At 30.2% G+C, this 71833-nt stretch overlaps 9 protein-coding genes across 15 annotated transcripts in view; 7 read left to right on the forward strand and 2 right to left on the reverse strand.

Annotated features, from left to right (window-relative positions):
- The first annotated feature begins 4494 nt into the window (after positions 1–4494).
- On the forward strand, positions 4495–9635 carry LOC127259041 (U-box domain-containing protein 3). Of its 3 annotated transcripts, none has more exons than XM_051286177.1 (6): positions 4495–4808; positions 4892–4968; positions 6746–7025; positions 7119–7235; positions 7352–9124; positions 9236–9635. In XM_051286177.1, the coding sequence occupies exons 3-6, from the start codon at positions 6750–6752 to the stop codon at positions 9299–9301; spliced, it is 2232 nt and encodes a 743-aa protein (XP_051142134.1). In that variant the 5' UTR covers positions 4495–4808; positions 4892–4968; positions 6746–6749; the 3' UTR covers positions 9302–9635. The 3 variants fall into 3 exon arrangements, with proteins under 3 accessions (XP_051142134.1, XP_051142135.1, XP_051142136.1); XM_051286178.1 differs by having other exon boundaries at positions 4897–4968; XM_051286179.1 differs by lacking the exon at positions 4495–4808 and having other exon boundaries at positions 4815–4968.
- A 6414-nt stretch (positions 9636–16049) lies between these two features.
- On the forward strand, positions 16050–18383 carry LOC127258961 (protein LIGHT-DEPENDENT SHORT HYPOCOTYLS 4-like). Its single transcript, XM_051286062.1, has 3 exons — positions 16050–16574; positions 17356–17661; positions 18043–18383. The coding sequence occupies exons 1-3, from the start codon at positions 16310–16312 to the stop codon at positions 18069–18071; spliced, it is 600 nt and encodes a 199-aa protein (XP_051142019.1). The 5' UTR covers positions 16050–16309; the 3' UTR covers positions 18072–18383.
- Positions 18384–23748: 5365 nt separating this feature from the next.
- LOC127259202 (putative lysine-specific demethylase JMJ16) lies at positions 23749–28696 on the reverse strand. The gene is made up of 9 exons (XM_051286385.1): positions 28487–28696; positions 27549–27817; positions 26688–26747; positions 26505–26582; positions 25883–26386; positions 25598–25810; positions 25320–25478; positions 24742–25110; positions 23749–24591 (listed from the first exon to the last, which is right to left on the reverse strand). Exons 2-9 carry the CDS (start codon positions 27810–27812, stop codon positions 24025–24027), a joined length of 2214 nt encoding a protein of 737 aa, XP_051142342.1. The 5' UTR covers positions 27813–27817; positions 28487–28696; the 3' UTR covers positions 23749–24024.
- A 165-nt stretch (positions 28697–28861) lies between these two features.
- On the forward strand, positions 28862–30925 carry LOC127259060 (uncharacterized). The gene is made up of 4 exons (XM_051286208.1): positions 28862–28988; positions 29532–29715; positions 30044–30207; positions 30489–30925. The coding sequence occupies exons 2-4, from the start codon at positions 29532–29534 to the stop codon at positions 30813–30815; spliced, it is 675 nt and encodes a 224-aa protein (XP_051142165.1). The 5' UTR covers positions 28862–28988; the 3' UTR covers positions 30816–30925.
- Positions 30926–31262: 337 nt separating this feature from the next.
- On the reverse strand, positions 31263–35890 carry LOC127258983 (protein CUP-SHAPED COTYLEDON 3-like). Its single transcript, XM_051286091.1, has 3 exons — positions 35481–35890; positions 33293–33558; positions 31263–32131 (listed from the first exon to the last, which is right to left on the reverse strand). The coding sequence occupies exons 1-3, from the start codon at positions 35647–35649 to the stop codon at positions 31649–31651; spliced, it is 918 nt and encodes a 305-aa protein (XP_051142048.1). The 5' UTR covers positions 35650–35890; the 3' UTR covers positions 31263–31648.
- A 24202-nt stretch (positions 35891–60092) lies between these two features.
- LOC127258767 (uncharacterized protein At1g03900) lies at positions 60093–62520 on the forward strand. The gene is made up of 3 exons (XM_051285753.1): positions 60093–60698; positions 61326–61613; positions 62251–62520. Exons 1-3 carry the CDS (start codon positions 60198–60200, stop codon positions 62317–62319), a joined length of 858 nt encoding a protein of 285 aa, XP_051141710.1. The 5' UTR covers positions 60093–60197; the 3' UTR covers positions 62320–62520.
- Positions 62521–63124: 604 nt separating this feature from the next.
- On the forward strand, positions 63125–67222 carry LOC127258764 (uncharacterized). Of its 5 annotated transcripts, none has more exons than XM_051285747.1 (15): positions 63125–63426; positions 63510–63791; positions 63884–64200; positions 64294–64609; positions 64704–64878; positions 64950–65033; positions 65114–65355; positions 65456–65666; positions 65739–65903; positions 65992–66123; positions 66197–66310; positions 66409–66456; positions 66565–66649; positions 66744–66800; positions 66905–67222. In XM_051285747.1, exons 4-15 carry the CDS (start codon positions 64392–64394, stop codon positions 66925–66927), a joined length of 1554 nt encoding a protein of 517 aa, XP_051141704.1. In that variant the 5' UTR covers positions 63125–63426; positions 63510–63791; positions 63884–64200; positions 64294–64391; the 3' UTR covers positions 66928–67222. The 5 variants fall into 5 exon arrangements, with proteins under 5 accessions (XP_051141704.1, XP_051141707.1, XP_051141705.1 ...); XM_051285750.1 differs by having other exon boundaries at positions 63884–64045; XM_051285748.1 differs by having other exon boundaries at positions 63126–63426; positions 63884–64034.
- A 55-nt stretch (positions 67223–67277) lies between these two features.
- Positions 67278–68824, forward strand: LOC127258765 (protein SCARECROW-like). The gene has a single exon (XM_051285752.1). The coding sequence runs from the start codon at positions 67278–67280 to the stop codon at positions 68724–68726; it is 1449 nt and encodes a 482-aa protein (XP_051141709.1). The 3' UTR covers positions 68727–68824.
- A 1309-nt stretch (positions 68825–70133) lies between these two features.
- The window catches only part of LOC127258768 (casein kinase 1-like protein 10), a 4946-nt gene continuing 3246 nt past the window's right edge, over positions 70134–71833 (forward strand). The window contains exons 1-3 of the mRNA XM_051285754.1: positions 70134–70825; positions 70948–70988; positions 71515–71584. Of these exons, the coding sequence (XP_051141711.1) occupies positions 70750–70825; positions 70948–70988; positions 71515–71584 (187 nt within the window). The 5' untranslated portion in view covers positions 70134–70749. The remainder of the gene's footprint in view (positions 70826–70947; positions 70989–71514; positions 71585–71833) is intronic.

Genomic DNA, 71833 nt, shown 5'->3' on the forward strand with positions numbered 1-71833 from the left:
ATGTAAGAAGTGTCTAATATAAATAAAAAATGCATATTTTAATTTCTACCCCATCTCCAAAAATCGACATTTGACCCTCCAAGGTATGGAAGTTGGTTTTCGTCACTAGACGGAAGGTGTATTAAATTATAAATTTGTATAATAAAAGGATCTAAAAAAGAATATATATATATATATATATAATCCTTCGTCTATTCGTCAAAATTATACAATTTTATGTGACGCAGATAAGAAAAAAAAAAAAAAAAAAAAAAAATTATTTTAAAACCATAACTAGATCATATGTTATATTGGTGTCACAATTTAAAAAAATCCCAAAAATGATTTTCAACTGAAATTGTTGATATAGCAGCATCCGTGATATGTTGAAAATTGTATAGACTACACGTTGAAATCATTTGAGAATCATTTTTGGACCAGAGGATTAGTTCTATAACTAAAAAGTTTTGCCAGAGATAATTTTTAAATATTATCCGCTTTAGCGCTTGAGGACAATTTTTGTAATTTTTTTTTTTTAATTATGAGAGTAATTCAATACATGGTCTAGATATAGTATTAATATAATAAGAGATATTATGTACATAACTAAAATGAGTATATCCAATCACGATTTTGTAGAATTTCGTTGAATTTTTAAAATTTAAGTGTCTTCAATTTAAAATTTTAAAAGTCTTTTATAATATTAAAATATTCAACCATTCATATACATTAAAAGTTTATGAATTTTATTGGATTCTTATTAAAATTTACGAATAAATGAGGATGCGAGAGAATATACGCTCCATATACTTATTTCATTAAAATCCATGTCAAATTTCTATTTTGTACTTCATCCGTCCCGCCACATATGATCCTATTTTCTTTTTGGTACGTCCACAAAAGATGACTCATTTTCCATTTTTGGTGAGTTTATCAATCTTAAATATACTTAACAAATATAAATCAATTTAATTAAACTTCTACCATCTTACACGTAGGACCCAAAACTCTTTTATTTCGATATCTCTCATCAATTAACAAATATTTTTATCTACCTTTAAAACTATTAATTTTTTATAAAACTAATTTATGGTAATGATAAATAAATAAATATATTTTTTTATTCATTTTTATTATATAAAATTTTATTATCTTCAAAATAATATCCATATTGCATATATTTTATTGAGATATAATTTTAAAAATATTTAAAATACCAATAACATTAAATATATACAAAATAATAAAATATTATCATAACTTATTATTAATAACTTAATAACCTACGCTACCTAAAATACGTATATTTTGTGGTCGGATGGAGAATCCAAACAATTTAATTAAGATAATATGTACAAGAGATAATGGTATTGTTGTCTATTTATCTAATAAACTATTTTTATACATTATGTGCTATATTATTCCTTGACGAATACATACAATACAATTTTATTTATTTATTTTTAATTATTATTATAAACAAAAAAACATTGAAAATGATTTTATTACTCCCTCCGTCTCATGTAATATGGGTGTATTACTGTAGACACGAGAATTTAGGTAAAGTATAATTAGTAAGTAATTAAGAAGTGTATTAGTAAAAATAATTACTCCCTCCAAGTATCCATTTGTTTTTTGCATGTAATTTTAGAAATATTAGTATTATATTGAAATATAGTAGGAATAAAATAGAAATGACTAAAATAACCTTATTAGTATGTGTGATATAAATGTAGTGGCATTTATGTAATATATTGTAAATTGTATGAGTATTTGTAATGTTAGGTAGAAAGTACAGTTACTAACAAATGAAATTGATACTTTGTTATGAGACAGACTAAAATGGAAAAATGGATACTTTATTATGAGACGGAGGGAGTATTATTTAGTAAAAATAATTATAGATTAAGATAAGTAAATAGTTTAATTAAAATTTAAAAAATTATAAAATTTAAAATTTAAAATGCGATTAAAGTGCATAATTATATTTTTAAAAATAGAAATGATAAGTTATGTGGGACGGACGAAAATAGAAAATAGGGACAAATTATGTGGGACGGTGGGTGGAAGTATCGTTAATTAATAATGATCACTAAATTTTCATGCAATGGAATCAATACAAACATTGTGGATTATAAAGGTTAAACCAATCAAATTAGAATGACTCAAAAATGGTATAATTATAAATCAATATTTCCTCCTTCAGTAATTTACTATGTTTGATTATACATCAAGACTGAAAAATAATTTCAGTTTGGGTTGGGGATAACACAAGATTTAAGGAATATTGATATTATATTAACAGTGAGTAAAAGGTACGGGTAAAAGATCTTTTTGCCCTTGTGAGTGTATTAGTGTAAAAAGTAGTGACAATTGTGTAATAATAATAAAAAAGTAAGGATAGTTTTATAATGATACGATTATTTATGGAAATGAGACTATTGTTTTGAAAATGACAAAAATGGTAGACATGACTATTGAATTGGGACAGAGAGAGTAATATTTTAATATTAAAATAAAATAATGAAAAAAATAAGTGATGATATTATAAGAAATTTATTAAAAAAATAATAAAATAAATGGACCAAATAGTTACAAATTAATTATTATTTATTAAAATAAATATGATAAAATTGTGAATTGCTAAAATTATTTATTATAAATGAATTTTGAATAATTTTAATGAACGATAAAAAAAAAAAAATAGTGACATAAATCTATCGAATGAAAGAGATAGTATTAATTAGGTCTAGCACTATTAATATATACTTTATCCGTTTCAATTCAAAATACATTTCTTACTATTTTTGCTAATCTCCGCTCAAAAATATTTATTTTTAAATTTTTTAGAAGTAATCATACACTAATAATAAAATATTATTAATTTTTATTTAATTACAAATATATTATTATACATAAAATTACTTTGTACACAAAGTCAAACGACAAAACTGTCAAAATCTCTTATATATTTTTATTAACAAATCAAATACTCTCTTCGTTCCTTAACAATCTATCCATTTTTCTATTTTGGTCCGTCCTTTAACGATCTATATCCATTTTTTTTAATAATTGTACTATCTACGTAACATTACAAATACGCTTCCAATTTACAATATATTACACAAATTTCATTATCTTTATATCATATAACGATAATAGGATTAATTTAGTCTTTTTCCATTTATTATTTTTTAATCCATTATAAATTCTTAAAACGTACTCCCTCCGTATCACCACAATTGACACTATCTCTATTTTTGTCTGTCCCATAACAATTGACATTTTTTCATTTTTGGTAAAAATTATTAAACCAAAACATATTTAACAAATATAAACCAACTTAATTAACTACATAATATACAACATCATAAATGTCGTACGATCCACTCAAAATCTCTTTATTTCTATCTCTCTCCTCATAAAAATAAATATTTTTATCTATATTTAAAACTACACATCTTTTATAAAATTGATTTATGTTAATTATAAATAAACAAAAATATTTTTTAATTTACTTGTATTATAGAAGATTTTATTCTCTACAAAATGATATCTACATTGCATATATTTTTAAATTGTTATATAGTTTTTAGGGTGTGTTTGTTTGGGGGTTTGGATTTTGAGTTGGGATTTGAATAGTAAAAATTTTGAATTTGAATAGTTGTATGATGTGATATAAATAGGTGTTGATGTGATATTTTGAATGTAAAATTGATTTTTAGTATTATATAAAAAATGAAAAATAGGTGTTTGATTTGATGTTTTTGAGAAAAAAAATTGGATAAATAGTGCAAATCCAATCCAATCCTCCAAACAAACACACCTAAATTTACTTCAAAATTATAGATAATACAAAAAATAATATAATAATATCATAATGAATTATTATTAACTAATTAAATATTCTCACCTTAGATATCGTGTCCTTGAACAAAATGTTCAATTCTGGTAGGACAGAGTGAAATATATTCTATTTGATAAAAAAAAAAAAACATATATATTTAAATTAATTAAATTAAACAAATATATATATTTTTTCTATTTTCAGATAAAAAAACACAACCAAGGATTCAAGTTGGCCTTGTGTCATGGACACACATACATGGTGGGGCAAATAGTGACAATAATGACATGCCAACTTTATCATTAATTAATTCTCATTTAATCACAAAATATCGTAGCCACAATAAATAAATAAATAAAAATATATATTCCCAATGTATTGTAGTACTGTACTATATTGTAATTTTATTACCTGTCAATTTTTTTGCAAAAACAATTATATATATGTATATTTATTTAATTAATTATAAACTCCCAACAGATAAAGCGAACTTTTTGGGTGATGCGACATATTGGGATGATGACATTTTTGTAAAACGCGACTTTATTCTTATTTTTTTTTATCATCAACAAGACCGAGGGCAGAACAGTCATTTCACACGTGCTTTTTATCATCAAACAGGGACCGAGGGCAGAACAGTCATTTCACACGTGCACGCATACACATGACGACACCCTCTCTGCAGAAATCTGCAGAGGCATCATTCGTCTTCATCACTTCGTTGTTGACAGACAAAGCAAAAAAGGTCGTCGTGCCTTTACGGAATTCCTCAATCCCTAATCCTTCTTCTAATGATTTCGATAATGGCGACAGATTCTCCCTCATCTCCTTAATTCTACTTTTTCTCTCCCAACCAACAAATTTGCAATGGGCCCCCACTGATTCTTCGTCTTTATTGCGCGGATTCCTTCAGTGTCCCTTGGGGTTTCCGGCTGTTTCTTCTTCTTTCGCAACTGAAGCAAAGCGAGGAGCAGGAGCGCAGGTGATTGCTTGCTGTGTAGAGAATTTTGGGAATTTAATTAGGTTTTTTTGAATTTATTGATCTGTGATTTTGGAGACGGACAGATCAGAGGGATGGGGTTTTGATGTTCGTCAGCGAGATCTGCTTTGTGGCTTCCTTTCTCTCTGGCTCAATTGTCGAGGTAGTTTTGCAATTTGTGGTTGGAATTGTTTTTCTGCTTTCGTTTCGAAGAATATTGGATGCATTTTGCTTGAAATCTGGCTTCATTTTGGTTTCCTTTATTTGACTAGGGCTTCGGTGTTCTTCTTTGCCTGTTTAACAGTTTGTTTGATTTGATTTTGTCACTGATCTCACTTGTAGCTGTTGGAAAATGAAGCTTGTGAAGTTACATTCTTGACAACTGCAAAAGAGTATTGAGTCTAGGGTTTCGTTTCTACATTTTTACAGTCTTTGTGGTGGCAATGCTTTATGTTTTGGATTGTGCAATGATAAGTAATAACCACCATTGTTATTGCCATGATTTATGTTTCAAGATAATTTGTGATTACATGATTTAGGGTTGTTTTAATGTTTTGAAGAGTTTCGTGAAAAGTAAAATATTAGAATAAAAAATATGTATGGGATATGATTTCTTCTTTTTTTTTTTTAAATATATATTAGGTTTTTGTATAATTTTTTAAATAAAAATTAGGTATGTGATAGTGATTTTTTTTTTTAATAGTACTATCAGTGAACAGTGGCAAAAGTAACTTGAAAATATATGTAAACAGATTGTGGGATTTTTGCCCACTAACTTCTTTTCACATAAAGTTAACATTTAATATAATACTCCATTCCTCCTAAACAAGGTGCAATATTTATTTTTGGCGCGGATTTTTAGGTGAGTAGTATTAAGTAGGATAATTTAGAAATTAAGTGATGTGATTGAGAGAGAAATGTATATTTTATTTTTTTATTTGGATGATGTGAGAGGATAAAATGTGGGCTAGGGATTAAGTATGATTAATTATTTCCTATTTTGGAAATGTTGCAGAGTGTTTGGGATATACCAAAAAAAAATGTTGCAGGATGTTTGGGACGGAAAGAGTATTATTTTTTATATTTTTGACACAATTTTTTATATCTCACATGAAAAAAAAAATTTCAAACCAAAACACTAACAAACCCAAAATTTGTGTTTAGGTATATTTCAATAATGTTATGGAGTTTGGAGAGTTTTGAGAATAGTGAAGTAATATTTGATGTAGCCATGTAGGTTTTTAGTGAAATATTTTAAATGGAAAATAGTTATTCGATATGATATTGCTTTAAAGTATAAAAGAACAGTATTGTTGATGAATAGCCCAAATAATTTAAAAACATTTATTTGTGGATTTGATTTTTTGGGTTGGATTTTTGAATAGTAAAAGTTTGGATTTGAAATAGATGTCTGATGTGATATAAATAATGTTTGATGTAATATTTTGAATGTAAAGCTAATTTTTAGTATAATATAAAAATAAAAAATAATTATTTGATCTGATATTTTTGAAGAGAAAAAAAAAAAAAAAACAGAATTAATAGTAATAATCTTATGAGAAATCCACAAAAGAACACCACCGTAAGGATAGTTTGGTTTTGGTTTGAGTTGGAGATTTTTTTTGAATTTTTGTTAAAATAGTATTTGGATGTGATGTTTATGTGAAAAAATAATGTATTTTTATGAAAACCATGCGGGATAAATAAAAGTATTTTATATTTCAAATAAAAGGTGAACACATTATTTGATGTGATGGCATTTTTCAAAATAGTATTGTTGATGACTAGCATCAAGCTAACTTGAAAATATACTTAAGATTTCTTTTTTTGATCGGAAAATATACTAAAGATTTCTATCACCATTGTTCTAGCCAGAAGGTGAGATTGTTAGCTTTGCCTATTTGGAAGATTTAGTGATTGTATTTAATCCAATCTAACAGGGCTATGGATTCGACAACGATAAGATGCCTTGTCAACAGCATTTCTCGATTTGTTCTTCTGGTAACAAGCCGCGTGTCGAATGCTATGCCGGTTGGGAAGGATTACATAGATGTAGGTTCTCTGTTGAAGCATTTGAAGCCGGCTCTCGATGATGTGCTTGATCTTAATGTCCCCCTGGATGAACCTCTCCTTAAAGAATGTGAAGAGCTGGATACAGCCGTCAATGATGCTCGAGAATTTCTTGAGAATTGGTCTCCGAGAATGAGCAAGATACTTTCTGTAACTTCCTGATCGCACGCAACTGCATTTTCAAAATTGTATTTATGCTTCTTGATCGATCCGTTTGGTTGTAATGTCTTTCTGTTCTTCCAGGTTCTTCAGAGTAAACCATTGGTTGTGAAAATTCAGATGTCCACGGTGAGGCTGTCCGGAATTATATGTACGCTACTTGAATCGTCGCCAAATAAATTGGGTCTCTCTAATGCACAGGTAAGGATGCTTTTCTATACACGAACCTTGTTTAGTCAGGTTGATCTTTTCTTTTTGTTTTTATTTCAAGCTTGATTAAAGTGATGAATTCCGAAAATTGATTCAATTCTGTTTAGTTGTGCATCGAAGAATCTCAAGAAATGAAGCTAGGACAAATATCGAAACTCATAGAAGAGATTTTCGAATGCCAAAAAGATGGGGATATTCATGCGGCTGACAATCTTTCGCGTATTGTCGAGTCCTTAAAGTTGAAATCGAGTCAAGAGATCTTGAACGAGAATATTTCAGTCGAGAAGGAAAAACAGAAAGCCGAAGACAGTAAACTAAAAAAGAAATCGGATCAAATCGCTCAAGCTGTAGACCTCATGTCTCGTATCCGTGGATATGTGTCGAAGCTTGAAAAGTTTAGAGCCGTGAAGGGTATTGAGATCCCTTCGTATTTCCTCTGCCCGTTGTCTTTGGAACTCATGTCGGATCCTGTGATTGTTTCTTCGGGCCAAACTTACGAGCGTGCAGCAATCGAGAAGTGGCTGGATTCCGGACTAGAGAGATGCCCCCAAACCGGTAACAAACTCTCCCATAAAAACCTCATCTGCAATTTTACGGTTAAAGCTCTGATAGCAAATTGGTGCCACGAAAACAAGATAGAGCTCGCCAGAGGCAACGGTAATGGTAACGCGAATACAGATAAGATCCGGAGCCCTTCTGAGCGCACAATTTTTGAAGAATCCCGAGCTTCGTGTGAAGTTAGAAATGGCGAGACAGCGAAATTCGATCAATCTTCCCCTGAGCATTCGTATGTACACAGCCGGAGTGAATCAGAGTCGAGCGCTGTTTCGAGCATTGATTTTGTCCCGGGAGCAGAGTCTGAAGTTTCTGGAATATCGAGTAAGCAAGACAGTGTAAACAATAGCTCCCCCGAAACCAATTCTGCGACCGTAAAGAGCAGAATCTCCGGGGCGTCATCGTTTTCCAGGAAACAGTACAGCAGCTCCAAAATGACGACGGGATTGGCAAACAGACAAGCGAATCATTCCCGAGTGCTCTCCTTTTCGACTGATTCGGAATATAATGAGCTGACTTCGACTTCCCATGTCGAAAAGCTTATTGATGGATTGAAGTGTGATTCGGCCGAAGTACAAACAGCCGCAGCGGGTGAGTTACGGCACCTTGCGAAGTACAATAATGAAAACCGGATCATCATCGGGGATTGCGGGGCTATCGCTCCGTTAATCTCGCTTCTGCACTCGGACGTGGAGCTGACTCAAGAACACGCAGTCACGGCGCTCCTCAATCTATCGATTTGTGAATCAATTAAGGTCCGGATTGCCGAGGAAGGTGCGATAGAACAGTTAATCAACGTTTTGCGAACGGGTAATTCAGGCGCGAAAGAGAACGCCGCAGCTGCTCTGTTTAGCATCTCGCTTTTGGACGAGTACAGGATCAAGATCGGCAGATCCGCGGCGGTAAAATCACTGGTCGAGCTCTTGGGATCGGGCACGGTCCGAGGGAAGAAAGACGCTGCGACTGCATTGTTCAACTTGTCGATATTTCACGATAACAAAGCCCGGATAGTTCAAGCCGGAGCTGTAAAGCATTTGGTTGGTTTCTTGGACCCTGCGGCTGAGATGGTCGATAAAGCCGCGGCGCTTCTCGCAAATCTGTCGACAATCCCGGAAGGGTGCTCGGCGATTGCCCGAGAAGGTGGCATTCCGTCGCTTGTCGAGACTCTCGACAACGGATCTCAACGAGGTAAGGAAAATGCAGCGTCGATATTGTTGCAGCTTTGCCTACAGAGCTCGAAGTATTGTCGTAGCGTGTTGCAGGAAGGAGCCGTCCCGCCTCTCGTCGCGCTGTCGCAGTCGGGCACTCCGAGGGCTAAAGAAAAGGTAACGATTTACGACATTGTCAACTAGTTTTTATACGGTCCATCGACGAAAGGAAGGAAATAATGAGCTATGGCGGGTTTTTGTCGATTAATTTTTTGTTGTATCGGGCAGGCGCAGCAGCTGCTCGGCCACTTCCGGAGCCTGCGCGACAGCGCCATTGCGAGAGGGAAATCGTGAGACGGGGAAGTTTCACGACGATGTTTTATTCTGCGGCGAGGTCTCAGATTGGATCTGATCGAGTCTGTTTCGGGTCGGGTTATCGATGCGGTTTGTGAGTATGGGATGAGATGAGATGGGAGAGCATCGGCTGCCGGTTTTGATTCTGGTAAGTTAAGTAAGTAGTCTGTATGTATATTTTAAGTGTTGAATGTATGTATATATATATATATATAGAGAGAGAGAGAGAGAGAGAGAGAGTAGGTTACAATGTTGGCTGAAACTCGAACCTAAGATTTGATGATGCATATTCACTCACGTATTCTTGTCTCATTCTTGACTTTATGTGCTTAAAGTTTATTTTTCAATAGAATAATTCTTTATAAATATTTACAACCTCAAGTAAATATATATTTTTGCGTTATTTAATATTAAAACTAATTTTATATTTGTATAGTTTATTTTAAAATAATAATTATATTTGTTTTATAAGAAATCAATACGATGTATTTTTGTCTTTTTTTTTATTTATAAAAAAAAATAAAAATAGATTTGGATGAGAGAATCCCTTCCTAAAAAATCAACTAATTTAAAAATAGTGACAGATTGATTATTTATAGAGCCCAAAATGAAGGAAAGCAGCCCAAGCCCAATCTTGTAGGTCCAGCTCAAAGAATGCAGTCAAGTCAACACTCAAATTTCAAGACAAGTAGGATAATAAAAGGCAAACAAATTCAGTATAAGAAGGGAACAATTCATCCAATTTTCACTCTATTTTTTCTACTGCTCTTGCTTTGTTAATTTCACTTCATCAATTTCAGTGCAGTGCAATTCTATCAACTTTTATTCAATTTTCAATTTACACTATTTTTTATTCCGTATTTATTGTATTTTAATTAGTAATTATAAGGAAAATTCGGACGTCTTTCTTAAGTAGGCCGAGAAACTTAATTTGATATTCGATTCTGACATACTCAAATCGATTAAGCTGTCGACGTCGATGGGGATACACGCACATGCAAATACCCATAGTGAATTTCTACTATTGTCCCCGTGGAAAAAAAAAATGAGAAAATTGGAATTTGCATAGAATTTCGAAACCTGTATTTGGCCACCAAAGACATGCTCATCGAATAAATGCTTTCTTTCACAAGATGATCGACATATAGATGAAAGTACATATCGGTGATGTTTTTGTAAAATCTCGAGCCTTCGAGGACCACTTGATTGATCCCTGAAAGATATTTATCCGAATGAGGCGACATAACCTAAATAAATACAAAAAAATGCACCATTGGTATCCAGACAAGAAATTTCCTTGGATTTTTAGTCCATCAGAGAGTGATCGAAATTGGAAAAAATAAAGCAAAACTCATCCAAGACCTAGGCCTCCCCACACAACATTAAGAGCTATAAAGTTTAATAGGAAAAGTCAATTTTTCTCGAAAAATTTATTGTTGATGCCACCAGAAAAATGAAAATCTTTTCATCGTTTCTACGTAGAAATAAAAATATTTTTTAAGGAGCGCAGCTCAATAAGAAGCCTTAGATCAAATCAACCAAGTCCTATCTTCGCACCCGTATTAATGATGCTAATGCATAGGAAGGAGTTGAAGCTCTATGTTGCGACTAACGACAACAAGATCGGCTACCTACTAGCTCAAGATGAATTTGGAGGACAAGAGTGGGCAATATATTATCTTAATAAAAATTTAAATGATGCTGAAATGCGATATTCGTCTATCATTATATTATGTATACACTAGTTTACAATATTATCTCATGCCTGTTGAGACGAAAGTCTTGTGCAAAATTGATCTATCACGACATCTACTAAACATGTCAGGCTCTTTAAAGTCATTTACTTAAATGGGTGACGAGGAGAAGTTGACGCGGACGTAATGACATACAATATGAAAGAAAAAGTATGACGTTTCGCTCATCATCTTCTGCAAGACATTACGAACGACCAAAATGAAAATGAGACTCTATTGTCGGAATTGCATTTTTTAGTAGCAAAAGAAATGCCAAAAACACCCTCATAAGAGGAGGTTTCCTGTCGATAATCTGTCAAGTCTTGAATTAAGTTTTCTTCCGTGGTTCATTTTATTATCATCATAATTTAACAATTTTCAACATTTTTCTAATAAATTCGTATATAAATTATTACTCATTATTAATATATCAAAAATTATTTATGTGTTGGTTCATTTAAACTAAAAATTGAAATCAAAACTCTAAAAAACACATGTATATATTTGCGGGGGTTAGACTTCTGACCGTGAAGTCATGGGTTCAAACCCCGACGCTTCAGGTCACATGCCACTCATGGTTCGCCTAGTATGTCTTTCCCGTCGTACCTGATTTGTAGGGAATTTAACCTGATTTGCAGAGTATTAGATTTGGCTGCGGTTTACCAAGTGTGCACTTTCTTGTAGATCTTGTTTGGTTTGAATCTAGATAAACTAAATTACTAGAATTTCGTTTATTCATATATATACAAGTAAAAACACATTAACTTTTTTTTTTATTAATTATTATATAAAAATATTATTATTATTATTTTTTTTTTTTAAAAAAACTCAATTATAAACAAAACAAAGTACAAAAATCAATACATTGCTAGTAACTTCCTTCACACCAAATCCTCACTTAGTAAGGAGCAGTTTTAATATATAAAATATATATATATATATATATTTATGACTTGGGATATAAAATATATATTATTGATATATATACTGCTAGTCTCTCTCTGTTTTAAGTATTTTTAATTGTTTTTAATTTTTAATATTCTAAAACCTTTTTGCAATGATTCTTTACGCTTATAATATTTTTTCTTCATTTTACTATTTTATATACAATTTATAAAACTATTAAAAAAAAAAAAGCAAAATGGTAAAAGAAAAAAGAAAATACTAAGGGTGTGTTTGTTTGGGGGTTTGGATTTTGGATTGGGATTTGAATAGTAAAAATTTTGAATTTGAATAGTTGTATGATGTGATATAAATAGGGTTTGATGTGATGTTTTGAATGTAAAATTGATTTTTAGTATAATATAAAAAATGAAAAATAGGTGTTTGATTTGATGTTTTTGGGGGGAAAAAATTGGATGAATAGTGAAAATCCTTCAAAATCCTTCAAACAAACACACCCTAACAAAATTATACCATCTAACATACCATGTCAAAAATAAGAATATCAAATAAATTGAGGATATTATACAAAATAGCTAAATGCAAATTAAGAGAGGCATGCTTGATTCAATGAAGTATGTATATGTATATATATATATATATATACAAAATGTTGATGGATAACTATTTATTTCAATTTAAATACTACTCCCTCCATCTCATATTTATATATTCATTTGCTTTTTGTACGTAGTTTTAAAAATATTAATATTATATTAAAATGAAATAGAAATAAAGGTAAAATGACTAAATTAACCTTATTAGTATTGTCTGATATAGATGTAATGACATTTGTGTAATATATTGTAAATTGGATATGTATTTGTAATGTTAGGTAGATGGTACAATTACTTAAAAAAAAATAAATACTTTGTTATGAAACGGACCAAAATAAAAAAATAGATAAATTGTTAAATAAAAGTATAATTTTATTTTAATTTGAAACTTGTTAGAATGAAAAGTCCACGAGTGAACTGTTGAGAAGTCTTTCCACACTACAGTGTTTTCCTTAGTATTATTTCCTTTTATTAACCTATCAATCAATAATGTATATCTTGTAGGTTTTTAGGCATCAATATATATATATATATATGTTACATACAAACATCCCTAAGTCCATACATCAATATAATATAATTATATTGGAAAATTGAAATGAACCCATTTATGTATATATATATATATATATGTAGAAAAATATGTATACAATTTCAGCAACGGCTACAGTGTTTAATTTTAAATTTATTTTAAATTTAATATTGTGCTGAAAAATATATCGCGTGGTGTCTGAAAATACATGGTATTATTACATACAACACATTGTATATGTTAATATAATACAATACAATATATGAACTAACAACAATGTTATAGATACATCAACACACAACAATTAATTTTAACATATAACATACTCTTATATATCATACATGTAATTATGAACAAATACTACGTATTTTTATTATATACAATATGTATTGTGTGCAATAAAAATATGTGCTATTTTTATATATTATGGATACTGATGCACTCACAGTGCTGAATTTTTCAAATCAGCATCGTAATCATTTTCCTATAACCTCATTTTGTATATAAAAGAAGGAATTTTAATATGTTGGTTTAATTTAATTTGATTATTAATCAAAGGGAAGTATATAGAGTTTGTTTGTTTAGTGTTTTAGTTTGATGTATATATATATTTATGTAAAGTATAGAAAATTGCATGAGTAATATAAAAAATAATAATATTATTTTATATTTAATATTGATTTTTTTGTAAGATAATAAAATAAAATATATTATATTTATCGGAAATAGTGTCTAAAAAAATGGTGAAAGAACACACCCATAAATGTTATTTCAACTTTTTAAAAGAAATTGTTGTTGATATAGTTTGTTATTAGTTTTTTTATAAGAATAAACAAACAAAGTTGATGTACTCAAATCTAAATAACTTAATAACTGAAAACTAAATTAAATATCTACAATATCTCAATATTCCCTTAAATTCAAATTGTATAACAAAAATCAATTTAAATTTAAAAAGAAAATTGAATACAAACAAACACGAAAAATACAAATGAAAATACCAATAGTTGTTTATCTATCGCTGCCGCCGCAACCCTGCCAAATCTAAAAATAACTAAATTTAATATAAAATTCAATAACTAAAATATTTAAAGTGATTTTTATATTTATTATTTTTGACAAGAGAACTTATATACAATTGCTATTCTTCCAAAGAACATTATAAATTATATAGTAAAAAAAATACAAGTTTAAAAATGGCTAAAACCTAAAAATCCATACAAATTCAAATTATACCTAAGATATTTTTCTCCCTCTATGATACATGTGTTTCAACTTTCAAATAAACTTCACTTAATCAGTCAATTTTTATAAGGTATTACTTAAAATAAATAAATAAAATTCCCTAGTAAAAAATCACTTTATATTTATTCACAAACCTTTAAATGATTACAAGTTGCTATCATACAGCACACAATATTACCGTGTAAAATATATTACAAGAACTAAAAATACGTAACATAGTTCTATATATTTTTATAAAACACGCATTTTAAATATATATAAACAAATAATGCATACTCCTATTTTATAAGACATCACACCAAAAAAATATCAATTTTGTAATAAGGTTTTTTCATCTCTAAATTTATTTTTTTCGTTATTGATGATATTAGAAATAAAATTAGAAAGTGAATTGCGTTAACTACGTGAACTTTATAGACATAATTCTGTTACTAATATACTATTTTTTTTGTAGTGCATGTATTATATGTACTTTTGTTAGACCAATTTACCCAAAGCAACACAAATGTATAAGTTCACAACAAATCAGATTTAAACAGACACATTAATTTAATTACCCTTATATTAACATAAGTTATATGTGTTTTATTAATGTAAATATAAAAGTCAATTATGGCATTAAGTAGGTAATTAGCTTCCAAGATTTTCAAAGAGGTTTATTTATTAATCAATCAAATGTTACAAAGAAAATAAAATAAATAAATAAATACTAATTATTACTCTCTCCGTTCCGCAAGAAGAGAACCGTTTGTTTTTTTTAAGTAGATTTTTTGAATATTAGTATTATATTAGTTTGTCGTAAAAAAACGAAAATGTCCATATTAGTATGGTATATTATAAAAGAGATGGCATTTGTGTAATATATTGTAAATTGTAAGGGTATTTATTATGTTAGATATGTAATATAATTACTAAATTGAAAAATGATGTTTTTATTTTGAAACGGAGAAAAATAAAAAATAGTACTCCCTCCGTCCCAAACAAGGTGCAACATTTGCTTTTCGCACGGGATTTTAGGTGGGTAGTATTAAGTAGGATAATTTAGAAATTAGGTGATATGATGGAGAGAGAAATATATATTTTTTTATTTTTTTATTTGGATAATGTGAGGGAATAAAGTGTGGGGTAGAGATTAAGTATAATTAATTACTTTTATATTTTAGAAATATTGCAGATGTTTGGAATATATCAAAAAAGAAATGTGGCGGTTGTTTGAGATGGAGTAAGTATCAATTTAATAGGACATTATTATTATTACAATTATTTTGTTATTAGTCTGTCTCTTACCCTAGTGTTTGCCTACTCTTTCCATTTCTGCAAAAGCAGTCTCTCTCACTCATCAAATTAAATTTATTTATTTATTTTTTATGTTTCTCTCTCTAGAATGGTAGCAGGAGCAGGATTAACAAACAGTTCACTGAGGTGAGGTCAGTTGTTTCCCCCAATTTTGGGAAGACAAATCCATAAAAATCAACCAAACACATCACAGTCTTTCCCTAAGCTTTCTTTTCTCAGCCACTGTTCATCACCATTTCATAATATACATATATATATATTTAATTAATTAATAAAATAAAATAATAATTAATTATACACAGTCACCATCACAGATCTCATCATCTTTCTTTTTATCATCCATCCATCCATCCATCCATCAGTCTCTTCATCATCATCTTCAGTACCACATATTATTATTATATTATTATTATTATTATTTATTTATTTATTTATATTATGATTCCAAACCCTTTTGTTCTGTCCTCCACCCCTCACAGAAATGGGATTCTCCTCAAATTCCAATAATCAAGAAACCCTCTTTTCTTGATTTTCTCTGTTTGTTAATTACGTTTGATTGGTTGCAGATAGGGTTTCGTATGTTTTAATTTCTGGATCATCGATCGAATCCATCGATTATTGCTGCTCAAATTTTGTAATTTCCTCAAAATCTGAAACCCTAGCTAGACGAATTTTGCTAAAGAATCTTCAATTCGATCTGTTAATGGATACGACGTCGTTCCCAGATATGGAAAGCTCAAATTCCGGCGGTGGCGGCGGCGGTGGTTATGCTTCCGCCTCCGCCGCCGCCTCGTCGTCGTCCTCCTCCGGCGCTTCCGCGTTCAACAATCTCAGCCGCTACGAGAACCAGAAGCGGCGCGACTGGAACACGTTCGGACAGTACCTGAAGAACCACCGGCCGCCGCTGTCCCTCAGCCGCTGCAGCGGCGCTCACGTGCTGGAATTCCTCCGGTACCTCGATCAATTCGGTAATGTCGAGATATTTTAGATATTTGGTTTTAAATTTAATATATTTATTTTTAAATTTTGTTTTATTTATATAAAACTCTCGGCCTTAATAATCTATCTATTTTTTTTCTATTTTGGTATGTCCATAACAAAGTATCTATATTTTTATAATAAATATTCTTTGTAAATACATTAAAAATACTTTACAATTTATAATATACTCTCTCTTTGTTAACTATTTATCTATTTTGTTAGATCATAATATTCAAATATTTTTTTTTACAACTATACTATCTAACTATATATTTTAATATAATATTAATATTTTTAAAATTACTTAAAAAATAAATATAAGACGGAGAGAATAATCACAAATGTTATTACTTTTATATCACACGATATATTTTTAAAATTCTACTTCCTTCGTCCCGGAACTAAATATCCATTTGCTTTTTGTACGTAGTTTTAAAAATATTAGTATTATATTAGGATATAGTAGGAATACAGTAGAAATGACTAAAATAACCTTATTAAGTATGTATAATGACATTTGTGTAATATATTATAAGTTGTAACAATATTTATAATATTAGGTAGACAGTACAGTTACTAAAAAAAGAAATGAATATTTGTTATGAACAGACTAAAATTAAAAGAATTGAAGATTTTGTTATGAATGGAGGGAGTATAAAAAAAACAAACGGATACGTAAATAATAATACAAAAAAAAAAAAAAAACTGTATTGTTTATATATAAATTAATAATGTAATATCATTATGTTTTTTCAAAAATTCTAACAGGTAAGACCAAAGTCCACGCGCTTATCTGCCCCTTCTACGGTCACCCCAACCCGCCGGCGCCCTGCCCCTGCCCGCTCCGGCAGGCCTGGGGCAGCCTCGACGCCCTCATCGGCCGGCTCCGCGCCGCCTTCGAGGAGAACGGCGGCAAGCCGGAGACCAACCCTTTCGGCGCCCGAGCCGTCCGCCTCTACCTCCGCGAGGTCCGGGATCTACAGTCCAAGGCCAGAGGGATTAGCTACGAGAAGAAGAAGAGAAAACGCCCCCCGCCGCCGCACCACGCCGCCGCGCAACCACCGCCGCCGGCAGGTGAAATTTAACTGTCGTCGTCACATGCACAGTATCCACCAAGAATTCCCGACCAAAATTAAATGTCATCTTCGAATTAATGTCAATTTTCACTCTTATCCCAAAAATCATCCATATGTTTTCCCCCAAATTTTATTTATCCATCAATTTAGGGTTTCCTCTTATTTAATCACTTTCGAATTTTTACACAATCAAAACCCCCAGATCTTGTTTTTCCCTGCAATCAAGCTTAATCATACAATCCATTGATGATAAAGTAACTAAACAAATAATCTTACCACGATTTTTTAAAAAAGAAAAGCATTATCAGAAATTAGGGTTCATTGGAGTCAGATTAGGTTTTCAGTTTCTGATATTTCAATTATTTATTTATTTTTTCAGGGTTCAATTTGATGAATAGTTTGCAGTAACGTTGAACAAGAAATTAAATTTACAGCTGATTTTACAGAGGGGTAATCTGTAATGGCAGTGTGAGTTCATGTGGAAGTGTATTCATAGTTAGGTTGCTACAGTGCGATCATCTATGCAAATTAATTAATATTATTATTGAGCTTTATATATATATATAATTAAAATAAATAAATAAATATATAAAATATTTATGAATTGTATGTAGTGGTGTCTTTTCAACCACAGTGTTTGTTGATAATTGGCAGACACATTTTCTCCATATAAGGTTCATAAATAATATAGTCAGAATGTGTCTACACATCTGAATTATTGTTTCAAAATGGAAACTCCTGTGTATTTTTACATCTCAAAAACTTTAAGAGTGTGTTTTTTTTTTTTTTTTTGGTTGAGTTTATATTAAAATAATATTTGATGGAATATTTTGTGAGAGAAAATATATATATTTTTCGAAAAATTGTAGAATTCAAATAGTAAAATTTTGGGAAAATTTGGGTAAAGAAACATACCATTTCTTCTGCTCCTTCCGTCCCAAAAATATAGTTTGAGTTGTATTTTGTACTGAATTTAAGGAATATTGATATTATATTGGTAGTGGGTAAAAAGTACGAATAAAAGATTTTTTTGCTCTCTTATGAGTGTATTAATGTAAAAAATAGTGACAATTGTGTAATAATAATGAATGGGCAAGAGTAGTTTTATAGTGATATGATTATTTATGAAAATGAAATTATTATTTTGGAATGAACAAAAATGATAAATAAGACTATTGTATTAGGACGAATGAAGTATTTGAATTCAGCATTTTTTTTTTAAAAAAAATATAATCACTCCGTCCCGTATCTATCTATCTATCTGTTTGTCTTTTAAATAAAATTTTTAGAAATATTAGTATTATATTGGGATACTGTAAAAATAAAAGTAAAAAGATTAAACTATTATCTTTATGATATAAAGATAATGATATTTGTGTAATATATTATAAATTAGAAGGGTATTTGTAATGTTAGATAAATAATACAGTTACTAAAAATAAATATTTTGTTATGGGACAAATCAAAATAAAAAATTAGATAAATTGTTAAAGGGCAAAATAAATATATTTTTTACAAAAACATTGAATTATATATTATTGTAATATCAAATATAAATCAAATTTTTTCAAATTCCATCAAAAGTAAGAAACACATATTCAATCATCCTTTTTGTATAAAAATGTATATGGCACTTGTCACATATATATATATATATATCAATTCTTGAAATTGTGATATATATATATATATATAATATATTTAGAGAGAGAGAGAGAGAGAGGAGAGAGAAATGGATTGGTAAGAAAAACCTAGTTAGATCCAAGTTTGGGGAAGAGGACAAAGAAGAATAGGCAATGGAACTTTTGTTCAAAATTGACATTTTAGCTTTGGTTATAGATATAAATGTCTTTTTTTATATGTTGTGTTCTTGAGATTTTTTTTTTTAGGCCTTTTTTTTTTTTTTTTTTTACTGTTAAACATTTTCTATTATCTATAAAAATACTATATATATATATTATTTTTTCATCTATTTGAAAGATATAAATTTATTTTTAAACCAAATATAAAAAAACATTAATCATGATTATTGATAGATATTTTATTTTTTTTTAGTGTAAAGAATATTTTGCTTTGTGTTTTAATTCGAATACATAATAATATTAATATAAATAAGTATAAGTTTAAGATTATTTTTAATATAGTGAGATTCATACTTAATTATTAAAAAATATATTAATTTGTTTTTTTATGATTCAGAAATAAATTAATATTTATTTATTCTGCACAATTTTTTAATAAAAATATACTATTTTTTTTCATAAATATCACTGTAAAATACTATTTAAAAAAAATAAATTAATATTATATTTCAAATTAATTTTTTTTACAAATATCATAATAAAAATGATAGAATGTATATACTCCTTGGATTGACAGAGAGAATATTATTTTTATTTTATTTTATGAGTTATTACATCATATTATTATATAAATACAAAATTTTAATAATAATAATAAAAAATCAACTAAACGCACATTTAGTTGATACATGCAAATTTAGGGTAAATAATTAATTCAATTTGGCCGACAAACAGCATATGATTTGTCCTCTTCAGTTTCCTTGTCATTCTCCAGTTCATCTTTGAAAATTTATATAAAAGTTTTATAATATTATCTTATCCGTCACAAAATAATAGTTTTATTTTTATAAATAATAGTATCATTATAAATTTATTTTTACTTTTTTATTATATTACACAATTGTCACTATTTTTTACACGAATACAATCACAAGGATAAAAAAGTATTTTACCCATACTTTTACCTACTACCAATATAATATTAATATTCCTTAAATTCCGTGCCAAATACAATCGAAGCTATAGTTCTAAGACGGAGGGAGTAGAAAAAAATACTCTTTTCTTTTTAAAAGAATTTTTTTAAAGAAATATTTTTTTATTCTTTTTCAAATAATTGTCTTATTTTCTTATTTAATAACTGTGTGTCACTATATAACAAATCTATTCGTAATTAATACTTTAATCTATTTTTTTTCAACCATTCATAAAACAAGGGTAATTTAATCAATTATATTTTAGTATTCCACTTAATTTCTTTTTTTTTTTTTTTTTTGGATGGGGGAGTTAACAATTAAAACAGATAAATAATATATATATAAAAAAAATACTCTCTCCATCCCATAGAAAATTTATTATTTGTGTTTTACATATAGAATTTTAAAAAATAATATTATACTATTAATTTGTAATAAAAGTAAAAAAATATTTTTTTAGTATTATATAATATAAAATTAATAATATTTATATAATATATTATAAATTATAAATATATTTATTATATTAGGGGTGTGTTTGTTTGAGGGATTGGATAGGGGTGTGTTTGTTTGAGGGATTGGATTTTTTTTTCCCTATTCATCCAATTTTTTTTTCAACAAACACATCAAATCAAACACCTAATTTTCATTTTTTATATTATACTAAAAATCAATTTTACATTCAAAACATCACATCAACACCTATTTATATCACATCATACAACTATTCAAATTCAAAATTTTTACTATTCAAATCCTAACTCAAAATCCAAAGCTCCAAACAAACACACCCTAGATATATAATCAAATTACTAAATTAAAAAAATGACACTTTTATTTATTTATTGTTGATATATATATATATATCACAACAAAACAAAGACTGATCAAATCAAGAATCTTCACAAAGGTGAAGGTCAAAAGAAAAAATCAGTGTGTGTTTATGTGACAGGACACTTACTGCTGCTATGGTATGGTCATTTCATCTCTGCAACAAATTTTCTTATTTCAATTATATATATATATATATATTTAAATAAATATATATAAATATATCTGTTAATATTTATTTCATTTATGTAAAATCAACCTAATAGCTAAATTCCAAACCCAAACTAGTACAGTACTGTTAAAAAAAAAAAAAAAGTTTATGCTAGTGTAACTTATTTTATCGGATCTAGTTCGTATGATATTAGGTTCAGTCGGAGCTTTACTCAATGTGTACTTTCGGACAGCTACTGCAACTTTCCTAGTACACAAATAATTTGTTTTTCTTCTTAGTCGATCTTCGAATAGATGTCTTGCTTCTATTTTCAAATAAATTTTCTTATTTTAAATATTTAATAAATATAAGTTAATTTTATTATATTTTTATCATAAAACTTATTTAAATTTTTTTATTTGAATTCAATAAATAATTAAATATTTTTATTTATATTTAAAACTTCTAATTTTTTATAAAACTAGTTTAACTTAATTATATATAAATAAATATAGTTTTTTTATTTATATTATAAATTTTTTTATCATCTACAAAATAATATTTGTATTATATAGATATTATTAAAATATAATACTAAAAATCTTTAAATATATATTCTAATTTTTTTAATCTTATATATTAACTTATATATAATAGTAACATTACTAATTATATAAAAATAATATCATAATTTATTATCAACAGTTTAATAATTTACACTACTTAACTAACCTTGTTCGAAATAGCATATGACTTATTTGTCCGAAACGAAGATAATATACGATACTTCCTCGATACTTCCTCCGTCCACTTAGTAAGTACATATTTACTATTTTTATTGTCTAAACAAAATATATAAATTTTCACTTTTAGGAAATATCAAACTTATACATATTTCAAATATTTTAACATTTATACTTATTTACGTCAATATTGTTACATTAATTTTATATAATATAGGGGTAACAGTAAAATAGTTTTTACATACAAAATTATCTCCAACTATTATTAAAGTACAATATTTATTAATTCAGTGAATATTGTGTTTGTACGGGGGTTTGGATTTTGAGTTGAGATTTAAATAGTAAAAATTTTGAATTTTAACCGTTGTATGATGTGATATAAATGTGTTGATGTGATGGTTTGAATATAAAATTGATTTTTTAGTATAATATAAAAAATAAGAAATAGGTGTTTTGATTTGATATTTTTTGGGAAAAACAAATAGTATGAATAGTATATTTAAAATTCAATTTCCCGAACAAACACATCCTTAAAAAATAGACTGACAAAGTATATGATTACAATTGATTTAGTAATATATCACGAACATCAGATATATGAATTGACAATATATATATAATACTCCTTCAGTCCTACTTACCATACAAATACTTTTTATTTTTATATGTTCCACACATCCTATATCCCGCAACATTTATAAATATAAAACTCTCATCGCACTACTAAAAAAAAAAAATACATTTCTCTCTATCGCACTACCTAATTTTAACTTTATTCTATTTACCTAAATTTGTGTGCCGAAATCAAAGTATTGCATCATATATACGACCACAAATGTTAATACAAAATATGGAGCATAACATATTATATAATTATATATAACATAATATATACTTATTTTCAACACAATATATATATCTCACAATATATATATATATGTAACACAATATATACTATGGGTGTGTTTGTTTGGGGGTTTGGATTTTGAATTAGGATTTGAATAATAAAAATTTTGAATTTTGAATAGTTGTATGATTTGATATAAATAGGTGTTGATGTAATGTTTTGAATGTAAAATTGATTTTTAGTATAATATAAAAAATGAAAAATAGGTGTTTGATTTGACGTTTTTTGGAGAAAAAAATGGAATGACTAGTGGACTGAAAATCTAATCCCCAAACAAACACACCCTTAGTATTGCGATAAAATATTAAGTATGTAGTAACTTTTGTAATATATTATTTATTTTGTAATGAAATACTAATTACTTCAAATTAATGTACTAACTTGATCAAATCAATATTAATTTAACCTAATTAGCACACCGCGCAACACATTGAAATTAATCTCCGATCAAAGGGATACTTCCTCCGTCCGAAGGAATAGAGATATTTGGAATTGACAGGAAAATTAAGAAATAATAGTATTATATTGATAGTGAGATAAAAATGTTTCTAAAAGACCAAAATAACTTTAAACTATTGTTCTGAAATAGACAAAAAAAAAAAATAACAAAATAAAACTACTGTTTTAAAAACAGAGTGATATATATATATATATATATATATATATATAAGGCAACAAATATAAATTGATAGCATATAATAACAATCTAGGCAAAACTCATGCTTTACTAATTCAAACTATATGCTGGCAACCTATATTTCACATACTCGCTATTTATTCCCTAACAATTCTTCCCTAAATCTACAATCTTTCTAAATCCACAAAAACTAAGCATTGAATGGATGAAATATAAAGTGGCGAATCTAGAGATACATACACAGGGAATGTTAGTTCCCTTTCTGGGCAGATCATCAATCACTTGTAAGCAAGCATCACACATGCCAATTTTCCGATCAATCCTCGTCGTCGTCGCTGAGGAGGATGACCATATTTCCAGGCGGCGCTAATCGCCCACCAGACTCCAGCGGCGAGTTCATACCAGTTGCCGCGCATGTGTCAGGATGCCGATGATTGGAACCCGGTGTCATATTATTACCTGCATTGGCGCTGTTAGAATCCGAGGCAACAGTCGGATCGGAAGTCCTCCCATTGCATCGATCACTTGAACTGTATAGGATCGCATCAGGTTGTGGTGCATTGTTCGACTGAGAGTTGATCGCGGAGCAGCCGTGAATTGCTTTCAAGTTTCCTTCCAGAGATTCAACTAGCAGGTTCAGCTCCTCGATTGAATATCTGAAAATGAACTGTTTGGCGCTCCATGGGCAGGAACAGAGCTGCTTCGAATGGCGCAGGCAAGAGAACCTATTTGGCGAACATGGACAGCATACGTAAGAAAGGTATAAGTCATACTTGCAGAAGCAGCACTCCCTTTTAATGGCAGTATCATATTCATCCAATGCCCTCGATTGGGATGGATTGCAGAGGTGATCCCTCCGAATGCCTTCAATCTTAACCCGCACCTAGCCAAAGAAAGAAACAGCTTCGAATGAACTTAATAGACGAAGCATTTCAGAAATGTAGTGGCGCGCTAACAAGAATGTTTAACCGAGAAGTTAAAGATAATACACATATGGAAGTACGATATAATCAACATTATGGCAAAGGCATACCTTCAGTGCTTTGGTTAAGATTCCATCCTTTCCGCAGGCGCTTCTCCACAATTGATTATTGGCGGAGTTGCTTTTCATAACCAAAAATTGCCGTTGTGCATCGGCACATTTCAGGGCTGCTCCCAAAAGCAGCTTATCGTAGGAGATTGATGTTTTCAAGCAATATGCAGAGTAGGCTTCTACGATGTTCTGGCCATGAAGCAACCAGTCAAAAGGCGCAAAACACACGGATTCAGAATAAGTAAATCCAGAACTAAATTCCGAATGGTAAACTCCAGGGAAAATGAGAACAAACTCTGAGGGATTCTGCACACATCGATATACCGGTATTCCCTCAGATGTTAGCACAGAGGGTGAGATTTGAGTTACCTGCAAAGAATGTAACAAAATGATATTATAGCAGTATAGAAAGCAGACAATGTAGCCGACAAAAGAATTAATTAACCTATGGGTGTGATTTACTACAAGGGGCTAGGAATGATTAGTTAATCTAGTGTGTTAACAGGATTACATAATCGCAACTAATCCCATGTAATAAACTTATAACATATAAAAAAATAATTAGCCTCATTACTCACAAGCTCATGGACCAACTTGGGATGTTTCGCCAATCTCGGAAACAACTTTTTGGTGATTTCAACAAACTTGAAATAATATGATCCAGGGACGCCATACCAAACTTTAGGACAACCCTTGTGCAAGTAAGAGATAGAGTACAAGTGATGATTGCTGGTTCTCTGTTCTTCCAGCAAACAAAACAAGCCATGAGAAATTAGACGAGCGATGGTTCAGTATAACTTCACAAAGGAACAAATTGCTTATTCTAACATTCCCATGACTAATGAAGAAATCATACCCAACATTGTGATGAAAAACACATCCCAATGAATGGCCGTGGATTTGAAATGGAAGAACTATTGTCACATTGGAATCTAAGCAGGGAACCAGGCAGCTTGGCTATGTTATTCAAATTCCATCCAGATTCTGCATACTCAGAATACTCATCCGTATCGCTACTTGGAAACCCACTCCACATGTTTTGATTACCCAAATTTGTTCCACAAAGCACCTAAGAAACAATGAGGCAGAATTATGACGAGAACTATTTCAAACTGTGAAAATCTGATATTTCCTTTCCTACCTCGACTTCTTCACTTGGATTGGAAATGATTCGCCAATATTCATTCTCAATTCTTGCAATCAGTGGTTCCTTACCACCCATTTCAAGATTGGCTACTTTTCCATTGTCAGAGAAGTATTGCCGTTTGAATTTGTCAGCATTCTTTTTAAAGCTTGCCAGGGTGAGCTCAGGCCCTTTTGTAAATTCTGATGTCACAAAACTGGAAAGAGCTTCCTCGGAATCTGCAACAGAGTCATTGCAAATCCCAGGATCACCGCCTATTGCAACTTCTGGCATTTTAGTTTCCATCTTCTCATTAAACCATGATAGATTTCTCTTTAAACACAAATTTTGAAGTCCGTCTATCCTTTGAACACAAGTGCTCAATTTTGAAGATTCACGTGCTTTTTTATCTTGAGGAAGGCATGGAGATCTCCATGAAGAAGGGGGAACAATTCGACATATTCCATAATTCTCCACTTTTGGATAGATCTTGGAAATGTATTTCAAGGTGTCTCTAAACTCCTGACATATAATTGTCTCTTTCAGAAAATATCCATATAAGTATATATATATACATTTTCCGAGAAAATAACATGTTAACAACATGCATGGAAATGATAATGAATCCAATCACCAATACCAGTTCAGTGGGGCGGAAAACAGGAGCATCGTCGAGTATTGGCAAGTGTGATTCTTCAGGATGCCATCTGGCAGTAACCTACAATAAAAGTATCGGTTACCTCATGACCAGCAAACATATTGTCAGTAACAACATTTATTTATTATTCAATATTAAGTGCGCAAGTATATAATCTTGTATAACCTTCACGCAGTCATGGCAATTTGCACACCCCCAGGTTACCCCTTTGGGAAGGGAAACTTTCTGAAAATATAACATTAAGCATCAGTTAATATGAAGATGCCAATCTAACAGAAAAATAATTTTGTTAAAACAATGAAAGAGCAAATAAAAGCAGCACTACTAGATGAAAGAGTAGCTAAAAATTCCATAAAATATAAACACTATATAAAAACTTCTCCTTTTATTAATTTCGTGCATGAGCCTAAAAGTCAAGCATTTACAAAGATCGATAAAATTAATGCAGAAGGAACAACAACATTGATGGTTGAACAGAGACACAAACCCTGACGACACCCCTAATACAGTTACTATACTACCGAACAGAAAAAGAAAAATATTAATAACTGAAAAAATAAAAAAGGCTGAAAAGCTAAAAGAACTACCTAATATGCAGCAAGTCAGTTACAATATAACAAGTCGAGCATATGAAACATTTAAGCTGATGAAGTGCTTCATATCATAGCTGGTGGAAAGAGAACTACTTCATATGTACATCAAGCTACAGCTTCCATGTCTATCCAAGGAACATATTCCTTGCTTTAAACCTTTAACTTTATCTGAATGAACATTATATCAGTTGGGAGGATTCTCTAAGCTAATCCATCTTTTAGATTTGCTAGCTTTAATCTAATCCAAAATGGCTTTTTTAGGTCAACCTCCTAGCATCATAGAACACACACACTGCACATGTCTGCTGCTTCAGTCTACAATCTACATATTTGCAAAGGAATTAAAAAAGCAAATGAAGTTGCAAATTCAACAAATTCTCGTTGTCATTAATATTGAAGCAAAGATTAGGACAGTATCAGCTTCAGTGTGAACCTTATGTGGATTACGATCAGACTTTTCTGTAAATGTCTGCGGCTCATCCACTAAGGAGTATGTAGATTTTTTTCTTTCAGACTTGCTAAGTGGAACGCCTATTGTCCCAGGTAACTCCACTTCTGCAGCCAAGGGATGAGCTATTTCTGGATCAGCCACCACCCCCTTCAATGTAAAGGCTGTTAATGACACAAATCCAGGCGGTACAGGCAGAAATTCATTAGCACTGTTTACAGCACGATCCCTCGTTCGCTTTGTCCCCATTACCTCTGAAAAGAACATGAAGTAAATAATAAAATGTTACACTGATCGAATTTCCTAAGCAATGAAGGACATAACCAGTTAGGTATCACTTTAAAAATGATTGATTTATAAGCACCAAAGAACCTGCAGAGATGATCACATACTGATATCAATTTATTTCTGTAAAAACTAATGGGAAGATTAACCATCTAAAGTAAAAAACTAAATAAACAAAGATGCTAATTTGCATTTAAAAGATACTAAAAGGACAGGTTAAAAGGTCGAAAATCTTCATTCAGATTCTCATTGTGCCGACACCCAACCATGATTTAAAATCATTAATTCTTTCACTATGCGGTGATGTTCTACAACACTAACGCGCCTTTAGAAAAAAGCACAATAGGCTAAATGTAATCATCTATAAATCGGATAATCATCCATTTCCATATCACCTTCGGGAAAATCGAAATTTTCCAAAGTGTATAGAACATTAAGCCAGATTCAATTAAGAACGCAATTGATCCCCACCGAAAATGAACTAATAAACACTTTATCCAACCCCACCGCCTAGTGAAACATCGAGTTTCGTAACAAAATCCATGAGGGAGTTTCAATACACAATACGAATTTACGCCGTAACAACGTAAGAAAATGGAAAAACATGATTAAAAGAAACAAAATAGCACTGCGCTAACCCGATTCCAGCAGGAGATCAATATCGCATTTCTCCCCCAATTCTGATTGAACCCTATTTCATAGCACGCCTCTGCCATACAACTTCATGCTTATCTACTGAGTACTCACTTGACCTCTCTGTCCTTTCCCCGTGGAACAATGCGAGTCGACCGCCCGGGATTGAATCGTCACCCAATTTGAACGATGAGTAGGAAGTCGGAAGTGCTGAGCGAAACCTTTTTTTTTTAAAAACGCGACTTTGAGTTATACAAGTTGGCGCCTTTTAAAGTCGTGTTTGAGTCTGTGTTTACAATTATTAGCGAGGGAAATGAAGACGACTTCCCTCGTAAATTTTGATTTAAAATCCCAAAATCGAAGACGCAGGCAGACAGACGCAAAATACCTAACCCTTTTCCTCTCGGCGGCGGCGTATTAAGGTCAGGCGAAGGCAGCGGTGGCGACGAACGGCGGCAGCGGCGGCGGCGGCAGCGGCAGCGTTTTGTTGTTGTAAAAAACCAACACGTACGTGAGTTTTGCACTTCTTTTGAATCCGTTTTCTTATGTGTTCGGCACCCTTTTACGCTTGTGAAATTTTTGGAAAAATTGGAGTAGCTTTGCAATTCTGTGGGAGTAATTGTTATTTGTAATTACTACTGAAATATTGGTCATAATCTTCAAGACCTTAAAAATTGATCCGTACTGCAATCGCGAGGCTCTCTGGAATACATTTTTAATATTTGAATTTGATGGGAACAATCGAGGTTCTGATATTTCTAATGAACCTATGTAGAACATTGGTAGCAGTGGAAGGCTACAGATGTACAATAGGATGCCCATAACTGCGTTTTGCATAGGAATTTATTGTTGGAGTAGAACATTTCCTCAATTATTGTGTCACCAATTCTAATGTTCATAAGATTAATGGGAAGATAAAATATCCATGTAAACGTTGTGTCAATGTTGTGTTTCTTCCCGTAGAGGAGATTAAGTGTCATTTCTACATCTTGCCCGCCATTGAAGGGCGGGCAAGCAACAGAACGGTTCTAAAATAGTGATTGCGTGCAGATGGTGATGGATGTTGTTGGAACAAAGTTTGAGACACATAAGAATGAGGAAGAATCTACACTTGAAGATAAAACTATCTACGAGACACATCAACTTATATTGGACGCCATACATGCTCGGATAGAGGCAAGGCGGCCGGCGCAGCAGCGTGAAGTCGACCCAATACATCCGACCGGGGGTTCAGGTTAGTTGATGATAGTTTGATTTTATTTTGAACCATACAAAATATGAATTTTTCGTTCTACTTACACGTCGAATAGGTGCATCATCTTATGTGACTTCCTTTGAATCCACACCAAAAGATACTTTTAGGTTAGTACCTAAATTGTTTATACTTTGATTCCAATATGTATTTTCACAGTAATTGTATCGGTAATATAAAAAATAATATTTTTTTATGTTAAATGTTGATTTTTGTGAGAGAATAAAATATATATATTAAAATTTTGTTGGAAACAAAATTTGGACAAACAAACCTTTTATGTTAAATTAGTATCACATTGTGAGATCAGCTCCAAATGCGCCATCCATCGGCAATACCCGTATCCAAATCACCGATGATTCAAAAAAGTCGGAGACGGCGAAGAAGAAACGACGATGGGATGAACCTGATGTTGTACCTGAATCCAGCCATAGAAGACGGTCCCGATCATTTTTTGAGACGACCAATAAGATGGTAATCATTTACATTTTTTTTAAAAATATTAACCAAACTATTAGACTATCTATATTACTTTTGACATATATTCATTTGTTTATATATGTAAAAAATTATTTATCTCAAACATATATAATCTACTAAATCGGGCCAAACACTGCCTGACTTTAACATACATGCCCGGTTCACTATCATGCCGAGTTGACACGGTCCGAATTCAGATCGAATTTTTGGATCGCCGTGCATATTTTTTCCAACTCTGTTTATGCTATGATTAGATTGTTTGTTGACAATTTCAGGAGAATTTGAATGCGAACGAGGAGAATTGTATCAATGGGCTAGGAGATTTGGAAGCTTCGGTGTCCATTGATCGGTCGTCCTATAGCAGTGATGGTCGTACTCCGAGACCTTTAGGTGTCGAACAATATATCCAACAATTAGAGACTGAGCTAAAGCTTGCGAAAGATGGTTTACAACGCATGGACGATCGGATGACAAGAATTATGCAGCATCAAGAGAGGATGTTTGACACTAATCTCGCGATCATGGAAGAGATTCGCCGGATCGAAGCCCATTTGGACCGCCGTGGCCCCGATGGCGATGTAAGAGCTCCTCCTATTACTTGATGTATATATTGAATATACTTATATTTATATTTATATTATGCCTTAGAATATTGAGTAAATATTCTCTGGCTAATTAATTTACTCATAGATATTAATGATATATATATATATACAAATATATAATCATACCTTCTTTTTTTTTTATGTTTTTTTACTATATAAAAAAATGATAATTATACCCATCTACATTAAAACTTTGCTCAAAAGTATTAATATGTATTCGATGACGAATTGAGTATTATACATGTTGTTCATTATCTCTTGTATAAGTATTCATCATATTGCATAACTACAATCAATCCAAAGATGTGTGTACAAACAAAAGCTTTACTTTCTTAAAATTAATAAAATAATATATCTCACATACAAAATTAGTATATACTGAATTTTATTTTTTATTTAAAAAAAAAACATCAAAATCAAAACTTTTTAGTATATTTATGTCAATGTAAGAAAAAGAAATAACTCTTTACCAAACCCTAAATTTAAAATTATGAACCCTAACCCTACCTGCAAACAATATCCCCCTAAACCAATTCCCTTTAAACATTCAACAAATCAAACACAAATCTCTCTCTCTCTTTCTCTCTCTCTCTATCCCTCTCTCTCTCTCTCTCTCTCTCTCTCTCTCTGCTTATTATTTTTATTTCTTTCTTTTTCCATAAACCTTACAACCACATGCACATATCCATCACTATACCAACCTACAATCCTTTTTCACAACTTCCATAAATGTCCATAATTCTCCAATGCCTAACTAGCTAACAAATAGATAAATATATATATATGTATATATATATATACTCTTACATACAAATCCAAATCACAATTATTCAAAGGAAGACAGATCCATCATCGTCATCGAAGCCCATGTCATCAAGGCTAGAGGGAACTGCTCCATTCGATCCATCAAAGTCAAACATGAAGCCATAGTCATCTTCACACTTTGCCTCCACCATATTGGTCTTGCTTTGATCGACGTTACCGAGATGAAGTTGATGATCGGTCTGATCCACGGGCAGGTAGGCGGCCGGCTGCCCGATAGAGGTGCTAGGGTTTTGGTTGCCATGGGAGATCAAGGGAGGGGCAGCAATGGGGCAGGGCTGATGATGGTAATTACCACATGAGTTAGTCATGTTTTGATGATGATCAGATTGAGGGTTTAGGGCAGCTGAATCAATTAGGGTTTGTGCAGAGAGATTGTTAGGGAAATTATTAGGGTTGCAGCCATGGAAGCTCTCATTAGGGTTCATCAATTTGCTGCTGTTTTCTGATCCTCTTGATTTGTGGAACACTCTGCAAAGCACCCAGTCTTCCTGTATACAATTTATTTTAATTTAAGTTCCATATATATATATATGTCACAATAATAATAACACTAATTAATGAATTTGTAGTGTTTTCGAATGAAAGAATGTAATGCAGTATACAACTAATTTTATTTTATGTTCCATATATATATATATATATTACAATAATAATAACAATAATGAATGAAATTGTAGTGTTTTGGAATGAAATATAAGTATTGAATGAAATGTTTATATACTACCCATGTCTATGATTAGTATATATATTACCATTTTGGATTGTATAGGATTAATATATTTATTTTCTAATTATTAAATATGGTTTCCACATAATAACAAATACTTGCATTTAATTTAAAATTATCAACATACTACGATCTTATTTTATAATCTATTTATTGTACTTTTCAAGGGCATTTCCAACAATATATTCTTACATGCTACCTATTACACATCAAATACTAACATTCTTTAATTTGTGGGGAAAAAAAAAAACACACACACACACTATATATACAAAATGAATGAAGAAAATATATATTTTAAAAAATAAATTTTTATTTAAAATGAAAAAAATTATTTTTTTTGTCATAAATTGTATAGCACAAAAATAAGTTAAAGAAAATACAAAAACAAGCACACACAAGTTATTGTTTGCTTGTGTTTATAATATTCTTTTGGCACCACGCAAACTACAATAAATAATTTCATTTTTAATATCTAAACTATGTACATATATAAATATACATATATATATATATGACATTTAATTATTTTTTTTTTTCAAAAATCAAATTAAAAATTAAAAAAAAAAAATCTCAAAATGCAAGTAAATACACCAAAACAAAAGTAGGCCCATGAGAACATATAGAAAGATAGGCACCCAATACTTCATTTTTTTTTTTTTTTTTTACAAAATAAAATAAAATAAAATTTGTTTATAAATGTATGTAACAAGAAGTTGCTTTCAATTGATTTTCTCACAAGTTTCCTACGCCATACATATGTATGATTCCCTATGTCCTTACCTCACCCCACCCCATGATCTCACTATTAGTTATATCCCTTTTTTGTATATGAACAAAATTAAATCATCTAAACAATAATGTCAAGAGGAGATCAAATTAAGGATTAATAATTAATTAGGTAATTAAACAAGAAACTAACCTTAGGGGGCACATGAGGATTCTCAAGCCTAAACTCATGCATAATCCAACCCGTTTTGATTCCATTCGGAGCCCTATTTCGATAAAAAACTAGGGTTTTTCTCATTCCCACAATGGCCCGAGTTCTCGGATCCACCACGACTCGATCTTTCCCCGTGGCCTTCCAATAGCCCGAAGTCGTGGCTCGGTTTGTCCTAAATCCCGTCGTGTATTTTCTATCCCGAAAGCTGAAGAAGTACCACTCGTCCGAGTTTAGTTTCGCCACATCTACACATGTAATAAAAATTGGATCTTGTAAAAACAAAAAAAACAATGTGAATGACGTATGAAGAAAAGAAAGAATCGGAGATTGCAAGACTAAATCAGTTACGTGCAAGTTAAGGGATGGATGAATTCATATATAGATATATATATATATAGTTTGGCTAGATGATGTCATGTAGAAGAATATTTTTTTCTTGGGAATTATGTGTACACATTATTGTTATAAATATTATTATTTGATGTGTATTGATTTCATCAATGCCTATTATGTAGATTTAATTGCTTGTGTGACAATTTGTTCAAAAAGTGACAAAAAAGTTGGTTATGAGTCACTAAAGATTCTCTTCAAGACATGTATGTATATATATATATATATATATGTGTATGTACTATGTATTGTGTCTTCACAAAGGGATCAAATTATTGTAATGAAAAGAACTATTGATGTGAATAAATACAATTGATTGTTTACTTTTATTCAATCTATAGTAATAAAAAATAATTAATAGTTTTTTTAATGATAAAAATAGTTAAAATTAAAAATAGTAAATAAATACATCTAGTGTGTGTATTAGGGTGTGGTTGTGTAGATGAGAAAGTTACTTCTATGGTAGGAAGTCTATATCACACCTTCTTGTCTTCATCCACAAGTAGGATGATCTTGAAATTATCATTCTATACTCATATTCACATGTTTTAATTAATTTATACACATGTATATATATATGTATGTATGTATGTATATATAGTATATTTATTTTCAAGAAAAATATTCCATAGCTTGAAAGTTACAAAAATAAATGGAAAAGGCTTCTCAAGTGTTCAAACACATTAAAAGGAAATCAATATGCATCTTTTATGGATAAAAGAATTGTTAAATTAATAAATGTTGTGTAGTTTCTTAAAGCAATAAAAAGGCAAGAGACAGATAAAGATTCATTGAACCCACAATACACATAATATAAATATATATATATATATATATGTAAGTATTGTGTATGTATTTTTTTTATTTTTTTATTTTTTATGTATGTGCAAATAAAAAGTGAAGAAAAAATGGGGTTTTTTGGTTGAAAAAGAAGAAAGGGCTTTCTGTATTTCGTCATAATTTGGGGGAAATTTATGCATTGATAAAGCAAAAAACACATGTAGTGAAGCACATAAGTCAAATCTTGAATTTATTTTCTGTGTATGGATAAGGAAGACGACACCATACTTTACTTGACATCAACACTTGTGAGGAAAGATTTAATTAATTAATTGATGGAAAAAGAATATATTTTTAATTATCCATCCCTATTCTCTTATATATATATAATTGAAAATTCAATTAATTTAACATTTTGTATTACACATGCACCTGAATAATAATTGTTTAGAATAAGCATTGCATTATTACAACATTATTTGATCAAAACTAAGAGAGAGAAGGGGGAGGGGGGGGGGGGGGGGGGGGGGGTAATTTGTAACTTAATTTGGATTAGTTCATTAAACATTTTATTATATATAGGATTTAAATTTCTGGGTTTTGGATAAATGTTAAATAATTTAATCTATATATATATATATATTTTTTCAGCCCCCACCCCCAATCCCCAGCACAGATATATACGTATATATATATGTGTAGATTTAAACCAGCATGCACATGCCATTTCTCACAAAGACATAAACTTTTCACCAAAATAATTGAAAGAACTCAACAATCAACATGGTTACCCACCCCACCCCATCCTACCACCCCATGGGGGTGGGGGTGGGGTGGAGGCTAAGTACATACATACATGCATGGCCGTATCTATATATATATATATATATTAAGAATTAATAAACTAATTAATTAATTAATTAAATGAGGATAATTAAAGTAGAATTGAAGAAGAAGAAGAAGAAGAAGATGAAAGGGTTTTAGTATTAGTAATTACCAGGGAGCTGCCATGGCTCACAGACATGAAGATCGATTTCGACCAAAGTTCCTCGGACAAGCTCTTCATTGGCAATCTTCTTGTAGAGATAATGACACACCAATTCTTCGTCGCTCGGGTAAAACCTGAACCCCGGCGGCAGACTCTCTCCGATGTCTCTCAACCCCATCGATCTTCTTTTCTCTCACTACCTACTAAATCAAAACCACTCTCTCTCTCTCTCTCTCTCTCTATATATATATATATATAATAATATATCCACCACAAAAAACTCACCTGATCATATATATGAAGAACACATATGCACAAAAACCTCTCTTTACCCTCTCTCTCTCTCTCTCTCTCTCTAAAATCTGTCTGTAATTTGGAAGTTTTGGTTGAGATTGAGAAGCTGGAAGGGGAGACGAAAGAAAAGCATTAATCAGGAACATATATATATAGTGATATATGGCTTTATATATATATAAAGAGAGAGAGAGAGAGAGAGAGAGAGAGAGAGAGAGAGAGAGAGAGAGGTAGGGATGATTGACAGGTGACTTGTCCAAGTTGGAATTTTCTTTACATTATATTCTGATTTCTGGCTACTACATTATATATATATATATATATACTTCTGTAGTTAGTTATGGTTACATATATATATATATATGAAATTAAAATATATAATTAATAATACATACAATATATTTTTTCGTTTCAATACAATAGTCTGGTTTATCGTTTTTGTCAATTTCAAAATAATAGTCTCATTTTCATAAATAACTATATCACTATAAAACTATCCTTATTTTTTCATTATTATTATACAATTGCCACTACTTTTTACACTAATATATTTATATGGGCAAAAAAAAAAATTTACTCGTATTTTTTACCACTGCCAATATAAAATAAATATTCCTTAAATCCTATGTCAAACGCAACTCAAACTATAATTTTGAAACAGAGGGAATATATGTTTACGTATCTGTTTATGTGTGCATTTTTATGTATGTATTGTGGGTGCTTTTAGGAAAATCGAAGTCACAAGAAATGTTGTGGGAAAGTTTAATCATTATTATTATATGACAATTAGGAGAAATTAATTAAATCCATTTAACTAATTTAATGAGTATATTCCTTTTATAATTAATTAATAAAATAGAAGAAAGTCTTGCATTTTTTATTATTACAATAGATCTCAAGAAGCCCTCTCTTAACGCTATAATCCATAAACAAATTTTAAAATTGAAGAACTCCAAATACATTTCAGGTTGAATATATCCGGAGAAACGCGGATAGTTATATTATATCTAATATATGAGAAAAATAGGCTTTGATATTATATTTTTAGTAAAAATGTACATAATATCCTGTGTTTTATTAATTGCGTGAAACCCCATTGTGTTAATGTAAAATTTGCACGAAACAACCTCCGTATCTAAAACTGATATTTTGTTATAAATAAAAACTTAAATTATGCAAGTTTTATACAAATAAAAAAGTAAAATATTTTAAATAATTTTTTGAATAAAATAAACAAATAAATAAATAATTGATCAATCATTTATTTTTATAGTTTTTATAAGAATCAAATAACAATTTATTTCAAAAAATTATAAAATAAAGGATTAATAAGTTATTTATTTATTTTATTCAAAATAATTATTTAAGATATTTTTTGTTTTTTATTTGTATTAAATTCGCGTAATTTAAGACTTTATTTAAAATCAAATATTAATTTTTGATATCGAAAGTGTTTCGTGCAAATTATACATTAACACAAGAAGGTTTTACGCAATAAATAAAATATAGGGTATTTTGTGCATTTTTACTAAAACACAAGAGGTATTATATAATTTACTCTAAAAAAATTTCAAACTGTTATTTATTTATCTAAAAACGAGAGTCAACCGACATATATCCTTGCATTTTTTTGGGGTCAAGTGAAATTAATTAAATTATGCATGTGTACTCACAATATATTGCTTAGAATATACTTTTATATATCAAATGTGTACATATAGTCTTTATTTATTGTGGTTTTAACCCGAAATTTCTAACAAATTAATTTAAAAAGAATCACTAATTAAGTATTAAATTAAGTACCAACCACCAAAAATTTTTCAATAATGAAAAAAAAGTTGCTAATGGCTATTGATCAATATACGATAATCGTCGTTATATTTTTATTTTTTTTTTAAAAAAAAATGATTAGTATCGACTGCGTTATCTATTAGGTTTTTGTATCGATCGAATCATGTGATCACTCCGACCTGATAATTAAATGCACTGGATTTGTCTTGTCACTTTGCTAATTATTCTACTAATTAGCCTAATTAAATATGCACTCTTCTTGGAACTTAACTTTAAAAAAAATAAAATAAAATGATAAATAAATAAATTAAATTTGTGGGGTGTCAAATATATTTTTTGTTTTTGAAGAACATACAAAAAATACTTTATCCATAAGAATTAACTTTAGGAGACATATGGTCTATATGTACCTTACGTGTCATTTTATTATGATATTAATTAGCCTAATAATTTTAATTTAATTTAATTTTTTTTATTAGGTATTTGTATATATACATACACATGCATGTCCTTCTGTGAGAGACACAATTTAATGTGCTACACATATATATTTTAGATATATATATATAAATTTATTTTATTTTGTTTTGACAATGTGACGTATTATATTCTAATAATTCAATGGAAAAAAACCCTAAATTTATGTTATATTTTAATTAATTAATCTGTATCCAGAATAATATTTTGGATTTATGCATAATTGTGGACCCCTTGAATTAATGTTTTCCTGATATTCCAAAATTTCACCAGCCATTAATTAAATTCAAGAATATGAAAAAATAAATAAATAAAAAATAAATAAATTTTTTTGTTGTTTTTATTTAATTATAATCAGCTAAAATGAGATAAACACACAAGTCACTGATTTAATATTTGGATAATTTGGATAGTGAAATTACTACTATTGAAATGAGTATTAGTTTGATTAATTAAAATTATAGATTAAATTTAGTCAAATTATAATAATGATCGATATTACGTCGAGGCAGCCAGAAGGTAATAATTTAGGTGATAAATATAACTAATTTATAAATAATTAATGATAAATTAATATATATATAACTATTTTATGCATATAATTACATGCCTAAGTCAAAATAAATAATGAGAATATAGAAGACAAAGCAATGGCTATGTCATCTACATACTATGCATCATATTATATATATGTAAATAATTAGGACATAAATGGGACCCAAATTTGTATCATAGGTTTAAGATTAATGAGAAATTACGACGAAATTGCTCGACAATGTGTGAGTGTGATGGAGACGTATACACTCGATATATATATATATATGATTTATTGAAATAAATTATTTTTTGATCTATTCGGAATTTATTTAATTAATTAAGGTACACCATTATAATGTATTCTACCTAGTAAAGAAACACAATGAAATCAATTCCTTAATCTAATTCATTTCCCATTTAAATTGTTACTATTCCATTCAAAAAAATAAATAAAATTGATAAGATCATGTTTATTATTGATAGGTATAATTTAAGATTATGAAAAAGATTGGTATTTAAGTTTCTTCTTATGATACAAATTAAATTATTAGTATTATTAAGGTATATATATATATATTGATTATTTAATATTTATTGATGATAATACTATAAGAACATATGAGTACATGTGTTGAAGTAACATGGGTTGTGCCTTAGCTAGCTATATTATGAATAGATACCAAGAATTTAAAGGTAATAATGACTTAGATGACTAGCTATATATATATATATATATATAATTAGTGAATTTCCGATAAATTTTCATTAGTCTCGAAATTTTTAAAACTATATTGTCTCGGAATTTCCGAAGCATTTAGTCTCGAAATTTTTAAAACTATATTGTCTCGGAATTTCCGAAGCATTTTGTTTCGGAAATTCTAAGACTATGCCAATTAGACTCGAAATTCTGAGGCTACACAAACAGCCGCGAAAAATAAGTTACGGGGAGTGTTTCCGAGACTGTATCCAAGACTAATGAGAAATAGATTCGAAAACAGTTCATTTTTCAAACCAATTTTTGGAGGCAAAACAAAATATTTTCTCGGTAGTGATAATTAAATTATTTATTTATTTAATAATAATAGTCAAAATGTGTTTAAATTTGTGGGAATGTAAATATAGAAGGATATATATATATATCTTTTTTACTCGAGATTTATCTGGGGTGCGTCCAAAGAAGGTAAAAGGTGCATTAATTTTGTAAAATAATACGTCGAAAAATGTAAATGAAATAAACTCAAATGTATATATATATAAGACTTATATTAACAAATAATATTTGAAATTATTTAAAAATATATGATTTGAATATATATATATATATATTGTTATAAATTGATGTTTAATTTTAAACACACGTGGCATACCTCAACAACTTAAAATTCCTCAATACAAATTTGAAAGGTTTTTGACCAATCTCCAATAATTAATGCAAACATACAAATGATGTAATGATTAAGAATTTCAATTGAATACATGAAAAATCAGTGAGAAAACGAGAATATTGAACAATAATAATAATAATAATAATAATAATAATAATATTAAGATATTGTTTGAAAGTTTAAGTCTTAGTTACCTTACTTAAATAAATTGTGTAACAACTAAAAAGATCAAATTTATTTAGGTGTGTTTAGACATGTTTAGATATATATTATTGGGGTGTTTGGTTGTAATTTCAAATTGAAATTAATATTAGTCAATTCTATACTATTTTGAATTAAATATATATATATTTTAAAAATATTATATAAAATAATATTAAAAAATTCAAATCAATACTCTCTCTCCGTCCCATAACAAAGTATTCATTTTTTCATTATGTCCCGTAGCAAAGTATTCATTTTTCCATTTTAGTCTATCTCGTAACAAAGTATCTATTTAATTATTTTTTAGGTAACTGTACTATCTACCTAACATTACAAATACCCTTACAACTTACAATATATTACACATATGCCATTACCTTTATATCATACAATACTGATAAGGTTATTTTAGTCATTTCTATTTGATTTTTACTACATTTCAATATAATATTAATATTTCTAAAATTTTGTGCAAAAAGTAAACGGATACATAGTTATGAAACAGATTGAGCATTTTATTTCAATAGGGCAGTAGAGTGAGCCAGAGAGAAGCCCTCACCCGAGATAAATATATTAAATATAATATTTTAAATATGTATACAAAATATATTTTTATAGATAAGGTAAATATTTGATATAATTTTTTTGAAAAAAAAAAAAAAAAAAAAAGAGGAATACCAAGAAAACAACATTAAATTAGAAAGTTAGAGAATAATGCAAAAACGATGTTAAAAAATAGTATAAGCAAACAGAGAATATTGAATTTTTTTGGTTGTAGTTTTTATTTGAAATTGAGTGTTGATTTAAATTTTTATTTAAATTATATTTGATGTAATATTTTATGAGAAAAAACAATTATTCCTTCCGTGTCATTTCAAAATACTTTTTTTACCCTTTTCGTTCGTCTCATTTTAAAATATTTATTTTATTTTTTGGTGAAAATAATCATTCACTATGTTAGGGTGCAAACCCAAGTTTCGGATCGAAAGTTGCAAAGAAAATTTCACACCTTATAAGTCCTAAGTGAACTCCACTAGTATGAGGCATTTTGGAGGATATCCAAAAATAAATCCGTGCGGGCTCAGCCCAAAGCGAACAATATCATACTAGTGTTGAGTTGACCCAGTCCCAACAGTGGTATCAGAACCCGGTTAGATGGTGAAGTGGACTGGGTGGCATTGGGCATTAGTTGTAGTGGTGGGCTCGCCCTTGCGACCTGCGGATGTGCCTCGCGTCGAAATTCTCCTGGGGTGTTGGGTGCAAACCCAAGTACACTTACTTTTTACATAAAATAAAAATACAAAAATATCAAATCTTCTTACATACTTTCACTTACTAATAAAATAATATTATCTTTGAGTATACTTAAAAAAAAAAAAAAAAAAAAAAAAGAGAAGAAGAAGAAGAAGAAGAAGAAGAAGAAGGAAGAAAGTTATACATATTGCCTATGTTTTGCCATAAATTAATAAAACGATATGAAATAAAATTTGTACGACATATTTTATAAATTTAAATTAATTTAATTACTAATAATTGGGATGTAATTTAGAAAATAAAAATGGGTGCAATTGTGCAAATGATTGTATCAATGTGTGACATGACATATATAATTATATAAAAACAAAATTAGTATTTTGTAAATTTGGTTTTTATTATATTTTAGGTAAATTAAAATAAGTGATTGGATATGATATTGTATATAAATAATATTCCATTCTACTTACCATGTTCACAGTATCGTTTTTGTCCATCCCACATCTCATGTCATTTTCCTTTTTTTGAAAAATGATTATACATTTTAATTTTATTTTAAATTTTATATTTTATAATTTTATAAATTTTAATTAGACTAATTAGTTATCTTAATTTTAATTTATAATTATTTATATTATAGGATAATTATTTTTTCTAATATATTCTTAATTATCTATTAATTATACTTATCCTAAATTCTCGAGTCTACAGAAATCCGGATATGATAAATGGGACGGAAGGGATATATTTTTGTTAAGAAAGATAAAATTATATATAATATTTGAGATATATAGAGAGAGATATTGAATTATTTGAGATGACCGCAAGACAACTAATACTCTCTCTGTCCCACATAATTTGTCCCTATTTTCTATTTTCGTCCATCCTACATAATTTGTTCTTTCTATTTTTGGAAATATAATTATGCACTTTAATCGCATTTTAAATTTTAAATTTTATAATTTTTTTAATTTTAATTAAACTATTTATTTATCTTAATCCTAATCTATAATTATTTTTACTAAATAATAATTATTTTTACTAATACACTTCTTAATTATTTACTAATTATAATTTACTTAAATTCCGGTGTCTACAGTAATACACCCATGTTACATGGGATGAAAAAAGTAATATAATAATTAATATTTAAATATCAACACGGAACAAGTAAATTAGACTCTTAGGGCCAAATGAATTTAGTATATATTTGCACAGTAAAATTTGTTATTTTAAAAAATTAAAATATTAATCTCCGTCGATCGATTCCGATTCCCCTCTGCGTGTGTGTATATATATATATATATATATATCATCGTAATTCCTCCTATACACATACGTATCCCAAATGTTATGCCAACAATTATTGTAAGAAAATTGCAATATAAGCAATCATATTCATATACATATATACATATGTAACATGTATGTAGCATTAATTAGTCTTGCATGCATGAATCATGAATGTGTATGTGTCCCATAAATCTATACTGTTTCATTGGGATATATTTTTATATATTCCCTCCCTCTCCGCCCCAAAACTACGATCTTATTTGAGTTTAGCACGAAATTTAAAAAATATTGATATTATATTAATAGTTGATAAAAAAATATGAATAAAAGAGTTTTTTTGTTTTTGTGAGTGTATTAGTATAAAAAGTAGTGGTATTTGTGTAATAATAATGAAAATGTAAGAATAATTTTCTGGTAATATGAGTATTTATGAAAATGAGACTATTGTTTTGGAACAGACAAAAATGGTAAACAAGATTGTATTGGGACGGATGAAGTACTATTTTTATTTCTTTTATAAAATATTAATTCAAATTCAAATAAAAAAATATATATATAAATACGAAGCTAATATAAACAAACACGTGTAATCTAGGCAAGACATTAATTAATTAGTTATTAATGTTCATTAAATAGAGTCCAATTGGTACCTAATTTAATAATAGAGAAAAGAATGTGATCTATACATAAATAATTATATATATATATATATAGGAATAAAAGTGTATGTTTGTTTGGAGGTTTGAAATTTGAATAGTAATAAATTTGAATTGTAATAATTTTAATGTGATATAAATAAACGTTGATATAATGTTTTGAATATAAAATTATTTTTTTTTATATAATATAGAAAATAAAAAAATCAAACAATTAATGGTTTTTTATGTGATTTATTAATGAATGAATAATTAGTTTTTGATGTAATAATTTTTACAGAAATTTTGAAATATCAAGGGTATGTTCTTTTATCATTATAAATTTAAATTAATATTATTTATTTCGTGCAGTTTTCAATAAAAAAAAAATATTACTTCGTCTCATAAAATATTACGTTAAAATACTATTAAAATCAATATTTTTTAAAAAAAAATTACTTTCAAACTAGGGCCAAATAAACTAAATGGTGAAAAATTGGAAACAAAAATATATTTACCGATTTTGACAATATAATTTTTTATAATTATTAAATACAATACTTTTTAATTATGAATGTATATTAGATTGAACACAAATACACCACACATAATATATGTTTATATATATATATATACACGAATTATTAAGTGATCCCACAAGTACATATATATCATATACATATTTTTTTTCTTATAAAATATTAAATTAAATATTCAAATTTTTATTATTATTTTTCAAAAATTCAAAAAATTCCAATTTTTTTTTTTTAAAAAAAATCATATCTATTGTTAGAAATTTTGGGGAAAAATAATAAGATTGTGTTCTTAATTATCAAAATAAGAAGCCTGTATACAAATAATATAAAATAAACTCAAATCTAAGTAATCTAATTTATGGATACGATCAAAGTTAGATATAAATCTATTAAATTTAAAATTAAATATCTAAAATATCTCAAAATCTATCGTAACCTTGCTGTGCTGTTGGTAAGAGAGTGGCAGCTTCTCTCTCTCTCTCTATATATATATATATATATATTGTATATTATGGTATTGATTGGGGGAGGCAATAATTAAATAATGATAATATGATTTGGTGTAGGGAGGTTCATTCATTATCATAAGTGTCAATTCAATTAATTCACTTGCTTAAGTCATGGGGGGACACCCCCACCCCACCCATATTTATCCATGGATAGGGACTTTGTTATGACAATTTACAAAAATTTAAAATGATAATTTATATTTTAATAAGGTTAATATAAATCAATATAATAATAAATAAATATATATATTACTTTTAAATGCATATACATTTACAATAAGAGATAGGAATAAGGAATTGTAAGTAAACTTCACAAAAAATAAAAATAAAAATAAAAATAAAAATTGAGAGCATATCATATAGTGCAAGATGATATTTGAAAAACCAAACAAACAAAGCATCTATTCAATTTTATTTTGGACTATTCATTCAACAGTTTTATTTAAAAATATACTCCCTCCATCTCACTGAAAGGTTATTATTTTTTATTTTCATTTGCAAGGTTATCATTTCCTAATTTAGTAACGGTACTACCTACCTAACCAAATATCATTTCAACTTACAATATATTACACAAATGTCATTACTTTAATATTATACCATACTAATAGGGGTACTTTTGTCTTTTTTTACTATAATCCAATATAATACTAATATTAAAAAATCTACGTGTAAAAAACAAATGTCACTCTTCCAATGGGACGGAAGGAGTATATCATTTTAAGTATTTATTTTTCATTTAAAATATTACATCAAAGATTATTATTTATTTATTTATTGATACATCAAATATAATACTTCATTCCTAGTTCAAATCTATGATCACCTTTTCTTTTAGGTTACCATTAAAAAAATTTTTTTTTTTTAAAAATAAAGATTATTACACTTTTGTACTTTTTTTATTATAAAATGTAAAAATAACAATTATTACTTATTTTTACTATTAAAACACATATTTGCATGACAAAGTAAGTATTTATTTATGTAAAAGTCAAACACCTATTAATTACTCACTCTGTCCCAAACACCCTACAACATTTTTTTTTTTGGTATGTCCTAAACACCCTCAACATTTATAAAATAAGAAATAATTAATTATATTTAATCTCTACCCCACATTTTATTACCTCCATCATCCAAATAAAAAAAATAAAATATATATTTCTCTCTCTATCACATCAACTAATTTTTAAATTATCCTACTTAATACTATTCAACTAAAAATCCGTGCCAAAAACAAATGTTGCAACTTGTTTGGGACGGAGGGAGTATTTAATTTTTTATTATTTGCAAATCAATCTAAAATTTCACATGTAGAAACATATCCTTAAATTTTCTTACTAGGCATAAACCACCTTGAGTAAATTGCAAAAAATATCCTATATTTATACCATATTATCACTTTTGTCATTTATTTATCTTCATGGCAAAATACATTCCACATGTTTACAAAAATCGTTATTTATGTCTTTTTCTCGTGCGTGAAATTCACACCACGCGCCCTTACGCGCAATCACGCGCGGTCAAAAGATAGAAATAGCGACTTTTGAAAACATATGGGATATATTTTGCCAGAGAGATAAATACATGACAAAAGTGATAATGAGGTATACGTGTGAGATATTTTTTGCAATTTTCCCGTAAACCCTTTTAAGATGGAAATGTTGCATATTTATCTTATAATAATTTCATTAAAATAGTAGATAATTAATGAGATTCTTCATAGAGATTGACAGACAGAAATACTTAATTAATTAATCAATTAATTATATGTATATATATATATATATCCATTCATTAGTTTACAACATATTTAACTTAGGGATGTTAACGGGCGGGTTCTGGACGAGTTTTGCAGGTCCCGGGACCTGCTCCGCTAGAAAATATTAGGACTCAAGACTTGTCCTACCCCGCTTCAATCCGGCCCCAGGACTTGTTTCGCCCCGAACACTCCAAACCCGTTTTTTTTTTTAAGAATAAAATAAAATAATTTCTTTTTGAAAAAAAATTAATACTAAAAGAAATATGCGTCAAAGTACCAAAATATTATAGTTTAAAAAAAATCAAATATTTACGATAATCCGTAGTGATGGCGGTCAGCGGTAGTTTTGATTATAAAGAGAATTGTAGCAAAAACAAATGCCAACATAAATTTGATTTAAAATTAAGGTTCTATTTTATATTTAAAATGTTTTAAATAAATAAATAATATAATTTATATTATATAAAATATAAATAAATTATAAAAATTATTAAAATATCCGGGTTTGGTTCCGGGTTCAGGGTGGGACGGATTTATAGTAAAACCCGTAACCCACCCGAACCCGGCCGGGTCTAAAATTCAAAATTCACAACCTGCCCTGAACCAAATTATTTAGACCCGAATCCGTCCTATTAAGACCGGATCTGGAGCAGGTCCGGGGCTAACACGCCTCATTTAACATCCGTAATTTAACTGTTTTTCTATATTATATTCTATGATTTTAGTGTTGGTAATTGTCAATACATTATTAAGGGATGTATTTAACTATTTATTTATATTTTTTTTCAACATTTTATATCATATCATTTATATATATATATATAATATTTGTAAGAATTTATATATATTGTGTTGTAATGGATTATGATTAATAATCGGATAATAAAAAAATACAGATTTACGTGGTTCACCAACAACGTGTTGATTACATCCACGGGCAGAAACGAAGAACAAATTTATTGAGGGCAGCTAATTATATATTACATTATAGATATCGATTTATGATACAAATTAATCTAAATTGCATATCTCTAAGTCAACCTAAATAAATTAAGAGAATACATCATACAGGCTTGGCCCAATACGAACTTCAAAGTCCAATACTGCATACTGTCGAGTCGGACTACTCCACTTCCGAACCCCGTAAAACTCAGTAAAATGACAAATTAGATTTAAAGCATATCAACAAATTGTCTAAATGTCTACTATAAGTTGATATATAAATTAATATATATTGTGGAAATTAATAAAAATGAATAATTTTAAGTGATAGTTGTGGCAATAATGCAAAAGTGGAGCACATGAAAAGAACAAGACAAAAGTAATAAGATCAGCATGTTTAGCCTTATTCATGAAAATTGACTAGTAATCATTTAAAAATTTACATTTGTATTTTGTATTTCTAGGGATACATACACTACCTACCTATCTAATTAACAATTAATATTTTAATCAATATAGTTAAATATTATATACTCCCTCCATTCCATAATTACATATTTATTTACTTTTTGCATATAATTTTAGAAATATTAGTATTATATTATGATGTAGTAAGAATAAAATAGAAATGAATAAAATAACCTTATTAGTATGTGTGATATAAAAGTAATAAAATTTGTGTAATATATTGTAAGTTGTAAGAGTATTTGTAATATTAGGTAGATAGTACAATTACTAAAAAAATAAATGAATATTTTGTTATGGGACGGACTAAAATGAAAAAAAATAGATACTTTGTTATGGGACGGAGGGAGTACTCCCTTTGTCTCAATACAATAGTCTTGTTTACCATTTTATTCCGTCCCAAAACAATAGTCTTATTTCCATAAATAATCATATCACTGTAAAATTACATTTACTTTTTCTTTATTATTACACAATTGCCACTTCTTTTTACACTAACACACTCACAATGGCAAAAAAGTCTTTTACCCGTACTTTTTACCCATTACTAATATAATATCAATATTCTTTAAATTTCGTGTCAAACACAACTCATACTATAGTTTTGGAACGAAGGGAGTATATATATATATATATATTATGGATTAATGGGTAAGCAATTGAAATATATTCAAAACTTAAGGGTGTCTTTAATTACTTAATTACTTGTGTTTTGTTATTTTTTTGGTATTTAGGTTGTTTTGAATTTGAATTTTATTCATATAATTATAATTGTTGAAAATGATGTTTTGGTGTAGTGTTTAAGGTTGTGTAATTGGTTTGAATTTTCATCATCCCCTCCATAAATTTTTATGTATAATTTTTAATAAAAAATATATTACTATTTTTCTTTTCTGAAATATATCGCATTATTTTTTTGGGTATTTGAATTTTGGGTTGAAATTTAAATAGTAAAATTTTGAATTTGAATAATTATGTTTCAAATTTAAAAATGAAGAAATAATTTTTTTTAGTTTTTTTTTTAAAAAAAACACACTTATTTGTCGCAGTTTGAAACTAATTTGAAATTGTGTGTTGATTTGAATTTTTGTTTAAATAGTATTTTTAATATAATAGTTTTTAAAATAAATAATATATTTTTATTAAAAACTGTGCGAATATAAATAGTATTTATTTTTATTTAAAATGATAAAAAAAAAAAAAAACCAACTATAGTAGTATAATTTAAATGGCATTGGTGTGTTTGTTTAGTGAAATTATTTGAAAATATATTTTTTTTATGTAAGGTATAAAAAATTGTGTAAGTAATATAAAAATAAATGAGTGTGTATAATATATTATTTATTATTTATTTATTTTTTGAAAAATGTATTTTTGAGAAATTGTTGAAAAACACGCGCTTTTGATTCATTTTTCCCTTTAAGTAAATAAGCATAGGACATATCGAAAAAATCTTACTAAAATAGAAAAATAAAAAATTTGATTCAATCAAGTCTATTTAAAACCAATTGCTCTTTTCTTTCTTTCTTTCTTTCTTTCTTTTTTTTTTTTTTTTTTTTTTTTTTTTGGTAAAATATAAAAAAAAAATTTATATCCAAATAACAATTATCAACAACTAATATATATATATATAGAAAGAATCACTCAATTGTTTAAAATACTAAAATAACACACCTCTTTATGCAATGAAGGACAAATGTAGCATTGATTTGTAATTTAGTGAAAAAAAATTTACTTCTAAACATAGGCTCAATTTATACTATGTTTTTGAAAATTTTGAGTTAAAAAAAAAAAATTAAATAAATTGTAACTAATAAAAGTTGAATCTTTGGTATAATAATATAAGATAAATATTTGATGTCATATTTTTTACCCTACAAATTCACACAACACAAGCATTTATTTGGGATCAAATTCCGAATTTTGTTTCAAATGAAGAATTGTCTCATTATTTGATCTATAAGAATTTGACTAAATAATGCTAAATTTTTTTAAAATATAAATATAAACAAAATCATACATATTTGGATATATATATATATAATTAAAAATAATTGTTTAATTAATAATTGTGCCCTCCCAAGCCACATATGCCAAAAACAAACTTTACTAATTAGTAACTATGTATATATATATTTATATATAAATATATATGTGTGCTTGTTCTCTTTGAAACTTTATTATATATATATATATATATATAATTCTTGCATTCTTTTATAAAGACTTTTTTTTTTTCCAGAATATTATTTTTAATTATTATTTAAATTTAAATTCAAATTCAAATTCAAATATATATATATATATATACATATTTCATAAAAATATTATTGGGAAAGAAAAAAAACAAAAATGAATCTACTTATACAATCATCTTACTCTCCCTTTCGTATAAATTGTTAACATAATTGATTTATTATCGTGAGCTTGGTAACCTTTTCGGATGATTTTAGATAGAAAGTAGATTTTGAAAGCAATGTTTTAAATGAAATAATAATAATAATAATAATAATAATAATAATAATACTCCCTCCGTCTACGTTGGATATTTGGGTCACTGTAAACACGAGAATTTAGTATAAATATAATTAGTAGATAATTAAAAAAGTATTAGTGAAAATAATTATCTTATAATATAAATAATTATAAATTAAAATCAAGATAATTAATTAGTTTAATTAAAATTAAGAAAACAAATAAATTAGAAAATTTAAAATGAAATTAAAGTATATAATTATTTTTTTTTAAAAAAAATGACATGGGATATGAAACAGATAAAAACGACAATGTGAATATGGTAGGTAGGACGGAGAGAGTAATAATAATAATAATAATAATTAATACTTATTTTTTTGTGCAAAAATTGTAAACTTTATGTTTGGTCATATAAAAATGAAAAAACATAAATATTTTGAGTGGGCGGAGGGAATACCAAAAATTAATTTTATATTCAAAATATTACATCAATATATATTCATATTATATTAAATTATTTAAATTCAAATAAAATTCAAATTCAAATTCAAATCCCAAACAAACATACCCTACAATATTCTTACCTTAATATATATAATATATAGATGTACAATACTTCTCATGTCCCACATAAATTCTCCATATTTTTTTTCATCGGTTTCACATATTTTGTAATTTTCTTTTTTGAAAATATAATTATACATTTTAATTACATTTTAAATTTCATAATTAATAATTTTTTAATATTAATTAAATTATTTAATTATTTTAATTTAAATCTTAATCTATAATTATTTATATTATATAATAATTATTTCTACTAATATTAAATTATTTAATTATTTTAATTTAAATCTTAATCTATAATTATTTATATTATATAATAATTATTTTTACTAATACACTTCTTAATTATTTACTAATTATATTAAATTTAAATTCTCGTATATCTACGATAACACCTATATTTATATGGGACAGAGGGAGTACATTTTAAGTTTTTATTTAAATAATATTTTTATATGATATTTTATAAAAAAAAATAATAATAATGTACTTTTATTAATTATTATATAGAGTGAATAGTAATGATTTTTGTTAAAATAGTACAATCAAACTTGTAATGTTAATTATATTTGAATACTTCTTCCTCCGTCATTTAACAATCTATTCATTTTTTCATTTTCGTCCGTCTCATAACAAAATATTCATTTCCTTTTTTAGTAACTGTACTATCTACCTAATATTACAAATACCCCTCTAATTTACAATATATTATACAAATATCGTTACTTTTATATCATACAATACTAATAAGGGCAATTAAATCTTTTTATATTTACTTCTACTATATTCCAATATAATACTAATATTTCTAAAACTCTGTGTAAAAATTAAATGGATATATAAAATAAGATTCAAAAATTAAATGAATAATTGAAAAAATACAATGCACGAATTGTATGTTGTCCCAAATAAATGCTAGGTATGTTTTTGTGTGTGCATTTTAAATTATTCAAATTACTATTTTTCCGTTAAGAATATTATACTATTTTTGTCCGGCTCTAAAGGTCTCATTTACTTTTTGTGTATTGATCTTTGAATATTGATTATTATATCAAAATGTGGTACAAATTAAAAAAAAATTACAAAAATACTTCCATTGATGTCTTATAATACTAATAGAACGACATTTGTACAAAAAATTATTCAAATATAAAAATATTTTTAAGACTAAGTACAGTAACGTAAAAGGTAAATGTGAGACCTAGATGCGGACGGAGAGAATATTTAATATTTATTTTTTATACAATATCACAACTAACTAATAATACAAAACCTCTTAGATTATTGGCATTAAATAAATCAAATGTCAATTTTTATTTTTTTTTAATAATTTTCCTTCAGTTCCATCCAAATCTTTTCGAATATAACATCGAAAGAAACTTCACGACTGAAAAAAAAATATATATATATATATATATATAAATTAAAAATTAAAAGAATCACAACACTCTTTCTCTAACAATAATTGATTTTTATCTTATTGCAATAACAATCATTGATTGGTCCATAATTTAATGCACAATTCCTTTATATATATATATATATAATGTTTTTAAAAAATATATATATATAAGTTTAAATGTAGAAAAATGAGATAATGGATTAAATAGTAAAAATAAAAATAAAGAAAATACAATGGAACATCTCTTTTTCTTGCCCAACTACTTATACTATATCAATTTTATGCTTATTTTTACTTAATTTTTTGAATATAAAATGAATGTTTAATATGTTAATATGACATTTTTAAAAAAATAGGAAACTTTTTGGAAAACATATCACAAATAATCAAACCCTTAAGTGTTATTCCATTTTAAATATTACTTTATTTTGTTTATAATCAATATATAGATTTCTAATTTCGTAGACATCCATCCTCACACAAATAATAAAAATAAATTTTCATTTCAACAAAAGTTACAAATATACTATTATCTTAGTTTACTACCTATATAATTTTTAAAGGCATTTTATGCAATATTATTTTATACACAATATCATATGTAAAACAATATTTTTTAATTTACGACAAAAATAAATGGATATATATATATAGACAAATGACGGCGGTCTAATTAGTCCTAAACAATGCATAATATATAATACTTTATGTAAAGTATTATGGGACACTTTTTTGTGGTGTAAAAACGAATTTGTGACCATAAGGTTATGAGAAAATGACGGAATAAGAGAATGGAAGACTAATTTACAAATTTACAAAACAATAAAATCTAATTATATATATATGTAAATACATGTCTATTTATTTTCAAATAATTTTATTCTTCTTGTCACTATTTTTTAAAAATATATATCATAAATAATAAGATTTTTATTAGAAGAAAATTTTATGTTTAAGAATTTTAAAATTTTTTTCCACTTCAATTATATGTAAAAAAGAAAAAAGAAGAAGAAACTATCAAACAAAATAGAAGAGGGGAAGGGAAGGCCCCTCTAGGTCCGCCCTGATCACGAGTTCAAATAATTATTATTAAAAAATAATATTTTTCCGTCTCAAAACTATAGTTTGAGTTGTATTTGACATAAAATTTAAGAAATATTTACATTATATTTGTAGTGGATAAAAAGTATAGATAAAAGACTTTTTTGTCCTTGCGAGTATATTAGTATAAAAAGTAGTGACAATTGTGTAATAATAATAAAAAAGTAACGATAGTTTTATAGTGATATGGTTATTTATGAAAATGAGACTATTGTTTTGGGACGGACAAAAATAATAAACATGACTATTGTATTGGGACGGAGGGGTATATTTTATTATAGATAAAAAAATATATTTCTACCATCCCGCGAGAGATGAACCCTTTTGTTAGGGATACGGTAGTAGGTAATATAAGTTAGTAAGTTATTAATAATAATTGATGATAATATTTATTTTTCAGTAGTGTTGCTGGTATTTTAAATATTTTTAAAATTATATCTCAATAAAATATATGCAATATGAATATCATTTTGTAGAAAATAAAATTTTATATAATACAAATGAATAAAAAAAAAAATATTTATTTATTTATCATTACCATAAATTAATTTTATAAAAAATGAGGAGTTTTAAAAGTAAAAATATTTGTTAATTGATGATATATATAGAAATAAAAGAGTTTTGAGTGGGTTTTGTCGTGTAAGATGATAAAAATTTAATTAAATTAATTTATATTTATTAAATATATTTAAGATCGATAAATTTACGAAAATAAAAATCGATCATCTTTGTGGAACATATAGAAAAGAAAATGATCATCTGCGACTGGGACGCAGAGGGGGTATTGTTTATATATATTTAGACACTACACATTCGATGATACTCTGCACATTGTTAACCAATTTTTAAAATTAGTTATATCTTCGTCCCTTGACAATTTATCTATTTTTTTATTTTGATCCGTCCCATAACAAAGTATTCATTTTCTTTTTTAGTAATTGTACTATCTACATAACATTACAAATACTTTTCCAATTTACAATATATTACACAAATGTCATTACATTTATATCATACAATACTAAAATGGTTAATTTAGTCTTTTTATCTGTATTTCTACTTTATCCCAATATAATATTAATATTTCTAAAACTCCATATAAGAAATAAATTGATATATAGATATGAGCCGGAGGGAGTATTTGTTAATTTGTATATTGATTAGAACTAATTAGCATCCCATCATCCAATAAACAAATGAAGATAATTTATTACTCCCTCCGTCCCATGTAATATGGGTGTATTACTGTAGATATAGGAATTTAGGTAAAGTATAATTAGTAATTAATTAAGAAGTGTATTAGTAAAAATAATTATTATTTAGTAAAAATAATTATAGATTAAGATTAAAATAAGTAAATATTTTAATTAAAATTAATAAAATTATAAAATTTAAAATTTAAAATGCGATTAAAGTGCATAATTATATTTTAAAAAATAGAAAGGACAAGTTATGTGGGACGGACGAAAATAGTAAATATGAACAAATTATGTGGGACAGGAGGAGTATTATTTTTTTATAACGTAAAAATTCGTAACTGCTATCATTCAGATGTGTGTTGGATAAATTTTCAGCTGAATCTAATGTAATTTATTATTTTATTAATATTAACATGTGCATTATTGTTATTATATATTATTATTATTTATAAATAAAATATATTCGGCCAATGCAAGCAAGCAATTAAGGCTAATGATTGGTGAGGCTATACTATACCCACCCACCCCCAATGATTCGTATTTATTGAGTGATCTCCTGAATGAAAATTCCTATTTCAATAGTATATAAATCAATAGGGATTTTATTTAAAATGTAAATAAATTTGTTTGAATTTGAGCCATCGCAATTTGTATTAGGCAATCTTTTGCTAAGAAAAGAGATCCCTTTCAGGATTGAAATACCTCATTTTTGCGTGACATCGACTCTATTTTTCTAAATAAAATAAAATAAATAAATATATATATACACATATATTCCCATTAAATACAATTTTTTTTTATAGCCAATTACCCTTTAATTAGTTTATTAAATATAATTGAGGTTTCTTCCTTTGACCCCACAAACAGCCTTTGTTGCGTGTTGATATGGTCCTGAGTTTTTTTTTTTTTTTTTTTTTTTTATAAAAAAAATACTAAATATGTATATTTATTATATATTAGAAATTAAAAGAAGTGATAATAATTGGGCTTTTATCTATTATTACGAACAACTTCTTATAAAAAATAAAATAAAACAATAAAGAGTAAATTTATTTAAATACTACACCGTCCAAAGTGAATTATTTATATTTAATTTTGAAATGACGATTGATAAATAATACTCCCTTCATAGTATTACATAATATAATTTAAAAATTAATTGATGTGCCGAAGAGTAAAATATATATATATATATATTTATTTGAATGATACGATGAAATAAATATTAAGTATCGAAAAGAAATTGATTTGGTGATAATTTATAAAGATAACTTTACCATAGCTAATAAGGGATTAATACAAGAGAAATCAATCAAACTAGATTAACATAAATATATGGAATGTTTGATTTGTAATTGTGCTTTGTATTTATTATATTCTATTTAAAAAATAATTTGATATGGTATTTTACAAAATATATATATATATATAGTATATTTTTATAGAATATCTGATAATTATATAATAGAAACAAAAAAATTACAAACAGACTCAAAGATAATATAAATCATATTGATCCATACTCCTCAAATACAATCTTACATTTTTATTTGTTTTGCTAAGTCTATTTCCAACTCATCAACTCTATTTATCCAATTTTAACTCTAAATATGTAATTACTACAGTAATTTTACTCTAACTATAACTCTATTTTTCACTATTATTCTTCAAATATTCAATTTTTCCTATTATTTTAAATAATTTTTTTATTTTTATAATTAATTTTTAAAAAAAATTTAATAAAAAATAAATTTAAAAGTTAAAATAAAAAATTTATTTTTATTTTTTTTAAAAAAATAAGAGCAAAGCCCAATTTTGGTTCCAACCAACACCAAATCTACAGACTCAACGCCATTAATGACACTGGATTGAAGATAGCCTAGCCAATAGTTTCTATTTCACTTTCAAAGATTTGTATAGTTTTGATTTAAAATTTATATTTAAATTATAATTTAGATAATATTTTGTTATATATATATATATATACTATTATATTTTTTAATACCGAATAGTAAACCCCAACTCTGGCGTCCACCCTCATGACTATTTGTTTGCTCCTTTTTAGATAATCAATATTTTAGCAACACTCATATATAACAAAAATTCATTATTATTATTATCAAAAAGTAAACGGGACTTTAATAATTATAACTAGTTAACAGGTAACCAATTTTGGAAAGATTATTAATAATTGCATAATCAACATCCAAGTCTATTGCAATATATAAATCATATCATATTTAAAAATATATACACATTTTCAATTTTATTTTTTACACTATTCATATTAAAATAAAACCCTTTAAAAAATTCCTTTGAACACTGAACTTCTACATTAAAATATCATACAAACTTCACTATACATATAAAACCGGAGGGGATCACCAGCCTCAAAATTTCCCAGTCCCACCCTACCCAATCAAATATTTTATGTATACATAATGTATGTATATATATATTTAATGTCATATATACATACATATTTTGTATATATATATCACTTTTGGGTGAGGGGCAGGATGGAGCTGAGCAATGTTGGGGCTGGTGATCCGGTGCCATATAAAACATAACGTCCAACAACGCCTACCTACTTTACCTCCCATTCAAAAAACTTCAAATCCAAAACACAGACAAGCACACGGCATATAATCCTTACGGGGTGGGGCGCGAACAAAATAATACATAAAAAATTAAAAAAAAAATCGCCGAGCTGTCTAAGCTAACTGAAAAAACAAAACTGCCAAACGACGCCTTTGTGTGTCGTATTTACAAATGGTAAGAGCCATAAGTGTAAGCACCAAATTAAATCACATTGAAGAATGCCTATGGTTGCATAAGAAACAACAGAGACAGAAGAGGATGCAGTGGGGCATCTTCAACTGTGTCACATTTCAATCACTAACTGTCTTTTGCACACAAATGGACAGACACCATTCTTAATTATACCTAACTCATCAACACAAATGTTCTGTTAATCAACCACCAATTTGCCAAATCTAACGCCATCTCATCGTTTTGTCCTCATTTTTTTTTCTTCAGAATGTTCAAGCAATGCATACAGAAACCAACCGAAACATGCAGCAGGAATAAGAACAGTAATGATCCCAAAAATCTAGGTTCGAAAATCTGGTCAGAGTATAGGTAAATACTAAGTAGCTGATTCAAAGACAAGTTTATTCAGGTTGAAGCATCAATCTTGTTTAATTGCTTTTGTTTTATTACAAGTAAAACTACGGAGAACAATATCTAAACTAGTGAAAGGTTTTAATGATACTTGTCTCTTCTTCATAGAAAGCCTATTCTAAAATGAAAATATACAGCGCTTTGACGAGTCAGGGTGATTATTCTTTAGCTAAAATCAACCGCAGAACACTTGGACATTACAACAGGCAAAACAATGATGAGTCATAATCAAAATTCGAGCAAGAATACTAGTGTACATTAAATGCTTGAGGTAACTCTTACAATATTTATCAGTATCTGCCAATACAAATATGAACTTTGTTCAAAAAAACAAAAAAGGATAATACCACAGGCTCAACAAAATCATGATACGTTAAAATTCTACCTCCTACTAAGGTGAAGAAGCTAAACCACGCATGTCCTGATACAGGGGTAAGACAATTCTTACTACCCTGCCAACCATACGTGTACGGGTCTATAATAGTTTGAATATAGTATTGCAGAAGATAAAGGTAAGGATAACTTGGCCATACCTTTGAATATTGCGCTTCTAGACTTGTAGCCATGTATAGATCAAGAAAATCTTACCATTCAGCTAACAAAACCTTTATGCACAACAAAGCAAATAACAAAAATATTATCTTTTGGTTAAAACAAATCGTGGGCAAATTGACAACGAGAAGAGTAGAACTTTCATATCTCTGAAGAAGAAAGATAGCATACGGCATTCCAGCTAAATATCAATAAGCATAGAATACAAATGCTCTCAACTTGGGCTTGCCAGACCATATAGAATGGATGGGCATATCTTTCCTTCATTTATGTAAAATTGGTATATAACCAAATGCATCAAGGCCTGATGGACACAACAGTTTCCTAAGCCTTTAAAAAATGGCCAATTTTAACTCTGAAATGTCCTAAAGTACTAATTCTGAATCCAGACCTTCAGATGCAAAACTGCTAATATGGAACAGATAACACACACACACACTGAGACTTCTAACATTATGTTCACTTCTAGTTATATTAGAAGAAAACCTACAGGATAGTGAGAATTCTGACTAGCATTACCGGTAGAAAATAGACATAGAGGCAACCTCTGAGGGCATCCCTCGAGCAATTAAGAAACATTTTGAAACTATATAGATCTCCAAAACATGTCTAGCAAAGCCTTTTTCCGAAAGCTCCAATCTATTTGAAACAAGTTTGACTCATTAATCTGTAAATTTTAGCCAGAATAATAATAAAACAACACCCTTTACCTCTTCCTTGTTAAACCATATGATTTTTCCCTTTCAAGGTCACAATGCTATATATTTTTTCATAGCCAGTTATCCCTTTTTCCATTAGGTGAGCCCTCTACTAGTAATCCATGGTTCCTCTTTACGACTGACAACGCAATCCAAATGAGACCATTCCACTTGGATCTCTTTTGTGCCCTATCAAGGATCTGCTCAAGCCAACTCCTCAACCGGTTGCTTCTCTTGCTCGCTGTGGTAATCCTACTGTTTTCATACGTTAATATGCATCCATTAGTCCCTGGATACTATATTCCCGAGCTTCCAAACATATTTAGGATGATACTTTTTTATTTCTTCTCTATTGTCTGTAAGCGTGTTCATCTAACTTCCATGGAGCTAATAGCTCTAAGGCTCCAACTGTTCCATTAGAAATGTTCAACCTTTACTCAACCTTTACCCCATGTTACTATAGTTTCAGCTTTATATGTTCCAATTGTCGTTTTAATACGCTTCATATGTGTTTACTACCCACAATTTACATAATCTTCTTAGTTTACCCTTCAAGTTAGGAAGTTACCAACAGTCGTAAATCAACCTTTATGCTCCATATTGTCCTCTTAGGGATGCTTACTTCCCTCGGATTCATTAATCTTTATATTGTGTGGTAGTTGAGTGAAAAACACTCCATTAATCATGATTCCAAGCATCAACTAATCTCGTTTCACTGACTAAAACTTATGTTAGGACAACAGTTCATCTTCCAAATTACTGAAAACATAAAGGCTTTAAGATATTACCAATCATGCATTCTCCATTCAGCAGACACAACACACTATACACCGGAATTGCTAGAGACCCCAAAACGTGATAATTCAAATATTTAAACAACGAAATTATCAGAAAATTGTAACACGATACTCAATTTAAATGAATTAAAAATTAGGGGGAAAAACATGCACAGTAGCGAGAATGCGGGTTCTCTCCGCAGATTGACGTCAATGCTAAATTCGCAGAACCAGAACTCCCAACTGCACGCCACTCCACAGAAAAGTTCCGCCGAATTGAGACGACGATCGACGGAAAGTTTGGACGACATTTCAGCAGCGCATTTCAGTGCCACTGCCAGTCTTTGCTTCATGGGTTATAAATACGGGCCACCCGACCCAACAATATGGATAATTGCATTTTTTCAGCCCAATTAATATACCGGGCCCAGACCCGTAAACCAACACGCTAAATCGGGTACGGGCGAAGCAGAAGAAACTGGTTCCCGGGTAACGATTCTGGGTTACTCATTTCATTCGGCCCTACCCGGTTCAAGAATCCGATTCTACTATTTTACGGCTGACAGTCGAAGAGATTACTCGCTTAAAATCCACGTCTCTTCCACTTTCCCTCTCCTCCCGACTCCACTGAAGCAAACCTGTCAAAGGCAGCTCCATCTTCGATCCAGGCATTGGGAAATCGTTAAGCGATGTCGTATGAGGAGGACGAGGAGACCTTCGAGCATACCCTGCTCGTGGTCCGTGAAGTGGCTGTGTACAAGATCCCTCCTCGTCCAACCAGCGGCGGCTACAAGTGCGGTGAGTGGCTCCAGTCCGACAAGATCTGGTCCGGCCGCCTCCGGGTGGTCTCGTGCGACACAAGGTGCGAGATCCGCCTCGAGGACCCGAATTCCGGCGAGCTATTCGCCGCCTGCTTCGTGAACCCTGGCCAGAGAGAGGCCGCCGTCGAATCGGTGCTGGATTCGTCGAGGTACTTCGTGTTGAGGATCGAGGACGGTAGGGGGAAGCACGCGTTCGTCGGTTTGGGATTTAATGAGCGGAATGAAGCGTTTGATTTCAACGTGGCGTTGTCGGATCACGAGAAGTATGTCAAGCGGGAGGTGGAGAAGGACGCCGTAAGTGGCGGCGGCGCCGACGGTGCGGAAGAGGGGCATATCGATATACACCCTGCTGTCAATCACAGATTGAAGGTGACTTCACTCTGTATTCGTTTCTTCCTGAACTTGAATTTAGATTCGAAGCTTTAATTTGCTGTTTTAGGTTTAATGATGGCCAAATTTAAGAAGAAACACCGCTTTTCATTCCTAGGGTTTTGTAGATACCAACTCATGATGAACAATAAATCTCAAATAAGGGATGCTGTTGCATAACACTTACTGATCTAAATTTGGCAGAAATTGCGCTTCATTGCTTAAGTATCACAAAGTTCCGGAGATCGAATAATGAATTGATTTGTTCTTCTGGGAAGAAGTAGAATTTTGAGCTCATGAAAACTTGTGTGTATTTTTGGGCTATTCTTTGTTAAAGTAAGTAGTTATATGCAATTACTGTTCGCCGTGATTCAAGATGCTATATTTGACAAGTTAGTCCTACATTGCCTCGAAATTCGATGTCCATCTGTAAATGCGCCAGTAGTTGTGGCTTAGTTCCTTTTTGTTCTTTTTGTTGCAAGAATGTAGACTGGATTTGCAATATATATCCCCATTTTCTGCTATCCTAGTAAACGCAATTGTATTAAGATTTACTTAATGCTTAGTATTTCGATCATTTGTCATTTATACGTAGGATTGGATCTAACTGTACTTTTGGGTCTTTAGGAAGGGGAAACGATTAGAATAAATGTAAAGAATAAACAGTCAAGCGGGACAGGCATGCTGTCTGCTGCCGGATTGTCTGGAGGTTCTGGAACCGTAAAACCTAAAATTTTGGGACTTGCTCCCCCACCCGGTGGGGCAGTGAAAATCAGGTCGCCACTTCCGCCTCCACCAAATGACGGTGCTGCTGTTAGGATGACTTCTTCTGCCAATACTGGTACTGCCCCGGCAGTGGCTAAGGAGAACTCAAGGAATTCAGCTGATGCTCTTTCAGATCTCTCCCAACTTGAGGTATGCTTTGGTATTTCTTCGTGGAATAAATGTTTTCTTGATATTTCTTATGTTGCGAATATCTTCAAGATTCTGTTGCCGGGATTTTCTCTTTATAGTATTTTCACATGCTACTTAAAAGCTATAATAGGATTGATTCGCTATTCTGTTGGCCTGATATTTTATTGCTTGCAATGCCGTCTAGATGAAAAAACAGTATTGTTATTTCCTCTTCTTTCTTTGTTAAATTTGTGTCACTTTATGCCAAGCTTGATAGTTGTATATTTCGTTTTCCATTGTTGATTCATTGGTTCCAGGAAAATTGTGTTATACCCAAGTCTAAGGTTTCAAGCTGAAAATCAGCAAAACTAAGATGGAATTCGTAATATCTTAACACGATGAGAATCTTTACTTAATATCTGAAATGGCATTGCATGAAAACTGATTCATTGTCTACCTTAGCCGGTCTTTCAGTGCTCGCCTGAAAGTGGTAATCTGTCTCCGAGCATGTTGACACACCTTTGATTTCCACCATGCTTATTTCTTTCTGTACAGATGAAGGATTTAATTATTATTATTATTTTTTTTTACATTAATCTAGTGGAATATTTTCCACAAAATTGTCTCCCTGTCACTGATCTTATGTTCAAATCTGCAGAAGAACCTTCCATCCGGCGAGGAATCAGGGCCGACCAAATCTCCTGCGGGAGGCTGGGCGGCGTTTTGAAGGTTTGACAACAATTTTTGGTGCCTTTATGTCCATGTTGTACTAAGAAAAAAATGAGGGGTATATCAATGAGAAGGGGAAAAGGGGGAAAGAAAGAAAATGAGGATTTGTGTGTTTCTTGGAGTTCCAATTGTGTATCAAAATGTTTCATTTACTACTTATGTGAAAGAAATAGATTAAAATGTGTTCTTTTTTCCCTTATTATTACAAATCTGATTCATCAATTCTTGCAAGAAGGTAAAGAAAGAGACACATGAGTTCTTGTGTCATGGCCATTGATGATCTTCTTGAACACCCTCCATACTTTATTTTTTTTCTGTAATTTTTTTAATGGCCATTAACCCATATCTGCAATAATTTATTACACCCTTTGAACACAAGCTTCTGTAAGTGCCCATAATGCCTTTTTTTGCACCACAAGTTATTTGAATATTTAATCATCTTCTTGTAGTTGTAGGTGGTGAGTTATTGAGTGGGATTGATGGCTGCAATCACACCTAAAAGAGATTTCTTTACATCTTTATTGCCCCACAATATTTTTATGGGAATAGTTACGGTGTTGATTTAGGTAAATCGGTATTACAGTGGTATTTTTGGCTTTTATTTGATATCTTCTTTCTACTCAAAGTCTTGGTTGGGGTTGGGTTTGAGACAACCTCAATCTTATCTAATCTATGTGTCGTTTTGTGTTTGTTCATGTATTAGCAGGACACCATTACAGACATGTTTTAGGCACCTACCATTATTGTTCTAAAATTCAAATAACAACTCTCATGGAATGGTGCCACGTGTCTCCAGACATTGCACCCACTACTACTACTATTTTTTATTTTTATTTTTTTCGATTTTCACCCAATGTTAGATAGATGCAAACAAAAGCATAGGCAACCAGAGTGATGTTGAGGTTTCAGCCATAGAAGAAGACAGTCTTCTCTCTCTCTCTCTCTGCTCTCTGTGTGTATTTTGATACTTTGATTGAACACATGAAAAGGCTTTTGTAAGAATTTGACTGTAATTAAAGAAACGGCTGCCATTATCTGCACCTCTTTACAATTACAGTTGGTGTGCTCTGAAGAAGACATTAATGGGAGAATTCATGGCGTCAAGGTATTTAAAGACCCCAAAGCTTCGATCTTTTCGATTGGAAAATTATTATTAGTTTGGATAAATATTTTTTTATTTGTCGTTAGTCTGTAAAGGCGACACGCAGAGTACTTGCAGAGAATCGAAGATCGTTGAAAATTCAACCAGACGAAGCTCTGTGTATAAATTGGGCAGAAGAACCAAAAACCACGAAGAATATTGCATGATTGCTGTTGCTTTTTCATTCTTTCCCCATTTACGATCATTCACCCATTTTCTAGAAATCTTCCTTCCGCCCGTCAATCTTCTCTCTCTCTCTCTCATATATATATATATATATATATATATGTGCGGTTGGGCTTTCTCTCTCCATCGCTTCAAGTTTGCAGGTAAGTCGATGGCTTTACCGATTGTTCTACTTTAATACTGTTCTACATATGCATTGATTATCAATTTCTGCCGCTCAATTTTTGGGGAACAGGAATTTCTGCGACTGGATTTTGAATTTTGGGGGATTTGAACGTTGACTTTGGGCGTGCGTTTTAAATTGGTCCTTGAGATTTTTCTGCGGTTCTGGAATTCAATAATTCCAATGGTCGTTCGGAGCTCTGCAGTTGCAGTAATCCCCCACGGTTTCATTTTTGTCTGTTCTGCAATTTATTGTGCTGTAAACCTGTAGGAATTATTGTTGGCAGTTAAAATTAGACGATTCATTCGGTTCCTTCCGTGTTCTTCGTCTTCTTCGTCTGCGTCGATTACGTCTGCAGCGATTTTCTTATTATAATTAAATTTTAATCGGTGTGTTTGCAATCATGCTTAAATTGAAGTTAACCTATGCTACGATTCATTCACTGTTCATGATTTATAGATTTTTTTTGCATTCTTCGGTAGGTTATGTATTTGAGCACTGATGCGAATGGTGTCAATGAACATTGATGACTCCATTGCCGAGCTATATTTAAATTGCGTGATTTGAGGAGAAGAGACGGATGGATTCAGCTAGGAATTGGTTGCAGAGGTTTCAACCTCGGGATCGATTAAGGCCTTCAATCAAGCGGGAGCCAGTGGGCAGCGAAAGAGAGGAAAGGAAGCCACTTACCCCCGAGGAAGCATCGAACCTTACGAAACAAAGAGTGGCTGCTGCCAAGCAGTACATTGAAAATCACTACAAGGAGCAGATGAAGAATCTTCAGGATCGAAGAGAACGGTACATTACATACATCGTTGGAGTTTCTTTCATTCGATCATATATAGATATATAGAATACATGTTGCAATCATTTCGAATTTGTTTGTTGACAGACGAAGTTTACTCGAAAAGAAGGTCGCCGATGCTGAGGTATCGGAGGAAGATCAGAACAACCTGTTTAAATTCTTGGAGAAGAGGGAAACTGAATACATGCGCCTCCAACGACACAAAATGGGCGTTGATAATTTCGAGCTTCTAACCATGATCGGGAAGGGTGCTTTCGGCGAGGTGAAAATATTACACAAATTTTCGTCGCAGCTGGTTTGTAACTTTTGATTGATTCTAATAATTGTCGACAGGTTAGGATTTGCCGGGAAAAAACATCCGGCTCTGTATATGCAATGAAAAAGCTTAAGAAATCAGAGATGCTTCGTAGAGGCCAGGTACCCGTATCATTTTTCGGGCGATGACTTGCTTGTTTTTACCATGTCAGTGGCCCCTTAAATCGAATGTCTGTAATTAGGTCGAACACGTGAGAGCGGAAAGGAATCTGCTAGCTGAAGTGGACAGCAATTGCATAGTCAAATTGTACTGCTCTTTCCAAGACGAAGAGTATTTGTATCTTGTTATGGAGTATCTTCCCGGCGGAGATATGATGACACTACTGATGAGAAGGGATACTTTGACTGAAGACGAGGCCAGATTTTACGTAGCAGAGACGGTTTTGGCGATTGAGTCTATCCATAAACACAATTACATACACAGGTTTACATATTGCTTGGTAGTTTGAGATTATGATTTCTCTTGTTGCTGCAATTGTGTCCTGAGTTTTTTTTTGTTCGTCTTTGCCGTTGGATTTCTGCAGAGACATTAAGCCTGATAATTTACTACTTGATCGACACGGCCATTTAAGATTATCGGATTTTGGTCTGTGCAAGCCTCTGGACTGCAGCATTATTGAAGAAGATTTCTCCATTGGAGATGGCAGCGGCGCTTCAAACTTTGATGGATTGTCGGCACCCAAACGCACACAGCAAGAGCAACTGAAACATTGGCAGAAAAATAGGAGAATGCTTGTAAGTTCCGAATTTTTAGAATACATAGAAAAGTTTATTTGATTTGATCTGATCCGATTTCGTATTGTGCAGGCTTATTCGACTGTTGGCACACCCGATTACATCGCTCCTGAAGTTCTGCTTAAGAAGGGTTACGGATTGGAATGCGACTGGTGGTCGCTTGGGGCTATCATGTATGAAATGCTTGTAGGGTATCCGCCTTTCTATTCCGATGATCAGATGTCAACATGTAGGAAGGTATGAAAAGGGCTTGAATCTAAAATTTTCGGTGTAAGGTTCAACAAAAGCATGACGCTGATCTTCGACTGTATGATTTTTTATACAGATAGTAAACTGGAAAGCATATTTAAGATTTCCGAAGGAAGTCAAACTTTCTTTCGAGGCGAAAGATCTGATAAGTAAGCTACTATGTAGCGTCGACCAGAGGCTCGGCTCAAAAGGCGCAAACCAAATTAAGGTGCCATTCAGTGCAAATATCTTCGATTACCTGCATTGATGTAAATTTATGTGAAATGTTTTCTCCTTGTTAGGCACATCCTTGGTTTAGGGGAATCGAATGGGACAACATATACCGAATGGAAGCTGCATTTGTACCAGAAGTTAATGACGAACTTGACACTCAAAATTTCGACAAGTTTGAAGAGGTATTGGTGTCTATTTGAGTTATGGCTTTCTAATTTCTGTCGATGACTTGTGAAGGAGATGTTGCGTTAAATAGTGACTAGAATTTCATGTGCTGCAGTCGGTGCACCACACGCAAACTTCGTCAAAATCAGGTGCTCGGAGTAAGGTACTCTTGCGGGATAGAGTTTTATAGCTTAGGAAGACGAGCTTTTCACTATTGCTTTGCGGATAATCCTGAAAAGATGAATCGTTGTTGTTCTCTTTCCATTTCCAGATGCTTTCGCCGAAAGACATCAATTTTGTTGGATACACGTACAAGAACTTTGAAATCGTGCATGACTACCAAGTTCCGGGAATGGGTATGGGAGAAACGCAACACACACTTATGCTTTTTGTTCATTTCAATGTTATTATACGTCTTGTCGCTTATGATCCTTATTTCTTCATGTACAGCTGAGCTAAAGAAGAAAAATTCCAAGCCGAAGAGGCCAACTATCAAATCACTTTTCGGTATGTCCATACATGTTCGATTTACTTTGTAGTACGTCGTCAATTTTGTCTTCACCATTCTTCTCTATTCATTTGTATTATCATAAATTGATTTTTTACAACAGAAGACGAATCCGAGACATCCTAGATCAGCAGCCAGTAAATCATCAGTTCCTTAATTGTCTTAACATCAAGTTGTGTGCCTCAGTCGATGACTTCTTCGACAGGTTAGCCTGTAATGAGCATCTTCGTAATCGCGGAAGAGATCCGACGGCTGGCTATCTGAAACTTGAATCATAGTTTACCTGATAGTAGTGTTTATTAGCTGATGTCTGTACTTACTTTGTCTGCCTGTTGGAAACATAATCGATCGATCGAATTTAACAGAGCTAATCTTGAGCTGAATCTGTGTGTCTGTTTATAAAAACGCCAAAATCTTTCGACGTGTTCTTGTCTGCTTGTGTTTATCTTCTTGTCTTTGTCTTATTATGCCGGCCGATGTCTTTCCCCTTAATTAAAATAACCTTAGAATTTCTCACGGCTTCTTTAAATACACATTTCTCACCATTGTTTTCTCTTCCCCTTTGTTTGGAGAATTTTTCTGTGATGCTGAATGCAGGTCTCGAATTGGCGCGGCCGGACTGCTCCGCAACCGAGCTCTCGCAGTGGGTCGAGCTCGTGACGAAGCAGCTTGTCAAAGACTCACCCGAAGCTGAAATCGAGTTGTCGTTCGATCACGAGGCTCTCGATGAATTCAGGCCGAGAAAGATCGCGAGGAAGAGCCCCGGCGTCTGCGACGAGCCAGTCGAAGCGGGGCTCGACCTGCTGACGATTCTCCTGGAATGCGCCGTCGCGATATCGGTCGACAACCTCGGCGAAGCCTACCGAATGCTGCTTGAGCTGACCCAGATGGCCTCCCCTTACGGCGCATCGTGCGCAGAGCGCGTTGTGGCGTACTTTGCCAGGGCAATGTCGAGCCGAGTGATCAATTCCTGGCTCGGCGCCTGCTCGCCTCTGATCGACGTCAAGGCCGCCCACGGCGCGTTCCACGTGTACAACAACGTCACCCCGTTTGTCAAGTTCGCGCACTTCACGTCGAACCAGGCGATCCTCGAAGCCGTGCATACCCAGAACACGGTCCACATCGTCGACCTCGACATAATGCAGGGCCTCCAGTGGCCGGCGCTGTTCCACATTCTGGCGACCAGAGCCGCCGGCCCTCCCCGGATCCGCCTGACGGGAATCGGGACGTCGCCGGAGCTCCTGTCAGAAACCGGCAAGAACCTGTCGGGCTTCGCCCGTCGCCTCGGGATGCACCTGGAGTTCCACGCGATCAATGGGAAGTTCAGCGACGTCCCCGATGTCTCCGCGCTCCAAATCCGGCAGGGCGAGGCCGTCGCCGTCCACTGGCTGCAGCACTCGCTGTACGATGCAACGGGACCCGACTGGAAAACGATGCGGCTCCTCCGACGGCTGCGGCCGCGGGTGATGACGTTAGTCGAGCCGGAGATCGGCCACGGCGGGTCGTTCCTCGACAGGTTCGTCAGCTCCCTCCACTACTACTCAACGGTGTTCGACTCTCTTGGCGCCGTCCTGCCGCCGGACGACTCGGGGCGGCACCAGGTGGAGCACGGCCTGCTCCACCGGGAGATCAACAATGTGCTGGCGGTCGGGGGCCCGGCCCGGAGCGGGGAGGAGAGGTTCCGGCATTGGAGGAGCGAGCTGTTGAGGAATGGGTTTGCGCAGGTCGCGATGAGCCGGAACTCGACGGCGCAGGCGCAGCTGATTCTGAATATGTTCCCGTTGGGCAACGGGTACACGCTCGGGCAGGGCGACGGGACTCTCCGGCTCGGCTGGAAGGGCACCGGCTTGTACACGGCGTCGGCCTGGACGGCGCCGGAGCCAGCGCCGGCGACGGTGCTTGACCTCAACCCGCTGATCGGATAAATACGTATAGATAATACGTACATACATTGATATATATATATATATGTGTGTGTGTGTATGTTGTTGCTGTCGTAATGAAAATCTTGGCTTTTAAGGTACCATTGTTTGCTAACTTTTGTTTCTCACCGATGATCAATTTTTTGCTTGAATGGAAAAGGGTTTGTGATGAAATTTATATACGGATATTATAGACCATATATGAAGGCTTTGTTTACTTTTTGACAAACTTTCACTCTTTGCTAATTTTTTATTTTTCAAAAAAATATTGTTTAAATACCATATTTATCTTATAAAATATCAAATTAAATAGTTTCTTTTACAACTTTGATAAAATTTTGGCTTGAATTTGATATTAAAATAATATATGATGGGATGTTTATGAGAGAATAAATTATATTTTTCTTTTCGAAAAATACAAAATCCAGCTAATAAAAACTTGATAAAGTATATATAGTTGTAACTTGTGGTAATAGTATATTTGAATTTGAATTGTTAAGTTGAATTCTATTTTAAATAGCATTTTAATATTTTCCATTGTCCTCATTTAAAGACTAATTAAGAATAAATACTTAAATTATTAATTTTTTTTTTTTTAAAAAAAAATTCTCTATTTTATTTTATCTTTTCTAAAATTATCTCTATGCATATTTATATACTCCCTTCGTTTATAAAATATATATTATTTTTTTATTTAATAATTGTACTAATTATATAACATAATTAATAGTTTTATAATTTTCAATATATTATTCAATTTAATAAAATATTTTTGTTTTTTTTAATTATAAATCAATATAATGTAAAACAAATAGTGTTGATTTTATGGGACTAATGTAATTTTTTTTAACTCTTAACATTTTATTTTTACCTTTTTATAAAATATTAATTCACAACATTACTTAACTTAGTTCAAAATTTTTAACCTACCCGATTCTTTAAAATATTATTTTGCGTGGATTCAACGTAATACTCTCTCCGTCCTATATACATTACAATACGGTATTTTAAGAGAAGTGTAATTAGTATATAATTAAAAATATATTAATAAAAATAAATTAAAAAGTTTAAATGAAATTAAAATGTGTAATTATTTTTAAAAAAAAATGACACGTGGGACAGAAAGAAACGGCAACGTGGACCTAATACGTGCGCGACGGAGGGAGTAATGAATTTGCATATTACTTGCTTACACCCAACAAAATTTACTATAAATAAAATAAATTTTAAAGAAATGTAATCAAATGTAAGAAAAATAGCTGTGATGATGATAATGCCATAATGGTGATGGATATTTTTATTATTATTATTTCTTAATTAATTTATTAATTAATCAAAAAAGGTATCTTAATTATAGCGGTTTTTAAAAATATACCTAAAAAAATTTATTTTATTTTCCAACGCTCAGTCCGTCTTCTCACAATCAATCATCGATCTTTTTGTCTGTCTCAAACCCGTTCAGCTTTTCTTTTCCTATTACAAAATCCAAATCCATTTTTTTCACTCGTTTTCTCTCCCCTTCTGTCATTTTTTGGGCCGTTGATTCCTCAATTTTCGCTCTCTTGTCTCCCCGCTGCACCGTTCTTCGCCATATTTATTTATATTTTTGTTTCCCCCCTTTGCTGTCGATTCGTTTGTTCAATTAATTTTGGTCACAGTGGTAATTGGGCGGACGAGCACCTGCTTGATACCCGTGTTTGACATGGCATGGGTATGTTGTTTCTAGGGCTCGATCAATTGGAGGAATGAGGGATCGTGTGCTCGTGGATTAGGTTTTCGGCTCAAGGATGTAGTTCGGGGAGATAAGAGAATTTCTCGATCGATTAATATTTAATTTATGTGATTTCTTGGATCTGCTGTGGGGTCCTGGATTTCATAATATTTTTGTGGTGGTTTTGGAGTCTTGAGCTTGTTTATTATCTGGAAATTTGTTTTCTTCTCGGATTAAGGCTGGATTGCTGAAAATTTTCTTTTGGATTTATTATTAATTTTGGAATTTGGGTTTGTTTGGTGTTCTTCGATTGCCATGGATCATATTGTTGGAGGAAAGTTTAAATTTGGGAGGAAAATTGGGGGCGGTTCATTTGGTGAACTCTTTTTAGGTAATGCCCTTATCTTATTATCGTTTGGTTGATTTGTGATTTTATTTTTTATTTTTGTGGATTACTATTAAAGTGTTTGTGAGTTTCTTTATTTAAGCTTTCTGTGTGATTTGTTTGTGCAGGTGTGAACATACAGAATGGAGAAGAAGTAGCCATTAAGCTGGTATATATATATATATATATGAATATGTGTATTGTTACTATGATGTTCCCTCTTATTTTTGTGTTCTTGTTTTTTTTTAATGAAGTTTGGAGCAAAGCCATTGTTGAGGTTAATTGTATATTTCTTTGGCACAGTTAATGTAAAAATGTCTTCTGATTTTGTTCTAGATTATGAATAGATTGTCTTTTGTTTGTGTCGCAATCAACTTCACATTATATGGATATTCTTCTTGAGATTCTATGAAGAAAGAGCCGATTTATGGAATGAAATAACTAAATGACGATTGCAGATGTATTAAATTAAACGAATTCACTTTTATCCCTTATGCCCATGAAATTTTACTCAAGTTTTATTAAGAGTGAGTTGTTTGTCATACTTTTGTATCACTTTTTTAAATATGTTTCAAACATTATCGTAGCTGCAAGCTATTTACCAGTTGATAGCCAATATATGTAGATTGTATATTATAGTGGTTTAAAATGACAGTCATCACCGTATTTGTTTTTGTTGCTGCTGCAATTATCAGGAACCCGTGAAGACCAAGCACCCTCAACTTCATTACGAGTCTAAAATCTATATGCTTCTACAAGGAGGAAGTAAGTTATTAATCTTTCCTAGTATACACATACAAGTTTTCAATTTTTCATGTTTAGTAATGTGTGAAAGTGTAACATTACTGGGTTAGGGATGAGTACGTGCATTATGCTTTGCCATTTTTTATTGAATTGGTGATTATTGTTGTAACACATCTCCAAAAACTCTATTGAAAGTGTTATGCCTCTTTTCTACGACGTTTGTTAGTTTTTTAATGTAGCTATGAAAATTATTTCGCTAGTGGGAAGGCT

The sequence above is a fragment of the Andrographis paniculata genome, unplaced genomic scaffold (genome assembly GCF_009805555.1).
Source record: "Andrographis paniculata isolate CXL003 unplaced genomic scaffold, ASM980555v1 Contig5END, whole genome shotgun sequence".
Classification (NCBI taxonomy): domain Eukaryota; kingdom Viridiplantae; phylum Streptophyta; class Magnoliopsida; order Lamiales; family Acanthaceae; genus Andrographis; species Andrographis paniculata.

What these genes read in the sequence shown, in the direction of transcription:
- LOC127259202 (XM_051286385.1), bottom strand. Translation starts at nt 27,812, where the DNA reads ATGGGGACAAAGCGAACGAGGGATCGTGCTGTAAACAGTGCTAATGAA. An exon ending in ATTGCCATGACTGCGTGAAG is followed by an intron (nt 26,583 to 26,687) that starts GTTATACAAGAT and finishes CTTTTATTGTAG; the next exon opens with GTTACTGCCAGATGGCATCC. An exon ending in GTTTTTCATCACAATGTTGG is followed by an intron (nt 25,479 to 25,597) that starts GTATGATTTCTT and finishes CTGGAAGAACAG; the next exon opens with AGAACCAGCAATCATCACTT.
- LOC127259060 (XM_051286208.1), top strand. Translation starts at nt 29,532, where the DNA reads ATGGTGATGGATGTTGTTGGAACAAAGTTTGAGACACATAAGAATGAG. An exon ending in ACATCCGACCGGGGGTTCAG is followed by an intron (nt 29,716 to 30,043) that starts GTTAGTTGATGA and finishes TTGTGAGATCAG; the next exon opens with CTCCAAATGCGCCATCCATC. An exon ending in TTGAGACGACCAATAAGATG is followed by an intron (nt 30,208 to 30,488) that starts GTAATCATTTAC and finishes TGACAATTTCAG; the next exon opens with GAGAATTTGAATGCGAACGA.
- LOC127258765 (XM_051285752.1), top strand. Translation starts at nt 67,278, where the DNA reads ATGTCTTTCCCCTTAATTAAAATAACCTTAGAATTTCTCACGGCTTCT.
- LOC127258767 (XM_051285753.1), top strand. Translation starts at nt 60,198, where the DNA reads ATGTCGTATGAGGAGGACGAGGAGACCTTCGAGCATACCCTGCTCGTG. An exon ending in CTGTCAATCACAGATTGAAG is followed by an intron (nt 60,699 to 61,325) that starts GTGACTTCACTC and finishes TTGGGTCTTTAG; the next exon opens with GAAGGGGAAACGATTAGAAT. An exon ending in CAGATCTCTCCCAACTTGAG is followed by an intron (nt 61,614 to 62,250) that starts GTATGCTTTGGT and finishes TCAAATCTGCAG; the next exon opens with AAGAACCTTCCATCCGGCGA.
- LOC127258983 (XM_051286091.1), bottom strand. Translation starts at nt 35,649, where the DNA reads ATGGGGTTGAGAGACATCGGAGAGAGTCTGCCGCCGGGGTTCAGGTTT. An exon ending in TGAGCCATGGCAGCTCCCTG is followed by an intron (nt 33,559 to 35,480) that starts GTAATTACTAAT and finishes TTACATGTGTAG; the next exon opens with ATGTGGCGAAACTAAACTCG. An exon ending in ATCCTCATGTGCCCCCTAAG is followed by an intron (nt 32,132 to 33,292) that starts GTTAGTTTCTTG and finishes AATTGTATACAG; the next exon opens with GAAGACTGGGTGCTTTGCAG.
- LOC127258764 (XM_051285747.1), top strand. Translation starts at nt 64,392, where the DNA reads ATGGATTCAGCTAGGAATTGGTTGCAGAGGTTTCAACCTCGGGATCGA. An exon ending in AAGGCGCAAACCAAATTAAG is followed by an intron (nt 66,124 to 66,196) that starts GTGCCATTCAGT and finishes TCTCCTTGTTAG; the next exon opens with GCACATCCTTGGTTTAGGGG. An exon ending in CTACCAAGTTCCGGGAATGG is followed by an intron (nt 66,650 to 66,743) that starts GTATGGGAGAAA and finishes CTTCATGTACAG; the next exon opens with CTGAGCTAAAGAAGAAAAAT.
- LOC127258961 (XM_051286062.1), top strand. Translation starts at nt 16,310, where the DNA reads ATGGATACGACGTCGTTCCCAGATATGGAAAGCTCAAATTCCGGCGGT. An exon ending in CCGGTACCTCGATCAATTCG is followed by an intron (nt 16,575 to 17,355) that starts GTAATGTCGAGA and finishes AAATTCTAACAG; the next exon opens with GTAAGACCAAAGTCCACGCG. An exon ending in GCAACCACCGCCGCCGGCAG is followed by an intron (nt 17,662 to 18,042) that starts GTGAAATTTAAC and finishes TTATTTTTTCAG; the next exon opens with GGTTCAATTTGATGAATAGT.
- LOC127259041 (XM_051286177.1), top strand. Translation starts at nt 6,750, where the DNA reads ATGGATTCGACAACGATAAGATGCCTTGTCAACAGCATTTCTCGATTT. An exon ending in TGGGTCTCTCTAATGCACAG is followed by an intron (nt 7,236 to 7,351) that starts GTAAGGATGCTT and finishes AATTCTGTTTAG; the next exon opens with TTGTGCATCGAAGAATCTCA. An exon ending in CTCCGAGGGCTAAAGAAAAG is followed by an intron (nt 9,125 to 9,235) that starts GTAACGATTTAC and finishes TGTATCGGGCAG; the next exon opens with GCGCAGCAGCTGCTCGGCCA.